This window comes from Electrophorus electricus, chromosome 2 (assembly GCF_041902795.1).
Source record: "Electrophorus electricus isolate QZ-2024a chromosome 2, ASM4190279v1, whole genome shotgun sequence".
Classification (NCBI taxonomy): Eukaryota; Metazoa; Chordata; class Actinopteri; order Gymnotiformes; family Gymnotidae; genus Electrophorus; species Electrophorus electricus.
In genome coordinates, this window is record NC_137498.1 from 10693273 (window position 1) to 10765361 (window position 72089).

At 40.6% G+C, this 72089-nt stretch overlaps 1 protein-coding gene and 2 long non-coding RNA genes across 3 annotated transcripts; 2 read left to right on the forward strand and 1 right to left on the reverse strand.

Annotated features, from left to right (window-relative positions):
• The first annotated feature begins 9765 nt into the window (after window positions 1-9765).
• Window positions 9766-26368, forward strand: LOC145647719 (uncharacterized). Its single transcript, XR_014116375.1, has 4 exons — window positions 9766-9965; window positions 15241-15558; window positions 24520-24618; window positions 24749-26368. It is a non-coding gene; the product is annotated as an uncharacterized LOC145647719 (long non-coding RNA).
• Window positions 26369-39398: 13030 nt separating this feature from the next.
• On the forward strand, window positions 39399-43121 carry LOC145647703 (uncharacterized). Its single transcript, XM_081695478.1, has 2 exons — window positions 39399-41117; window positions 42274-43121. Exon 1 carries the CDS (start codon window positions 39824-39826, stop codon window positions 40598-40600), a length of 777 nt encoding a protein of 258 aa, XP_081551604.1. The 5' UTR covers window positions 39399-39823; the 3' UTR covers window positions 40601-41117; window positions 42274-43121.
• A 5555-nt stretch (window positions 43122-48676) lies between these two features.
• On the reverse strand, window positions 48677-49336 carry LOC145660201 (uncharacterized). Its single transcript, XR_014126386.1, has 3 exons — window positions 49194-49336; window positions 48890-49004; window positions 48677-48743 (listed from the first exon to the last, which is right to left on the reverse strand). It is a non-coding gene; the product is annotated as an uncharacterized LOC145660201 (long non-coding RNA).
• Window positions 49337-72089: the final 22753 nt, after the last annotated feature.

A 72089-nucleotide genomic window follows, 5' to 3' on the forward strand; every position in this document is an offset into this window, starting at 1 on the left:
ATTATAGGATGGCTAAGAGGTGGCTGAGCTCTATCTTATCTTATCTGGGCCTATTTAAGGGTTGCCGTGGCAGAGAGAGGATGAGACAAGCATCTGGAAAATGGCATTACTAGCAGGGAAAAGTCTGGAATTTTCCGTGCTGTCTGCTGCACTGCAAATGAGCCTTGGGGTTTTATTTGAACAAAGAAAGAAAATTTAATCTTGGCATAAAATTGCATATGTGCACCAGGGCTAATGTAACTGTAATACTGTTAGACTAATACTGTTACTGTTGTAGAATACTGTACACTATTAATGTAAAAGGATACAAGACGTTTTGCACTATAATGTCTGAATTAAGAAAATATGTTGACACAAAAGCTGCTAGATAGAAGATGAGTGTGGTGTGTAATTCTAGTTTTGTACGTGTGTGTGTGTCTGTGTGCGCGTGCGTTTACTTTCTCATTGAGGAATAAATGTGCATCCTTGTGTTGTTTATTAAAAACAAACAAACAAAAAAAGAATAAGAAGTAATGCAGCATATGAATTTTTCAGCATCTTTGCAGGCCCCATGGCCCTTCAGATTGTGGTCAAAGTCTCTGAGTGCTCGTTCAAACGGCTGGAGAGCCGATTAGCTGAAAGGGAACCCTCTAGTCCGAGATACACATCAGTCCAAACTGATGGTCCTGGAAAATGGTAGATTCTGTTCTTCCTTTCTAAACTTATGTAGCGGGGCCATGTGAGATCTTCACTGCTTAAGGCCATAAAAACCGAAGATCTCTTTCATTGCAGTACCAATAGTTGTCCTCAGAACCGCACTCCTCTCAATTCTTCCTTGAAGTCATGAACAGTATTGCCTTCTTTTAACATTTTGAATACAGTTAAAAAGCAGCTCAGCTGCAGTTCCATGATGGTGAGTTTAAGTTGATTTCCCTGTGCAGTTCTTTAGCCTCGCCTGCCCATGCTTCCCTTTGTTCCAACTATTTCAAACACCAAAAATGGATGAGAAATGCTTCTGCACAGTATGGAAGCTCGGACCTGTGACCTGGAAAGCAAATGCATTGACCACTACTCTAGTAAAATCAAGAGAGCTCAACATCTATATCAATCAATAATTATCCACCAAAAAGGTCTGTTAGTTAACAGGATTTATGACAAAATGATGTTGTGATTAGACAAGGAGCTTGATGTCTCAGTCTGAGGAACTAAAGGGCAAACCGCAGAAAGAGCTTACCACTTGATGCACTGCTGACAAACAGCAATTGCCCCACTAGTGTGCTATCAAGAGGGATGTTTCTGCCTGGTCTCAAACTGAGGACCTTTTGCATGTTAGGCAAATGTGATTATCACTACACTACAGAAACCACTTTTAAAAGGTTCTTTGGGCTCACTCTCCAGCTCAGCTGCAGTTCCATGATGCTGTGTTTAAGTTGATTTCCCTGTGCAGTTCTTTAGCCTCGCCTGCCCATGCTTCCCTTTGTTCCAACCATTTTATACAGTAAACACCAAAAATGGATGAAAGAGAAATGCTTCTGCACAGTATGTAAGCTGGGACCTGTGACCTGGAAAGCAAATGCAATGACCACTACTCTAGATAAATCAAGAGAATTCAAGATCTATATCAATCAATAATTATCCACCTGTTATGTCCGCCTGTATGTCTGCATTCTGTGTTACAGGTTTTGCCTCTGCCTCTCTCCCAATCCACACCAGGTTTTCTGGTAAGCAGAGGACAATATAAAAGGAAGAGGAAGAGACAAAATGCTTGGATTAGGGCTCATTGGAGAAGAGTTTCCTCCTCCTCCTGCTCCTCCTCCTCTTCCTCCTCCTGTTCCTCCTCCTGCTCCTCCTCCTGCTCCTGCTCCTGCTCCTGACTTGTTGCTACATTTTGAGCTTGTGTTTGCTAGACTTTATGTGTATGACTGGATTTGCCCTTTGTTTGATGGCTTGTTACTATATGTTTCTTGTGTCTTACATATATATTGTCCTGTATATAGTTACACACTGGTGGTAGGGAGTGGCTGCCATTTTGTTTGGGTGTGGGTTTATCTTTGTTTCACACAGTGTAGTCATAGTAAGTTTCATTTGTTAGCTTAGTCAGTTGCTGTTTTGTTTCTAGTGTGGTTTTGTTGTGTTGGCCTTGGTTACTCCTGATGTGATTGCACCAGTTTCTTGTCTTTAAACACCTAAAGCTTGTAACTTCACTAGATCTTTGCTGTCAACTTTGTCTTGTTATTTATCCTGTTACTCATTTCTACTGTTGTAATACTCGACCCTGTGTTACGGCCTCCCAGCCTAGACAGGGTCGTAACATAATTGGGCATAATTGGGTCCTTTGTTCCTTTTTTTCTTTGCCCCTTGTGTGTTTTGGTGGGTTTTCTGTGCTGGTTGGTGGTGTTCTCTTGTGGGTGGGGTAGTTGTGTGTCGTTTGGGTTTTGCCATAGTGTGTTGGGAGCACTTGTGTTAAGATTGTGAGTTTTGATTAGTCTGGTTTTACTCTTTATCCTACCCTGGAGCAGTTTGATCTGTGTAGAAAGGCAGACCTGTTACTACTAGCAGATTTCTTTGATGTTGTGGTGACCTGTTCAGCCACAAAATGGGAAATCAAAGAAGTCTTAGAGGCCTGCTTAGTACAAGACGGAGTTTTGCCAGAATGAGGTGGTCCTGTTGGTGTTGTGGTGAACCTGACACAGGGCATGTCAATGTTGGAAATCAGAGACGACTCTGTGGTCGGCTCACGCGTAGAGCCTCACATCATCCGGTTTCCTGGTGGTGACCAAATGCTGGCTTTAAAGCTAAAGGAAATGGAGCTGCAAATCAAGAGGCAGGAACATGAGACAGTGTTACTGAGGGTGCAGACCTGATAAAAGGCAGATAAGGAGGCAGGTTAAGACTAGCCACATTATGGTTCTAACTCGCCCAAATAAATCTAGAATGGTTCAACTCACTTTAATAACATTTTTAGATTAAAACATAAATGTACAGTTTCATGTCACTCAGCATTAAAAGAGAATTTCACACTCACCTTCAGTGAGATGAAGTACAATGAAAAGAAGAGACAAACTGAGAAACATTGTCACTATGAAACACCACTGACCTCCCAGCACACACTGACAATTCTACACCCTGAACTCCACTACCATTGTGGACACACACTGACTCCAGAAGTCTCTCAGCAGTACTTCGGCCAGAGCTCTTCTGTTCTTTAATGCTCTCATCAGCAGTTTTTTTTAAGTCTCACAAAACCAAACACAGTGCCACGTGGGTCCTGAGAAGACTTGCTGTTACTCTGTTATAACTTCACTTCACAGCGCATACACCCACTCTGACCCAGCTGCTGTCCCTGTGAAATGCACATGCATGGTGTGGCCACAGGGGGGAGCTGTTTCCTGCACAAACCTGTTTCCTACTCTCATTGTGTTTTCTCTGTTTAGACTGACAGGCTAGAAAGCACACACAGGTTTTCGCTGGTAGTCCATAAGCATGCTTTGCTAGGGGTTCACACATTTTTCCCAAATTTCTAAATACAAATATTGTCATTTGCAGAACATAACATCTGGTCAAAATAACAAAAATGATGCAATGTTTATAGACCTCAAAAATGCAAAGAAAACAAGTTTACATTAATTTTTAAACAACACTAATAAAAATAATAATTCCAAAATCAATATTTAGTGGGATGACCCTGATTTTCAACCACAGCTTTCATGTGTGTTGGTTTGTTCTACTATTCTCTCATTGCTCATTAAATTAGATTAAATAAGAGGTGACGACCAAGTCAGAACCTCATTAATTATATATTAATGTGTGTGTGTGTGTGTGTGTGTGTGTGTGTGTGTGTGTGTGTGTGTGTGTGTGTGTGTGTGACCAAAAACATTTTTTGCAAAGTCACCTTTTGTGAATAAAACAGTGGAGAGAAAATTAAATCTCACAAGCATTCTCAGTAAGAAACACTGACAGCTCTTCACTGAGACCTACTACCACTGACTACAGAACACTCTGTGCACTTCACTGGAAACACCCACAGTGTCGCCCCATTACAGAGGAGACGAGTTCACATCAGCTTGGTCAGAGCTCTTCTATATTTAACATTTATCAGCAACTGTTTTGACATGTGTAAAACCACAGCCAGTGCCATGCTTTAGATCCTGACAAGAAGACCCCTTATATCGGAACTGACCAAACTCATCCCACCAGTGATAACATCTCTCTCATTGAACCCACTACTGTTAACATAAGCCATTCCCTCATCCATCAGTATTAACTCAAACATACATCAGGCCTGTTCTTATACAACATTATAGAGTGAGTGTGGATTTGCCATTGAAAACACCATGTAGCCTTCACCTTACTTTAGTGCATGTTTACAGCAGCAGGCCTCAGACCTTTGTTGCTCACTGTGTGAAACCATGACAACTAAAGCCACAACAAACACCCAGACCACAAATGGCACCTCTCTCTTCTATCAGCCTTACAAGCTACCGTCTGTCCCTAATGTATTTTTAAACTTATTTTTAAAGGTTGATGATGTAAACCCACTATGTTTTTAAAAGGTATTGGACATGAAACACAAGAGGACTCAATGCATTTTCATATGAGACTTTATTTATAATTATTTATTTACTTATTTGAAATTAATCTTATCAAAGCAACAAAGACAATACAAGAGAACAATATGTAAAATTAAATTTTGGAGTATATTTGGAGTGTGTCTGCTGCTCTCTCCCCCTGTAGAGTGTGTTCTCTGTATTATTAGAGGAGATGAGATGTGTGATCACCTGTGTCTGCTATTCTCTCGTCCTGTAGAGTGTGTTCTCTGTTTTATTAGAGGAGATGAGATGTGTGATCACCTGTGTCTGCTGTTCTCTCCTCCCCTGTAGAGTGTGTTCTCTGTCTAATTAGAGGAGATGAGATGTGTGATCTGACACACAGATCATGGTTTGTGTGTATATTTGTACATGTGTGTATGTTTGTGTTAATGACCATGTGTGTTTGCGTGTGTTTACCTCTGTGTCTCAACTAAATGACTACTCTGTATCCTAACAGTAGCAGCAGAAGTGGAATGGTGATGTAAGTCATGGTTGAGTGAGTGGACACTTCTGAGTATAATCAAACCAATAAGGGGGGTTTACATGTTTACATATTTGTGTGTTTTTGTACTGCTTTGAATCTGTGTAGGCAAAGGCATTATTTAATTACAATAGCAATACACACATCAGTGGGTATAGAATAGTAATACAAGATAGAAACACAACTCAGTTGTGTCTCTGTTTGTTTGCATGAGAGAGAAGAGAGAGAAAGAGTGAGAGAGAGAGAGGACTGCATCCTGTTTTTGATGGTAAGATAAGAAAACATAAGAGTATTCTTACCTTCAGCAGGGGCCCCTGTGCTGTCCTCACTGTGTCTGCCAGCAGGCCTTTGAGAGGATGTGGTTACTGGTCTTGTCTGGCCAGTGATAACTGGAGTAGATTTTGTAGTTTTAAGTGGAACCTCTGGAAGGAGAGAAGATTTCATACCTGGGATGAGAGTTACATGATCAGAGTTCTGCATTTCTTACTACAGGATAATCTTTTGTTTGGTTTGATTCAAGCTGTAATGCTCACTGTCTTTACAGATTGGGTACTGTTCACATAAACTCAGCATACATTTCCTACATGACTTTGCAACAAAACCACGCAGCAATCTCACTGTGTGAAGTATTTTATCAGGAAATGCACCTCAGTTCAGTTAGAATATGCTACACACGACACCTGATGAGTAAAAAACAGGAAATACGGGCAGTGGTAGCTCAGTGGTTAAGGGCTTGCTTTGTAATTGGAAGATTGTGGTTTTAAGCCCCACCACTGCCAAGTTACCACTGCTGGGTCCCTGAGCAAAGCCTTTAACCCTCAATTGCTCTCAGTCATAATTGTAAGTTGCTTTGGATAAAAGTGTCAGGTAAATGAAATATAATATTAACATATTGTTTAAAACAAGACTGCTGAAGGTTCTTAAATGGAGAGAGAGAGAGAGAGAGACATCTAGGTAAAATCTCAGTACAGCTCAAAACTGCTTGTGGACTAATGAAAACTGTAGTTAATTTACCTGTAATATCTACACATCAGAAAGAGAGAGAGAGATAATTGATTAACATCTCTGTTAAACTCAAAGCTACATGTGGGCAAAATTAAAACTGCCAAAGTCTCTTATACCTGTAATATCAAGTAGCACTCTCCTGATGGGCTTACTGTTGATGGAACACACATACACTCCTTTATCCTCCTCAGTCAGCTGTGATATGAGTAGAAAGACATTTCCTGGAGAATCACTGAGCTGCTGAACTCTGCCTGTGTAATGCTGAGTCTGGTCAGTGGGGTAGATTTCTTTGTCTCTGAAGGTCCATTTAAGAGTGTGTGCTTTGGTCCTGGAGCAGGGCAGTAGTACACACCCTCCCACATGACCCTGTAGATTCGTCTGTCCAGCTGTGGATGTGCAGTCAGTGGAACACACAGGAATCAAAGCCGATCGTTATAGACACATAGTTCAAATAAACTGTCATGTAATCATAATAATCATGTGTTTAAGAAGTACAACTCCATGGTGATCTTTAGAATGTTAATAGTGTTGACCTACAAGGAGATGGCAAAGACATTTGCAATGCATGTGTAAAAAAGCAACATACAGGTTAGTATAAAATGAGTTTTGTTAAGTCAGTAGAAATAGAGATCTGATGCCTTTTACCTCTAACAGTGAGTTGCATGTCTGTGTATTCACTCCTATTAATAAAACACCTGAAGTATCCCTCATCCTCTTCAGTCAGGTGTGATATGAGTAGAGAGGTTTCCTGGAGAGTGAGCAGTACCCAGCTGAACTCTGAACTCTGAGTCCTGAAAACACCTGAGGTCTGTTTTTTCATTGTGCAGTTTCACAGATCCCAGAGAGCCCCTGGTGCCTCTGTGAACTAGACATGCATGTTGTGGTTTCAGTGTGGGGGTGTCTGTGGGGGAAGAAAGAGGAGGCTTGAGAAACCACCAGAAGCCTGAAAAAGCCTCCTTGTTGACAACTTGCCATTAAAGCAGCCATGTAACACAGCCAGTCTACTGGTAGACAAAAACTGCATACACTACTTATAGTGTAGCCATGACACTTTATAAACATAAAATACATAAATACATCAAACATCATACAGCGTAAGTACATAAAATCAGCAATAGTGTGGGTTGTTTTTTGGTAATGAATGGTGTTTCAGACTATGGATGTTTATGTCCCCTCCACCACAAATAATTTTTTCTTGTAATAAAGTGTAAATATTTGTATTATTCTATTTATTATGTATTTGAAAGATATTTGACAAGCCAGTTAAACAGAGCCTGGGTGATCAGTTATAATTAGACTCTGACTTTGCTATGAGCTGTTACACTTAATACTAAAAACTGCTGGTTAAAACGACAAGGACCAAAACCACGACTAACAGCTCGCTCAGACCACGTGTTTCTTTTTAAACAGCTCAGCTAGCAAAGAGGTTCTAAATCCAGTCATTGTGGCCCCCAGAAACATCATTATTTCTCATGTTCCTGTGCTTCATACACCTTCACTTGGGCCCAATCACATTTCACACCTTGTCCCTACCACTTAGCCCTGGCCCTCCATATGCGGTGTTCATGAGTAGGGGTTGGGTGTCTGATAGAGGGCTAGGGTGAGGTCTTAGGGCTAAATGGTCCTACTGAGGGTTTCAGAGTCTCACTCCAAATTGAGTCTTAGGAGAAATTTCTCAGAATCCCTTGTGAATCATTGAAAAAATCTTTTGTAACTCAATCCCAAGGGGCAAGATGACACTTGAAAACAAGGGGTAGGAGGAAAAATGAGAGGGGATTGGGCCTTGGTAAAAATCTAAGCAATAAATCTAAGAATCAAATGGTTTAAAACATATTACTTTTAATATGCATGGTTTTACCTAATCCTAGAGATATATAATAAAGTTATCTGTTACAAGACAAGGGGGTTTTCAGATCCAGTACAGACTTTAAGTCCTATAAGATCAAATACATTTGAAAAAAGAACTAAAATTCTTACTCTCTAATTCACCATCTTAAAAAAAAAGAGATCCCCTCTAAAATCCTCAATGTCAGACCTAGCAACCATACATCGTGCATTCTTTAAATGGAGAACAGCATTTTGAAGTCTGATTTCTGACTCAGTCACTACTCAAATGGTCAAACCAGAACTGTATACATATTTTTACAATTATGGCCCCTCCACTTACTGGCTTAGAAGCAGTGTTACTGTGATTCTTATTACTTTATCTGACACCAAACCAGAGGTGATAAATCTGATTTTGAACCCTGATAGACTCAGAGGGATCTGGATGTTGCACCAATTGCTGTGATCAGATCATCATAGTGAATCAACATACAAGACAACGCACCAGGAATGCACAACTCGGGATAATAGGACCTCTAGAAAGTTGGACTAGACATTAATTGCTTTTTTTTTAATTTGTTAAATTTATTTTTCTTTTTAAATTGTTATTATTGTGGTGAGCATTGTTGAGCAGAGGAGGATGGGCCCCCCTTTTGAGTCTTGCTTCCTCTCAAAGTTTCTTCCTCTTACTTCTTCCTCTAAGGAGATTTCTCTAGAACTGTTGCCCTTGGCTTGCTCACTGAGAGCTTGGACTTGATCATTTGTAAAGCTGTTTTGTGACAACATCTGTTGTAAAAAGCGTTATATAAATATACTTTGATTTGAAAGAACTCATTTATAAATGAGTCACAGGTAAGTCAGAGAGTTTCGAGATTAATGTATATTTGTCACATTGCCACATCTGTTTTAGAATTACATAGTTTCCATAACTTAAGTAATATGTGTATGAAACAATGACAAATATCACCAACATGCCTAATGTTATAACTGCCCCTGATTTGTGTGTTAGAGACTGCTATGATTGGTCTGTCAAAACAAATGAAGACCCATTCAAGTCTCACTGAAAACCTTTATTACCATTCAGATGCCTGAGTTTGTGCACAGTAAACACAGCACCACCCAACGCCCAGGGCATGGTAAACATTGTGCCACCAGGGCAGAGGGGACGGTAAACACAGTGCCATGTAGGCCCAGGGCACAGTAAGTCCTCACGATGACATTGTTTCTTAATGGTGAGGCCAAGGTTTCTGTCGGATAGTGTAGTGGACAACATACATTCTACATAGTGCAGCTTTCACTTTATTTGGAGAATTAAGTCCATGATTGTAGACATTTATTTAATAGTCTATAGACTGTCAACTTGGTTATTTTAGCTTTCATTTTAATTGGACAGTCCAGTCTGAAAGCAACAGTACATTTGTGGTGTGAGTAGAGTTCACATCTCTAGTGGTGGAGTGACATTCTTACAGAAGGAAGACCAGTTTTTTGGCCAACAAACATGTTACTCCTGCAAACAAATTCCATATCAAATCTGAAACTGAACCACACTACTCAAACTGAACATGTGCAATTAAAATACACCCTGACTTATGTTTCATGCACTGCATTATGTATAAATAAATCAAAAATAATGTTTTGAAATTAAATACTCCTTTAAACATCTGTTCAACCTTTTTTAAGTCTCAGGTAGCCAGTTCTGTGGCTGCCTAATTCCACCTGCTGTTGTAACAGACACAGTTGTACTGCGCCTTTAAGAGGGAGCTTCATGGTTATGTAGATAGATAGATAGATAGATAGATAGAGAGAGAGAGAGAGAGAGAGAGAGAGAGAGAGAGAGAGAGAGAGAGAGAGAGAGAGGGGAGAACTGTCACCTTTCTGCTCACCTTCTCAGCGCTCCTTTTGTGCTTTGGTAACGCTGTACGGTGCTTTTTACTGTTTCCTTTACGTATAAGTAGAATGATGTGACCTGGCTTGAAGTGGTCAAGGAGAGAATAAAAGTCTTTCAGATTGCCCACATCAGTGTGTGTGTCACTCCATGTTTACTCCACGCATCGCGGTTACCCTGTAGCCCCTGTTCCTCACTCCAGGTAAGAAGCGTTACACTGTTTTCATTAATAAGCCTTTGAAATACTTTGGGTGTCGTAGTGAAATGAACTGACCAAACAGCAGTGAGGGAGGTTATGTTGGGTCTCACCCCCTGAGCTTCTACATCGTGTCTCTGTGACAAAGGACAGAGCCACTTAACTAAGAATGAGACCGTCCTCACTGACAATGTGAGAATATCTGATAGATCACTGACTGATAAGGAAGAAAGAGGACGTACCACATGACAACTTACAAAACCTACCGCATTTCTATATTTGGTGTGTGTGTTGTGGTTAGTTTGTCAGTTTCATCTGAATAGACTTCCTCTCCACTATAAGTGTTCTTGTGAAGTCATTCAGTAGACTGTATTGAAGAGTGTGTACGGTGTGTATCAGCAGTCCTGCTGTAGCTGTGTGTAGTGTGTGTGTAACTCAGTAAGAATGCAGGTGTGTGTTTATCTGCTCCTTGTGCTCCACGCTGCTGATGGTGAGTGTTACCTTCTCTCTACAGGTGTTGTCATCCTCATACATTAAATTTGCACAAAGGTATTTATATCTGAGAGCGGCAGCTCACTACTTACCCCAGATTCTGTCTATCTATCAAGAAATGTTTGAAGTCCAAATTTTGCCTCTTTAGTTTAGAACACAAGCTGTTAAATGCGAACGTTGCTAACAAACACTGGAGGTCAACAGCAGTTCAAATATAGCCTTCATAAATACATGCCTACAGACTTCTCTCAAGCCGGTCAAACCGCATCCAAGTGTTAATAAATGTCTCCCAGACTAGTCGGTGTGTCGTATAACTCATTGTGAACTAGACAAGTGAAGAAACACGTCACCGGGAAGCGACCTGGATGAGGTTTGAGGACATGTAGCTCGATATCTGACTTATTTACAAATCCTATTAGCTATCGTTGCTGTTGGCTTCCAATGTTTGTTAGCAACGTTAGCAGCTTTTTGTTCTAAAGGAGCGAAATATGGACTTCAAACATGTCTTGTCCACCCGGGTTAAGGGAGAATAAAGTAAATTTGATTCTTCGTTGACCTGACCCGTTAAGTGGCACTGAAATCTGCGCTGTGGTTCAGTCCGGTAGAGAGTAACCGCTGCTAATTACTTGCTAATTGCTAATTAGTTACTTCAGACCAGCATAAGGTAGGAATTGTAGGGACATTAGTAAGACTGACAAAATTGAGAAATAAGAAAAGTACAAGAGTATTGTGACTCTTAAAAGGATAATTTTGCTCTATAAATCTGTACATTTATAAAAAAAAAACGTTTTTTATTATGGTGTGGTATGTGAAATGTGCTCACTTGTTTATTTCTGTTTGTGTTATTTATTCCTCACTTGTTCATTCTGTGTATGATGCAGCTCTTGTCCACTACCCACTTCTGTATCCAGCTGCCTGTGACAGAGGTCACACCTCATTGTGGTTGACTGTATATGTGGTACAGTCCTTTACATGTGGTGTATGATGTATGTGTTTGGTGCTTCTGTGTGTTTTCCCGAGTGTGGGTGGGGTTGGGGGAGAGACTACAGAGGATTCTGATCTCATGAATTTTGACATGCCCATCATATCCCTTATTGAGCTAGCAGTCAAACAAGTCAGTACTACTCTATATTACCGTGGAGACCAGAGGAGGGGCAGAGCTCACTCCCTGCGGGTTAAAGAGCTGGACTGGTACTGAATAAATCCATTTCAATCAGGAGGTCTGCCCCTCCTCTGGTCTCCATGGTAATATAGAGTAGTACTGACTTGTTTGACTGCTAGCCAGACAGCTGTCTCCCAATGTGAAGACAGTGTTTGTTTGTTTATTTTAGCCTGTTTATATGGTTTACCCCCATGTTGCTCAGGGACACTTACTATAGTACTTCCTGACACTTTGTACAGTGTAGTGACTCAGATTAGGCTGGACCCCTGCTCAACTTTCCTGAAACACAACACATGCTTAACCATATGGTCAACCAAAGTGGCCCAAAGCTCATCTGTGATGGTTGCTCTTCCTCGTCCTCATCCTCTCTTTCCAATATTGGCCTCCATTGATATCCAACCAAGACATCAAGCCTGTGGCCTCTTTATAGTGCTCAGGCTCTACAAATAGTATAGTGCTCCATGTACAAATTAGTCATAATTGTCTTCACCTATGAGTACTGGGTTTGGTTAATTGATCAATGGATGTATCATTTGCATTTGAGGGTTTTCTATAAGAAATGATGTGTCCAATATAGAGAATTGTGTTTAGCTTATTGAAAAAAATGTGTTTTAGAAATACAAAATGAGTGTAAATCAGAGAAGGTGCTTTTGGTTTAGTATAACAGGTCAGGAGATGGGCTACATGAGTTAGTGGTTTCAATTATTGTGTCACATGTCCCCGTTTTTGTGTCTTGCAAAAAACTGTAATATCACAAAAACAGTACAGTTTCCCAGCAAGCACCTCTTCCTCCTACCAAACTTGGAGCACTGTTTAACAATTTACCAATACATAACTAAATAACTAACACTCTCTCTCTCTCACTCACACACACACACACACACACACACACACACACACACACACACACACACACACACATGCATATGCGCATGCTTCCTTTTTGGGGTCATGAGCTTAAAATTCTGCTGTGCTGTTCCTCTGAGTGGTGTGTGAGCGATATGTTAACTTCTTTCACTCAACCATGAAGACTGTCAAACAGTCTCCAAATCCTGATCAGTGCCAGTCATCCAGCTCTAAACTTCATGGTTTAATCAGTCAATCACTAACTGACTCTGGCAGCATAAATTCACTCCAGTGACTCCAGTTTAAAGACTTTTCTTATTTAGTCCCAAGTTATTCTGATGCCACCATAGTCATAGCTACCAGTTTACAGATGTGAGAATTCCCAGTATGCACCTCTTCCTCCTGACATATGTATTGCTAATCTGGTTGCACTGGGTGCTACGTGTGAAATGTGCTCACTTGTTTATTTCTGTTTGTGTTATTTATTCCTCATTTGTTCATCGATTGGCCAGGAGGCTTAGACAGTCCATGCTGGGGGTTTTGTCTTTTCACAGTTTTAATTTTATTTTGTTATTGTTACAGCGCAGTGCACACTAGCCTACAGCCTCAGTTAGTTACTTTATAGCTATCCACCATCATCAAACAGCTTTTGGCAGCTTTAACAACAAAAAGAACAAAGTAACTAAGAGAAAAGGTGAGAAAATGTTTTTACTTCCTGTGATAACTGTTGGGTTGTGATGACATTGTACTGTCTACATCCAAAGTGGTCTTTACTTTGGTGACTCCTTTAGTGGTTCTGTGGTTCTGGGTGGATTTCACAGCTTCACTTAAGTAGTTTTTTCTTAATAGTATGAAAGCTACAACATGATCATAGACTGCTGCATTCCACCTGTACTTTATGAATAATATGAATGTTATCAGACCATCCTAATGTTTACCTGATTAAATGATCAGTGTTTAGTCAGCATGTATTCTAGAGCTCTTCCTGTCTGATCTGTCTAATATTTGCTAAGCTACACATTCAGTTTGCTCCTTTGATCACTAAGTGCAGGAGTGAAATGATGTGACCAAACAGTGCTGAGGGGGATCACTGTGTAGCACTACTTCTTACTGCAGGATCACTTTACTGAGGATGGGGACTGAACACTGGGCAGCTCAGGAGGAAGTGATGACACTAGAAAGACACTGTTTCCTTGTTAGATTTAGTCTGTATGTGAGAGAGAAAGAAGTGGAGGAATAATTTATTTTGCACTTGAACACACTTCCTCTCTACTGTGGACATCAGTGGGTGGTGAATTTCAGTGGAGTTCTACTGAGAGAGTTGTAGAGTTCCAGGTCATAGTTGTGTGGTGATTCCCACTAGACAGACTGTAGTCTGGGGTGGTTTTCAGTGTTCAGTACACTGTAGTTTTGTAGAATGTATAAGATGTGTAGCAGCGTTACTGCTGTAGCTGTGTGTAGTGTGTTGTGGAATGCAGCTGTGTTTTTATCTGCAGATGTGTTTTTACTTCCTTCTTGCTAATGATGTGCAGACGAAGTCCTGTGAAGCGTTTGAGGTTCTTCCTTATTGTACTGCTAAAGGATTCGAAGCTTTGGAGCATTGAAAGCTGGTGACAAAACAGCGACACCTGGTGGTTTTCAGAAATTATAGCAGGCATCGATTCAAAACTGCGCAGCACTATAAACAATACAACACTCCACTGCCTTCATATTTCATTAAAAAAAATGATGATCAATAATGATGTTTAGTAATTAAATTCTGCAATAATTAGTTTAGAAACATTGTTTCCCTTTTTATGTGAAAACATAATACAAAACTGTACTGGGAGACAACAGGTTGACGTTATGAAACATTTACTCTCCCTTTTGGATTCTATAATTTGCACATTTCCACTTTTTCAGTAAAAATATAAAGCTTCCAAGTTATAGGACAGTGCCAAACTTATGAAACAGTCTCACCCTCATCCTGTGTATCTGTGATGTTTGAAGCTTAAAACATGATTAGTCACATGTTATTAGTAACTTTAGTGGTAATGTTAGTGGTAACAGTAACTTTAGTGTTAATAACTTTAGTGGGAGGGGAGAGGGAGAGGCAGAGAGGGAGGAAGCAGGCAGGGAGGGGATAGAGGGAGCGAGGGAGGCACAGAGGGAAGGAGGGACGGAGCGAGAGGGAGTGACGGAAGGGAGGGAGAGGGGGAGGGAGGGAGGTGGAGAGACAGGGAGGGGGAACAATGGAGAGAGTGACAGAGGGAGAGAGGAAATGAGGGAACAAGGGAGGGAGAGTGAGTGAGTGAGCGAGGGATGGAGGGAGCGGGAGCGAGGGAGGGAGAGAGATGGAGTGAGAGAGAGAGATGGAGGGAGGGAGGAGGAGGGAGAATGAGGGAGAGGGAGGGAGATGGCGGGAGGGAGAGAACGATGGAGAGAGGGAGAGAGTGAGAGTGGGAGGCCGAGAGAGGGAGGGAGAGAGACAATCTATAATCAGACATTTACATCTTATAACTTGATGGTCATGCATCCATCATACCAACATCTATTGGGAAATCTCTTAGTGATTTCCAGTACCATCATCAGTTGGCTGGTACCATCAGTACCATCAGGTGACTGGACCTGGAGCAATTAAGTATGCCATATATAATAGTTAAGTATGTCATATATAATAAGAATAATTAATGATGTCATATTTAATAATAATAATTATGTCATATGTAATAACAGCCATTTTACATGTACATGTGCAGCCATGTTTAATAGTGAAGGCCTTTATCCTTTGTGTTTCTGCAGGCTGCATGTTGGTAAGGAATCTGAAGACAGACTACATCACTGCATACACAGGAGACTCAGTACTGCTGCCCTGCTCCTGTACTGACCCACACGCCAAACCTGAGAGTTTCAAATGGCAGAAATACAAGGCAAGAAGACCAATATGGGACGTGATCACCAGTGAGAGTGAACAGTACAGAAACAGAGTTCAGATGGGTACTGCTCACTCTCCAGGAAATCTCTCTCTACTCATATCACACCTGACTGAAGAGGATGAGGGAGACTACTGGTGTTATCTTACAAACCAGAAATATAATCACATCAGACTCACCATTAAAGGTAAAACACTGTATTTGATCCAAATCCAACTGCAAATGATAAATCCAGCTTTAAGGTTTTCTTATGTATCCACACTAGCAAAGTCTTGGTTGTCTGAGTTACGTGTAGACTTTCTGCTGTCATATTTGTTGTTGTGCTGTCATCTGTGCACATTACCAGTAACGTTTAGTTCAGTGATGGTCAAATACTCCTTTAATTGTAACAAATATCTTGTGCATTTCAAGTAAGAATGTCTCAGGTTTTAACACACATGGCCTGTAAATCGTCACCTAGGCAGGTTTCAGCTCATCTTTCACCATCACCTCCTCCCTGACGTCGCGGTTCCCATGGAGATGCTTTCCCGCGTGCTTTGTTTAGGTGTTCTTCCTGGTTCTGTTCGCTCGTGTCCGGTGCTTCTTTTGGTTTTTCTGTTCCGACCCCTCGTTTGTTTTTTCTGTCACTGTTTTCATCTTTGTCTAGTTTGCATTCGTTAATCTTTGTATAAATATCCCTTGTTTTAACATCTTGGCTGTGGGTCTTTGAATGTGCGCTCTCTCATCCTCCCGTGAGTTTATTGTTGTTTGGTAACGTTATTAGCCTGCTCGTTATTCTAGTGTTTACTGTTTAACTTCCTTCTTGGTAATGATGTGCAGACGAAGTCCTGTGAAGCGTTTGAGGTTCTTCCTTATTGTACTGCTAAAGGATTCGAGGCTTTGGAGCATTGAAAGCTGGTGACAAAACAGCGACACCTGGTGGTTTTCAGAAATTATAGCAGCTATAGATTCAAAACTGAGCAGCATTATAAACAATACAACACTCCACCGCCTTCATATGTCATTAAAAAAAAAAGGATGATCAGTAATGATGTTTAGTAATTAAATTCTGCAATAATTTGTTTAAAATCATTGTTTCCCTTTTTATGTGAAAACTTGATACAAAACTATACTGGGAGACAACAGGGTGACGTTATGAAACGTTTATTCTCCCTTTTGGCTTCTATAATTTGCACATTTCCAATTTTTTAGTAAAAAGATACATTATACGACAGTGCCAAACTTATGAAACAGTCTCACCCTCATCCTGTGGTTCGGTGACATTTGAAGCTTCAAACATCATTAGTCATGTGTTATTAGTAACTTTAGTGTTAATATTAGTGGTAACAGTAACTTTAGTGGTAATAGTAACTGATTCAAGCTTCAGTACACTGTGTGATACGAGCTTCGATGTATCAAACATTCCATCACAATTTTATTGTTTCTGCACAGTTCCTTTATCGTTCCTCTCCCTTTTTTGGTGTTCTGTTTAGTCAGTGTTTAGTTTGCATCATTTTGTTACTTCTGACATTGTGTCTACCAGTTTTGGAAATGAAGAACTTTTGTTTACACATGTGCATCAAGTCCTGTCTGCCTCCACGTTACATTATCGTTCTGAAAACTGCAGTATGCAGATCATTAATGTAGGTGGACCAGCTGGATCAAAATCACTAATGTGTTCTTATTTTAGATTTTTGATTTAAAACATCTAAAATAAGAAGGAAGCCTTAGCTATGACAAGTTGCAAATGGGCGTAAACAAACAGTCATAAAAGTTGATTTAGTCAATGTTGATGTCAGCTTGACATTACAAGTGACATATTTGCAGCTTCTGTTACTGTAATTATTTACCCCTGTCCCACTTACCTACAACCAAAGGCAGAGGTGCAGACAAAGGTTTCATGCACATAAAACTACAAAATGTATCTGATTCCAAATTATGCCTGTAATTACAATTTAGCATGTGTTATGCAAAATCTAGCATGTGTTATGAGAAAATGTGTGACTAGGTTCCTTAGTCATAATATATCCTGCTTTCTTAAGGCTTTACCATTCAGGCAGCCTAACTTTGGGTTTAACCTACTAAATGTGCGGTGCAGAGACTGGATACTTTATGTAACCCACCTATTCTGTCTACATTGCATTCTGGCAGTGTTAAAATCACAATGCAAGAGGCAGTAATGGATCCTTTACTGTGATAAACATAAGTAGCCTAATGTAAAAATTACATATGTGATCATGAATAATCAAACATTAGAAACAGAAACTGATTACAATTGGAATAAACATTTAGACAATTAAACTTAAATTTACCTAATGGTTTTATCCAAAGCAATTATGACTGAGTATAACTTGAGCAATTGAGGGTTAAGGGCCTTGTTCAGCAGGCAAACAATGGTGGGGCTTGAACCAGCAACCTTTAGATTAAAAATTATGTACTTTAACCACTGAGCTACCACTCACAAAAGCAAATTGAAATGATCTGAGTAACATTAATCAATTGTTATTCAGGACTGAAAATCACTGCTCTAGAAGCTATGGGTTTGTCGTGGTTGTCCTATGGTGGGAAAGCTGCTTGTATGTGGCCACTGATTGGTCAGTAATGGACAAACTCTGCTCTTGGTCAATCAAGATAAGGCTAAAGAAATTCTAAACCATGGGGAATTAATGCTGGGTTGGAGGTCATAGTGCTGGAGGAGAGCTCGTGGCCTGAGGTGGTACATTAGGGGAAACCTCTCTCTTGGGCTCTCTCGCTCTGTCTCTCGCTGTTTCTCTCTCTAGAAACATTTAGATAGTATTTCCTGTGCCATATTTTTGTTATTTATATCATGTGTATAGTTTCATTATAATATCTGTCCTAGTGTAATGTGTATCTAACAGGCTTGTAGTATGTTAATTAACCCTTTGTTGCCTTGATCTTATATGAAACTCGGCTCTTTAGGTAGTATTATATAATATAAAACTACTACCTAACTAGAGTGAAGAACCAGCTATTTTTTATAAACTGCTGACACCAGTTTCCTGTAAATGTAACACATTAACATAAACTTGTGAATATTTGTCTTATGAATTTCACCCAAGTAATTCAATATTTCATTAATTTTGCGATCTGTATCTCTTACCTTTGTGTATTATGCAGTTTGTGTGTGCGGGCACATTCGGAGCTGTTAGGTGTGTTATGTACTTTTAATAACAATATCTCTGCAAGAGACCAGAGATGACCACAGGATTTGGTTTACACAAGAAAAAAAAAAAATCTACAGTATAAATTGTCGTTCACACCAAACGCGAGTAAAATCTGCCCGGTGATGGGAGACGACGCGGGAATTCGCTTCTGGTAGCGAGTAATTTCGCTTCACGCCCAATGATCTATAATGGAGGCCTATATATCTATATTAAAGATCAGTGTTCGTGCCGAGTTAATCTAGCTGAAACCTTCTAATTAATGCAGTTTGGAAGTGAGAGCTAATATAAAACCAGAGAATGGTGCTGTACAAGCTTCTTTCTGAAAGGAAAAAATAGCCGCAATCATTTTACTATTTATTTTTTGCTCATCCGTTAACACAAAGTAACAAAAACCAGACTAACAAGTCAGAGTGTTAGTTGATTTCTGTAATACTACGTTATCTCCAAAATTAAACAATATCAAGACTATAAACACCAGATTTTGCTCCACTCAGGCAAAAAAGGAGTGATGTGCCAGTTAGATGTGACAGATGCTTAAGTCTTCAAAACGATGGGAATGTGAATCTAATTAGAATGGGAATCTAACTGGATCATCTATAAATTTCCATTTCTGTTAGAATGGTTCCTACTCAGACCTTTGCCTGTATAGACAACACCAAACCCCTCACTAAACACAGACATACTCAATGAGATGAGGTGGAAAACTGAACAAAGCCGAGCACTCCAAGAATGTGATCAGTAGCATGTGTTGTATGTGGCACTTGGCTTGATATAAAGAATTCTAGTGCTTCCATACTGATGCTCTGTCACAGAGTTATACATATTTGTCTGATCTTTCTTTGACTGATAGAATGGTGTGGCATTAGAGATCAACCAACATTTTATTAGTAACAAAATAAAACACCTTACTTATAGACCAGGCCAGAACACTTTGAATGCAGTGTCGTAACAATCATTGTCAAAGCGTTCATTTATAACAGAGTCATATGGGAGTTTTCATTTCAGCCTCTCTCGACAGTGCCAAGAACAGGAAGGTACTACTTGGTTTGAGGTGTTCACATCTGCTCAGTTTTCCTAGTAACCTCACGTCCCGCAACTGCCCTCAGTCCGTGATTGCAACTCCCGTCTTCCCCGGCACAACCTCACCAGATCCTCATCACGTTTACTAGTGTCACCTGTGTCTCATCTTTGCTACGCTATTTATTCTCTCTGGTTCCGTTCATTCCCCGCCAAGTATTATCGCTGTTCTATCGCGTGTACTGAGCAATTCCCTGGTGTGTGTATATCTGGCCATTACCCTCGCCTCTTTCACTTTACAATTGTTGCTTATTCCGCTACAAATAAAACTCGGCTGTCCGCAAGCGTCTGGCCTGTTCTAAGATGTCACCCCTCACTTGGTCAGCAACAACTAATTGTAACGCGGGAGGGGTGGAGAGCGAACACACGTGCGAAGTGACGACGCCATAACGAACCAAACTGATTGAATAGAATAAATAAATAATAAGTTTAATAATCGACAAAGACTAACAACACATTATAGAATGAAGAACAAACAGGCTAACAGAAGAATAATCTGATAACAGGGTGAGGGCGAGAAATGAGCAACAAGAGAATAAAACATTAAGGGAAGACTAACGGAGAACAACAATAATGGAACATAACAATGAGCATAAAGACAGACAAACGGGAACAACACAGAACCGGGCTACATAAGATGAACAAACAATATTGACGACGAAGATACAGAACTAAACAAGGAAAGCAACATGCAGCAAGGGTAAACAAACAGAGAACAAACGAGATCGGACTAGAAATGCAATGATAGCGACCAAATGAGAACTGACCAGAAACCATGAAAGCCACTCTAAGACAAAGACAATGACCGACAAACAAAATATGTAGGGATGGGGTTTTTATAACACTACAATCAGGGACAAACCAGGAACAGCTGGCATGAAAGGGGAGGAGACAGGGAACCATGGAGACGAATGAAAACCCAGAAGTGATTTGGTTGCCTTGACAACGGGGAATGCTCAGATTTGTGGATGTGACAGTACCCCCCCCCCCAAACCAGGAGTTGGAACAGCAGGACAAGGGACACTAACAGGAACAGAACAGGCCAGATAAGGAGCAGGGACAGGAACCAGACAAGACAAAGGAACAGGAGACTCAAAAGCCGACACAGAATCCAGGGTACCAGGAGCAAGTAAAGAAGCCAAGATGGGTCCAGGAGCAGGTACGAGACCAGGGGTTATGTCACCGACAGGCACAGGGGCAGGGACCGACTGAGGGACTGAAACACAATGGGAAAAGGAGTGGGATCTGAAACATGGCCGGGACAGGGGACGGGTACAGAGACGAGGAAAGGTGAGCAACGCCGGACTTTGGCATGGTTATGGGAACGGGGGCAGGGGCAGAAGTAATGACAGATGAGATTATATTAACCACTACAGACATAGGAACAGGAGCAACATTTATAACGGGCATGGTTACAGAGACAGGGACAGGCAGGGGTATGCCGAGTCCACGAGGCAGGGCAACAGGTTTAAGTACCGATACACAAACAGGCATGGATACATGAACAGGAACATAGACGAAACCAGGAACAGGATTAGGCAACACAGGAACTGGAGACACTGAAGCACCCAGACATTAATGGGTGCTGGCACAGCAGCCTTAGGGAGCCGAGGAGCGACACCCAGCATAAACAAGGAGTTAGTATGGGTCCAGGAGGTCGACAGAGGGACCTCAAGAGTTACTGGCTCACCACGAGGTATGACTGAGGGAGTCCCAAATAGAGGCACACCTATTGCAGCTACAGGGGCCACAGGGGAGTCTCGAGGAGCAACCCTGGGGACCGGCCTGGCACATGGCACTGGGACTTGTGGAGTGGCCTCCTCCATTCTATGAACAGACGGGTCCAGTGATGTGATGTTCAGCGGTGGCAGGCCTGAGGGCAGCTGTGCCTGTAAGCAGCATTGCAGGGAGGTCCGGAGACGCAGCTAAGGCGGTCGGCAGCGGCGGATCCGGAGGTGTGGCTGCGCCGGTCAGCGGCAGCGGGTCCAGAGGCATGGCTGTGCCAGTTAGTGGCGGGTCCAGGGGCGCAGCAATCACCGGCGGGTCCGGGGGTGCACCTACAGGCACTGACTTAACACAGGACACAGGAACAGGTTGAGAGACCTCTTCAGCGGCGAGAACAGGCCAGGCGGACACCACTAGGCCAGGAACGAGATGGGCGGCATCTCTCGCACCAGGGACAGAAACGGGAACTGAACTGACGGAGTCATCTCTTCCGCCGGGAATAGGCTCGGGATCAAGATGGGCGGTGTCTCTCACGCCGGGAACAGGCTCGGGATCAAGATGGGCGGTGTCTCTCACGCCGGGAACAGGCTCGGGATCAGGACGGGCGGCGTCTGTTATGAAGGACTTATGAAGACCACTCTTAAGAAACATGTTAGTAAATGTGAAATGTAGATTTTGATCAAATATTAAAAAATTGTTACATTGGTACTTAATAACAAACAAACAAAGCTCAAATTGTTACCTAAATGGAGCAACCAATTTGCTCAGTTACACCTTATAACTATCATTGTTATAAGGATAGTCAATGTCATTAGAACAATGCTACAAATCATATAATATTAAAGTAAATATTTATTAATCTAACAAGCAAATGTGGTGGAGTCTCACATTAGAGTGTGTTTCTACAGGTTGAGTATTAGAATACAACTGAATAAAACACATCACTGCACACACAGGAGACTCAGTACTGCTACCCTGCAGCTGCACAGACCTACACGCCAAACCTGCACATTTCACCTGGAAGAAATACAGCCCAAACAGTAAAACATGGGAAGTGATCTCCAGTGAGAGTGAAGAGTACAGAAACAGAGTTCAGCTGGGTGCTGTTCACTCTCCAGGAAATCTCTCTCTAATCATATCACATCTGACTGAAGAAGATGAGCGAGATTACAATTGTATACATAAGGAATATGAAGAACTATACATCAGACTCACTCCGTATTCTTTGTGCATTGATAACTCAAAAATAAACTGAACTTTAGCAAACTAGTGTTACATTATACCTGTAGCACCTGTTACACCTATAGAGCACTCTTAGACTATCAAATGCTATTATACTGGAGATAGGATGAATGCTACAGTTCACTGGAGTAGTGTTTTCTCACTGATATGGCTTGCTAGGTGTTTGTTTGCAAAAGCACAGTTAAAACAAGTCCAGGGTAAATATACATTTCATCCATTTTTATAGGGGTGTATTTGTGGTTAAAGTGGTCTTGTACTACTAGTGTCACGAATGTAAACCACCCTGAATGTTCCTATACACATTTATAATGGGTCAGTACTATAGCCAAACTTGCAAACACAAGTAGTACTAAAGCAGTACACCATCTTATGCTAACAAACACATGTTCCTCTCCAGGAATCTCAACAACAGAATTTACATCAAGGTCTTATGGCAAAACAAGTGCAATGGCTCCAGCTAATGCTTCCACTACTGACAGTGCAAAGACTGATGGTAACATGCATTTACTGCATATCAACATGCTCTCTTAATATCTTAAAAAGCAATTAAAATGCATGCTGTGTAAATACACAAACACTAACACGCACACAAATACACATAACATTTGTATAACGTTACATTATACCTGTAGCACCTGTTACACCTATAGAGCACTCTTAGACTATCAAAGGCTATTATACTGGAGATAGGATGAATGCTACAGATCACTGGAGTAGTGTTTTCTCACTGATGTGGCTTGGTAGGTGTTTGTTTGCAAAAGCACAGCTAAAACAAATCCAGGGTAAATATACATTTCATCCATTTTTATAGGGGTGTATTTGTGGTTAAAGTGCTCTTGTACTTTAAAAATACTTGACTGGGATTTAAATCATGACTTAATCTTCTGGAAACAATCCATAATGTCACTGACCCTCATTTTGTCTTTCATGTTATTTCTAAAGTGTATAGTTGGACTATGACAGTATCAATAAACTGCCAGTGTAAAATTGTTTCCCAGCCACACTACATCTTATACACCCAAAGTGACAGAAATGTCCTGTTTTTGATTCATTGCTTAGCATTAGATGTGTTCAGTTGTCCAAAGAACTATTTTATCTATTTTACCTCATGATGACATTTTTCTTAAAGAGTCATGCGTCCTAACTATGACCATCCACAAACAGTAAGTAGGAACCGTGTGAACTGAAACCTCAATCTACAGTGGTTGGGGGAAATACTGTTCTGCACTGGCACTTTGATATTGTCATAGTCAGGACATGTCAACATTTATGAAAAATATAATTTTGATGTAAAATGTTTTACTTCACAATACTTTAAGAAAATGGCAAAATGACAGAAATCCACTGTTTCTGACTTATAACCTTGTACAATATATGCTCCCAGTTGTCCAAATACCCATATTTTACTTCAAATTTGTATTTTTCATAAATTTGCATGAGTCAAAAATCCTGCGTCCTGACTATGATGCATCCTGACAAGTTCCCAGCATAAAACTAGGCTACACCCACAATAACAGAAATGACCTGTTTTTGACTCATTTCACCTAGTACTACATGTGCTCCCAGTTGCCAAAGACATATTTTACCTGAAAATGGCATTTTTCTTAAGAGTCATGTGTCCTGACTATGACACTATCCATACAGTGTGTAACGTGGAGCGATCACGAGGCGGATGCATGAGCTGAGAAGAGCGAAATATATTAAGGGCAAATCCATAATCAGAGTCACAGTCACGTTGCAGGGTCATAGAGCCAACACAAAGAGTTTGGGAATACATCTTAAACAAACAAACAAAAGCACATGATGAACAAAACTAATAATAATAATAGTAGTAAATGACATTTACAATGTTTGGAAGAGGAAACAGTTCACAGCTGTGCTAAAAAAATGTATTCTGCTGCTGTGTAAGACTGGGGTCAGTGTTTGTTGTGTTGTTACAGTCTCTCCTCAGACTCTGCCCTACATCCCCTTTGCTTTGGTCACTGTGATCTTCCTCCACATTATCGTGGCTGTGGTTTATTACACCAAGAGAAACAAAGGTAAAAATTTCATTAGCAAGTTGTTATAATCAGATTGTTTTCTCATTGTGTCTATTAACATCCATTTTACCATGTGCAGAGTCAGTTCCTGAATGAACTGAATTGTTCTTGTTCATGTGACCTACTTCAGTGTCAGAAATGAGCAGAGTTCACTATAACACTGCTGGTGGAGATGGAACAGCTAGTTTGCAGTAGAGAAGAAAACCAAGAGAAATCAACAGACCAGCTACAGGCCTACACACCTGTTTAACAGACCTGCCACACACATCTGATTAGTTGTACCCACTGACCTGAACAAGTTTGTGTGTTGGAGTTAGAGAGTCATCAGAATGTCTTCATTTGAATACACTTCCTCTCCACTGTAAGTTAACTGTCAGGTCATTCACTAGTCTGTAGTTTTGAAGAGTGTGTGTATGGTGTCTAGCAGTAGTCCTGCTGTAGCTGTGTGTGTGTGTGTGTGTGTATGTAACTCAGTAAGAACGCAGGTGTGTGTTTATCTGCTCCTTGTGCTCCATGCTGCTGATGGTGAGTGTTACCTTCTCTCTACAGGTGTTGTCATCATCATATATTATTTTACACAAAGGTATTTATATCTGGGATAAGCAGAGAGCAGCAGCACCCAGCCATCTGAAATCACACCTAAAAACATTTGGATTGGTGTTTAACCATTTATTTATCAGAAATGGTGATCTGTGTGCTGCAGGTTGTACAGTGACAGAATTTGTTGGTCACAGATTTTGGTGTAACACCATCATTTAACCATCTGATGGCTCAGAGCAATGTCTGTTTCTGCATATATTCTTAAATTCACCTTAAAGGTACTTACATGTTTGATATCACAGTGTTCAGAACAATCTCAGCTATCTTCCTAATGAGGTAGAATTTGACATAGATCACTGTATAAAGTAATATTATGGAATATGGAAATTTTCCATCTCATATGAAAAAATACCTTTACTCATGTGGACCTGTTTGGTGATTGAAATAGGTTTACCAAAGTAGTGAAATACATGAATAAAGTAATATTAAAATGTCTAAGAAATGTCTAAAATGACATTGTGTACATTTATTGAGTAAAAGCATGGTCTGTTAGCAACATTTAGCAGCTTTTGTTCTAAATTAAATGACCAAAATGTGCTCCTTCAGTTTAGACGCCAAACATGTCTTGTCCACCTGGGTTAAGGGAAAATAAAGTACATTTGCTTTTTTGCTGACCTGTCCCGTTAAGTGGCACTGAAATCTGCACTGTGGTTCAGTCCAGAAAATAGGAAGCAGTGCTAATTATTTGCTAATTGCTAATTAGCTACTAGCATAAAGTAGGAATTGTAAGACTAAGACTAAGACTGACAAAATATAGAACCAGAGTACATGTGGGGTTTTTTGTTTGTTTTTGGTACACTTGAGAAAGGAGGCTAACTGCTAAATCAAAATGTTAAATGCTGTAAATGTCAATTTAAATATTGTCAATCTAGAACTAAATTCTAACTCCCAACAACCATCATTTTGCTCTATGATTCTGTAAAAAATGTATTGCATTTTATTACTACATTATGCTATTTTTCCTAAGGAATAATTTTTTCTGCATTTTATGTGTGTATCTCTATTGAAGGATTTTTTTTATATTTGACCTTTAAATAGCAGCATATTTTTTCTGTTATTAATCATGTCTTTTAAGGTCAAATGCCAACGTTGGCTGTATGCATCACTTCCACTGTGAGAGTCTATTGCTGTTTCATAAATAAAGAGCCAAAGCAGGACAGAGAGTTGTGGTTTCTGTTTACACCCACAGATAACCACATACATCATGAAGGTGTGCGTAGTGCAGTTTGACAGCAGAATGTGTGTAGAGTGCAGTTCACTGACAGCAGTTGGACGCCACTGTCTGTTACTTTCTTTTTAGGACCTTAGAGTGGAAACCATTCTGAGCTGTGGTTTGGTTCACATGTACACATTACTGGTGTACAAATTCAGTGCACTGGACAGACAAGCTTGATCAGGAGGGTTGAACACCAAAGTAGAGCAGATGGTTCTGCAGATTTGTACACAATATGAAACCAGATCAGTGACATGGAAACAGACTCACTCACACTCAAGAAAAAACACCAAATGTGAAAATCATCTTGTATCCCAAACAGGCGACTCTGGTCCAGTGTTTGGTGTGAAAGGGTTCATATGTAGGCTGGTCATGGAAGGTGGTTGCTTAGGGCAGTAGAGCAGCATTGAAAAGGTTCTGCAAAGTGAATATATTTTGCTGTGGACATATTAACTAAATAGTTATACTAAAATATAAATATTAGGAGTGTAATGGTACACGTATTCATCCCAAATCACCACATACACATTACAGTTCTGTGTATGCAGTCATATGGAGAGTATGTGGTAGTCTAAATGTGAAGGCTGATGAATGTAATGTGGAATCATATTTCACACTCGCAAATTCGCCGCCAAAAAAAGCTATCAACACGCTAGGCTGGATTTAACTTAAGCTCGTTAGCGACATTTACTGAATCATTAACACTATGAGCTGTTTCTTTCAAATCACCTGTGTGGGAAAGTTTCCCAGTGACCTTAGTGGTGGACGAGGACAGTGTGTTGGTGTTGTAGAGTCTGTGGGCTAAAACACATGAATATGCACATTCAACAGCATCACCCAGATGTGTTTGTTGCTTTTGTCCTGTTGTACCACACAGTGATATCTAAACTGGGATGTGATGGATATCTTACAATCAAAGTCCTTCTGGTGAAGTGGAACTTGGAATCTTCTTCAGATATATTTATTTCTCAGGCGGTTATTAGTAATCCTTAGATCATTCTTACTACAAACTTGTAACTCTTGTTAAAATGAACTTATATTACAATTATAATTAGTTTAGCATTACTGAATTTGTAATGTGTCTAGCTGGGGGGAAATTGGCACACATGCACACACACGCGGGCACACACACGACTGCTGCAATATGGCCAGACCCACATTTGAAGGACCTGGAGAAAGACATCATTATACACACCCTAAACGTACATTCAAAGTGATAAAAATCTGCTAAAGTGATACACCACCACCCACCCCAAAATACACACACATGCTCCCACACTCACAAATACATGCATGCTCCCGCGCACACACTATCCCGCACACACACACAAAGGCTTCACAGGACTTCGTCTGCACATCATTACCAAAAAGGAAGTAAAGACACATCTGCAGATAAAAAAACAGCTGCATTCCACAACACACTACACACAGCTCCAGCAGTAACGCTGCTACACATCTTATACACTCTACAAAACTACAGTGTACTGAACGCTCCAAAAACTGCAGCCCAGACTACAGTCTGCCTGTGGGAATCACCACACAACTATGACCTGGAACTCTACAACTCTCTCAGTAGAACTCCACTGAAATTCTCCACCCACTAATGTCCACAGTAGATGGGAAGTGTGTTCAAGTGCAAAATAAATTATTCCTCCCCATCTTTCTCTCTCACATACAGACTAAATATAACAGTGAAACAGTGTCTTATATTTTTCCTTTATTTTATAATTTTCTTTGGTGTCCTCTTACAATGTTTTTGTGGCGTTATCTTCCAAAAAGAGTCATAATTCAGTTTTACACAACTATTTTCCAACCTCTCTTTATCCCTTGGAATTAAACAGGCAGTTTCTGTAGCTGTTCCTTTAAGATGTAAGATAAATGAGCTCTGTTCTGATTGGCTGCCCTGTATTGTGCTTAATTTAAAAAGCACTAAGAGCTGAAATATGTCTGAGAACTGCAATGTAGGTGTTAGGGGTTAAACTGCTGTAGGCCAAAGAGGCAGAGATAAGTAAATGAGCTGGTTCTCATGACATCAGAGAAACAGTGATTTCAAAACAGGCTATTTTTACAGATTATATTCCATATATGGACTGTAAGGAATGGGAGAGTAAACAATGTGTTTTGAAAATGTAACAATAATTACATATTACTTAAAAACTATTTATTTCAATAAAGTGAGTGACATTCAATTTTTCATGGTAGGGGCCCAGATATGACTTTGGCAAAACCAATAAGCAGAGTCAGTCTGCACTGTTTGTATTTGGTATCTTTTCTGGTGCTGTGGTTGTTAAGGTGCAGTTCCATCTCTGAATCAGTGTCTCACCTACTTCCCCTTCAGTCTTGTTGTGACACTTGTATTCCACATTATGTTTGATTTACTGTTTCTTTTCAAGAACACAGAAGGTAAACACACATACTACAGATTACAAACTTGATCCAAATTCATGAACGCTACACAAATTCAGAAAACACTTTTCCAAAATATAGCACACATCATTTTGAATAATGTGATGAAACTTCAGAAAACAGTTCCATTGTGTTGTGACGGAGTTTGCAGCATTTCTGAAGTTGCACTTCATTTCGGAACTGTAGCACACGCATTTCCATTCTAATGAATTTGCTTTTTTTTTTTATTTTTGCATTTTCTGCACAATGGGTCTTCACACCCACCGTAGAGCTGGACCTGGATACCTCACTTGTCTTGCCAAATGTATTTATTCATCACTAGTCCAACTCTTTATCCTGTAGGTAGTGAGTTCTGCCCCTCCTCAGGTCTCCATGGTAACACAGAGTAGTATCGTCTTGGATATGATGAGCTTGTCAGAATTCATGAGATCAGAACTCACTGTAGCCTCTCCCTGAAACCCACCCCCACTCCCCACTTAGTGAAACACACAGAAGCACCAAACACACACATCATACACCACACGTAAAGGACTGTACCACATATACAGTCAACCACAATGAGGTGTGACCTCTGTCACAGGCAGCTGGATACAGAAGTGGGTAGTGGACAAGAGCTGCATCATATACAGAATGAACAAGTGAGGAAAAAATACCACTAACAGAAACAGTGTGTGTTTTGTGTGTGTGTGTGTGCGCAGCAGCAGCATGGGCTGTCCAAGCCTCCTGACCAATTGATGAACAAATGAGCAATAAATAACACAACCAGAAATAAACAAGTGAGCACATTTCACACGTAGCACCCAGTGCACACAGATTAGCAATACATATGTGAGGAGGAAGCGGTGCATGCTGGGAATTCTCACATCTGTAAACTGGTAGCTATGACTATGGTGACATCAGAATAACTTGGGACTAAATAAGAAAACAGTCACTGGAGTGAATTTATGCTGCCAGAGTCAGTTAGTGAGTGACTGATTAAACCATGAAGTTTAGAGCTGAATCTCTGTCACTGATGTGGATTTGATGACTTTGACCGTCTTCATGCGTGAGTGAAAGAAGTAAACATGTCGTTCACACACCACTCAGAGGAACAGCACAGCAGAATTTTAAGCTCACGAACCCAAAACGAAGAATGCGCATATGCATGTCTGTGTGTGTGTGTGTGTTATTTATGTATTGCTAAAGTGCACCAAGTTTAGTAATACATATGTGAGGAGGAAGAAGTGCATGCTGGGAAATTGTACTGTCTTTATGGTTTTAGTTTTTTTCTCATTTGTTTTTTATTTGTAAATTTTCCTAAGCATCTAAGATAAGAGGAACAACATAGGAGAACTCGAAGCCCAAGCACCCAACAAGGAGAGAGAGTGTGTGTGTGTGTCTGTGTGTGAGAGTGAGTGAGTGAGTGAGTGAGTGTGTGTGTGTGAGAGAGAGCAGGGCAGGGTGGGGGAGGGGGTGTTTTTGCATCTACAAGTATCACTTTGAATGTACATTTACTGTGTGGGTAAAATTGTCTCTTTCTCCAAGTACTTCAGATGTGGATCTGGCCATCATGCAGCAGCTGTGCATGTTTTTGTTTGTGGGTGTGTGTGTGTGTGTGTGTGAGAGAGTTATGTATTATTAAATTGTTAAACAGTGCTCAAAGGAGGAAGAGGTGCTTGCTGGGAAACTGTACTGTTTTTGTGATATTACAGGTTTTTTGCAAGACACAAAAACGGGGGCATGAGACACAATAATTGAAACGACTAACTCACGTAGCCCATCTCCTGACCTGTTATACTAAACCAAAAGCACCTTCTCTGATTTACACTCATTTTGTATTTCTAAAACATTTTTTTCAATACGTTAAACACAATTCTCTATATTGGACACATGATTCAACAGAAATACGTGTGTTTCTTATGGAAAACCCTCAAATGCAAATGATGCATCCATTTATCAATTAATCAAACCCAGTCCTCATAGGTGAAGACACTTGACAAATTTTACTAATGACACTTAGAAATCAGAACCTGAGCACTATAAAGAGGCCACAGGCTCGATATCTTGGTTGGATATCAATGGAGGTCAGTATTGGAGAGCGAGGATGAGGAAGAGGATGAGGGGGAGGAAGAGCAACCATCACGGATGAGATCTGGGCCACTTTAGTTGACCATGTAGTTAAGCATGGGTTGTGTTTCAGGAAAGCTGAGCAGGACTCTAGCCTAATTGGAGTCACTACACTGTAGGAAGTGTCAGCAAGTACTATAGTCAGTGTCCCTGAGCAGCACGGGAGTAAACCATAATAAACAAGTAAAAAACTGTCTTCACAGTGGGAGACAGCTGTCTGGCTGAAACCCTCTGGGAAGTCCTGATAGCTGAGACCTCCTAATGGAAATGGATTTATTCAGTACCAGTCCAACTCTTTAACCTGCAGCTAGTGAGCTCTGCCCCTCCTTTGGTCTCCACAGTAAAATAGAATAATACCATCTTGTTTGACTGCTAGCTCAATAAGGGATATTATGGGTAGGTCAAAATTCATGAGATCAGAATTCTCTTTAGTCTCTCCCCCAAACCCACCCGCACTCCCCACTTGGGCAAACACACAGAAGCACCAAACACATACATCACACACCACATGGAAAGGACTGTACCACATATACAATCAACCACAATGAGGTGTGACCTCTGTCACAGGCAGCTGGATACAGACGTGGGTAGTGGACAAGAGCTGCATCATACACAGAATGAGCAAGCGAGGAATAAATAACACAAACAGAAATAAACAAGTGAGCACATTTCACATACCACACCATGATAAAAAAACAAATTGTTTTTGTAAATGTACAGAGTTATAGGGCAAAAATGATGCTTGTAAGAGTCACAATACTCTTAATTTCATCAGTCTTAGTAATGTCCCTACAATTCCTATCGTATGCTGGTCTGAAGTAACTAATTAGCAAGTAATTAGCACCGGTTCCTCTCTACCGGACCGAACCACAGCGCAGATTTCAGTGCCACTTAACAAATAAAGTCAACAAAATGACTTCATTCTCCCTTAACCCAGGTGGACAAGCTATGTTTGGAGTCCATATTTTTCTCCTTTAGTTTAGAACAAAAGCTGCTAACATTGCTAACAAACACTGGAAGCCAACAGCAACGATAGCTAATAGGATTTGTAAATAAGTCAGATATCGAGCTACATGTCCTCAAACCTCATCCAGGTCGCTTCCCGGTGACGTGTTTCTTCACTTGTCTACACCTGTAGAGAGAAGGTAACACTCACCATCAGCAGCGTGGAGCACAAGGAGCAGATAAACACACACCTGCATTCTTACTGAGTTACACACACTACACACAGCTACAGCAGGACTGCTGATACATACCGTACACACTCTTCAATACAGTCTACTGAATGACTTCACAGCTACACTTATAGTGGAGAGGAAGTGTATTCAGATGAAACTCTGACGAACTTTTATTCGCATCTCTCTCACACTCACATTCACACACACACACAGATATATTTGGTACAGCCTCTTGGTACTGTTGCTTTCAGCATCTGCATAACAAAATCCTTTTCTTACCTGCAATAATGTGCTGGTTAAAAGTATGACTGTCTTTATCTCAGTAAAATATACATCAATCTTATAAAAGGAATGCTTGCCTTTTTACTTTTTAGAAATTATATCAGTCTTATCTACCGTTTTTTTTTTTGTTTGTTTTTTTTAATTCGTGTTTCCATATAATTTAAGTGTAGTATAGGTCCACCTAGTGGATTGCGGTTTTGACAGGATTTTATAAGTGTAAAATGCACTTGGAAAAAATACCTGCCAGTATGTTAAACTGAATAAGTTTTGGTTTGACATTTTAATTACACGTAAACTCATAAGAGTTTACTGAGTTGTGCACCCAGTCACACGTCCACGCCGTCACGGAACGCTCCGCCCCCCACGAGTCACGTGTGTTTTGTAACCACGCCCTCCGGGACTACACACACCTGCGCAGGGTTTACTGTTGTTTGTCTGTCTATTTAAACCTGTCAGTATGTGCACCGCTGTTGATTATTGTCGCTACGTGTGTGTTAATTCCGAGCTCTGTAGCCGCAACGTTAGTTTGTGTAGTCACGTGTTAATGTATATCTGTTCATTGTTTAATGTTAAGTGTAGAGTCATGTTTATTGTGTTATGTGTGAGTGCCTCCTGTGTCGTATGTGTTTAATGTTAATAAATGTATTGCACCGTCAAGGAAGTCTGTACGTCCTGCTGCACTCGGGCCAGCAACATTACACACACACACACACACACACACAGACAGGTCTGCAGTGCATGTGTATATTTGCCTTGAGGACCCCCACACACACTCGTCTGTTGTACGTGTGTGTGTTGTGTGCTGTCCTCCTCTATCCTCTTTAGTGCTGATCTGTGACTGTCTTACTGTACGTGTGATCTCCCTGCAGCAGGAGTGAGACATTACTGACCACATGAAGAACTATCTGACTGCTCCTCAACAAAGCCCAACATACCTAAACACACTGTTTTTAGGACTGTGGGGTGTGAGTGTTTGAGCATGTGAGAACTGAAACCATGACAAATACTTCAGCTCACACACACTTCTCTCTTTCTACTTTTAGTTGTTCATATTTGTCCTCCCTCCCTCCTTTGGTCTGTGGTATTCTGACTTGTTCCTGCATGCAGATTGTCACCAGGCTGAATATTCATGTTCATAGAAGCAAATAAGCACAATGAATTCATGCAGAATCTAAACTCTAAACAATGAATTACAAATTTTCAGTTGTATACATTTCAAGTGCTTGTGTGTGTGTGTTAATCTGATACTAGCGTGTTGTGTTTTATCTCCAAGAGCAATCTACAATGGACAGTAAAGTACATTACATCATCTTGTTGTCACACGATACCAACATACACGTCTCCAACTTCCTAACAGACAGATCACAATCAGTACGGGTGGGCAACTGTGTCTCATCCACCCTCACCCTCAGCACTGGAGCTCCCCAGGGTTGTGTCCTAAGCCCCCTGCTCTACTCACTCTACACATAAGACTGCGTGGCCACTTCCAGCTCTACCATCATTGCCAAGTTTGCTGGCGATACCGTCGTCATGGTTCTGATCTCGCACAACAACGAGAGGGCCTACCTGGAGAACTGGTGCCAGGAAAATAATCTCCTCCTAAACGTCAGCAAGACAAAGGAGCTGCAGCAAGAAGCAGGAATGGCACTACCAGCCTGTTAGGATTAATGGAATCACGGTGGAGAGAGTAGACAGTCCTGGTCCCGCCACACCAACTCCCTGGCAAAGAAGGCTCGTCAGCGTCTTTACCGCCTCAAACACCTAAGCGACTTCAGACCGCCCTCTAAGGTGCTGCGAACCTTCTACACATGCACTATTGAGAGCATCTTTACAGGAAACATCACAGTCTGGTTTGGGAACTGCACCAAGCAGGAGAGACAAGCACTCCAGAGCATGGTGCGTTGAGCAGAGCGGAACTTCATATGGAACTTCTTGACCTGCAGACCACCTACTACAAGTGTTGCCAGACCAAGGCCAGGAGGATTGTGAAGGACTGTCCCAACAATAGGCCACCTATCCCAACAATAGGCTCTTCTCTTTGTTGAGGTCAGGGAAGCGCTTTCGCTCCCTGAAGACCAACACGGAGAGACTGAAGAGGAGCTTGTTCCCGCAGGCCATTTGGGCCCTGAATCAGGCCAACTGATGGAACTGAAGGGACTACTCTGTGTATGATGTCCACAAACATCATAAAACAAAACAAAAAAAAACAAATCTGTGAATTTTAAATTGTAAAAACTGGAAATTGTACATTGTATATATGCATAGTATACATCCTGTCTTCATTCATCATAACATATTTATTTATTCATTAAACCACTCTCCATTACCCTGTATCTCTCCTGAGCCACGGACAGAGTAGTTACATAAAGCATTTCACTGCCAGTTATACTATGTATGACTATGTACGTGACAAAGAAACTTTGAAATTTGACAGAGTCTGAGGCCTCTGCTACCAGGCCAGTGTTGAGAGGTCATTCCTGAACCCCCCCCCCCCCCCCCAAAATTAAATAAAATAAATAAACATATTTAATAAGGCCATATGTGCAGAGCATGACTAACCTGACTGTGTACTGCTTTGCCTGTGGGTTTTTGCATTACACATACATACTTACACACTCACACAGTGACTATGTTTTCACTGGCTTTTCGTCAAGGGAAAAAGGATGTGAGTTTTGCCTGCCACATGCCCAATGTCTCCATCGAGGGTTGGCCAGATAACCTCAGATAACCTCAACCAAAGCCCTAGTACCACGCTATTCTTAATCAGTTCAATAGCAGTGTTTTTATGAGGCACTCCATTCTTAAAAATTATATTGTAGCCTTGCATTATTCAATTCCATAGAAATGTATTTGTATAATGTGTTTCTCAGCAGGTGTTATCACAAGGCAACATTACATAAATTAGCTTTAAGAGATCAAGAATCCAGGCTCATCCTCTTCTGTTCGACACAGGATGGTATGCATATTATAGTTCCCTAATTTACACACCCTTGTACGTGGACATGCCTAATAATTTAGTCTCTCTTTCTGCTGAGGTTCACCTATCCCTGATGTCATGATGTTACTGAGCCTACACCCGCCTCATCTGCCATGGCTCCTCCCTCCACCTCCTGATGTACCCTGCTGTAGCCCAAACAAACAAACAAACAAACAAACAAACAAACAAAAACCCCACATGCACTCTAGTTTCATATTTTGTCAGTCTTAGTAATGTCCCTACAAGTCCTACTTTATGTTAGTATCTAATTAGCAGTTAGCAGGTAATTAGCACCGGTTCCTCTCTACCGGACCAAACCACAGCGCAGATTTCAGTGCCACTTAACGGGACAGGTCGGCAAAGAATCAAATTTACTTTATTTTCCCTTAACCCGGGTGGACGAGACATGTTTGGAGTCTAAACTAAAGGAGCACATTTTGGTCCTTTAATTTAGAACAAAAGCTGTTAATGTTGCTAACAGACCATGCTTTTACTCAATATATGTACAAAATTTCATTTTAGACATTTATTATATATTTCAATATTACTTTATTCATGTATTGCACTACTGTGAACCACAGAATTTGGTAAACCTATTTCAAACACCAAAACAGTTCCCAATTAGTAAAGGGATTTTTTTCACATGAGATGAAAAATGTCCATATTCCATAATATTACTTTATACAGTGATCTATGTCAGATTCTACCTCATTAGGAAGATAGCTGAGATTGTTCTGAACACTATGATATCAAACATGTTATTACCTTTAAGGTGAATTTAGGAATATATGCAGAAACAGACATTGCTCTGAGCCATCAGATGTTTAAATGATGGTGCTACACCAAAATCTGTGACCACTGAATTCTATCACTGTAGAACCTGCAGCACACATATCACCATTTCTGACAGCTGTGGCCGCACTGTACCGTCATAATAAATAAGTTTAACACCAATCAGAATGTTTTTTAGGTGTTGTGATTTCTGATGGCTGGGTGCTGCTGCTCTCTGCTGATCAAAAAAATTAATTGTGTTTTATTATTACGTTTATGTATTTTTCCCAAGGAATCATTTTTCTGCATTTTATGTGTATATCTCTGTTGAAGGATTTTTTTGATATTTGACCTTTAAATAGCAGCATATTTTTTCTGTTATTAATCATGTCTTTTAAGGTCAAATGCCAACCGTTGTCTGTACGCATCACTTCCACTGTGAGAGTCTATTGCTGTTTCATGAGTAAAGAGCCAAAGCAGGACAGAGAGTTGTGGTTTCTGTTTATACCCAATGATAACCAAGAACATCATGAAGGTGTGTGTGGTGCAGTTTGACAGCAGAATGTGTGTAGAGTGCAGTTCACTGACAGCAGTTGGATGCCACTGTCTGTTGGACATCACTATCTGTGATGTGTCTAGCTGGGGGGAATTGGCACACACACACGAGAAACATGCACCCACACCCATGCTCATTCATATACACACACACACACACACACACACGCACACACACACAGACACACGGATGCTTCAGGATGGCCAGACCCACATTGAAGGACCTGGAGAAAAAACATAATTTTACACACACCCTAAATATACAAAGTGATACACAACTACTACCCCACCCACACACACCCACACTCACAAATACATGCATGCTCTTGTATACGCATATATGCGTATATAGCTACCAGGTGACAGATGTGAAAATTCCCAGCATGCATCTCTTCTTCCTCACATATGCTTCCTCCTCACATAGGCTCCTCCAATGCTGATGCACACAAACACATACACACATTCATGCCTATTCTAACACAGTCATGCATGCTTGCATTCCACACACACACACACACACACACACACACACACACACACACACACACACACACACACACACACACACACACACACACACACACACACACACACACGTCCATGCTTCTTTTTTGGTTTTGTGGGCTTTAGGTTTTGTTGTGATCCAGCTATGAACTTTGTGTTATAATCAATCAATCACTAACTGTCTCAGGCAGTATGGTTTCTGTCACATTCACTCCAGTTTAAAGTTTTCTTAAGCAGTCTTAATTTTTTTTTTCTTTTGTCTCTGTTTTCAAAGCAATGAGTTTACAAATGTGAAAATTCCCAGCATGCATGTCTTTCACCTCCCATAAGTATTGCCACAGCAATTGGTCAACAACTCTGAACATGTTTTACTAAAGGCCATCCTTATTCAGTCCTTTTACTGATATCTACATCTCAAGGTGCAAACTTCATGATTAAACCTCCATGTCATCTCTTGGAAAGACTGAAACAAAAACACTGAATGAATGATGGAACTTTTTTTTTAAATGTTATTCTCTATACATTTGCCCCAGTCAAAAAGTCATCTGCACAGAATATAACACAAAGAAGTAGGAATTAGACATGTTGAGATGGTACAGTGTAGTAGAGTTTGTGGAGAAGCATCATCCATCTCAGTTCTCCAAGTCAGTTTCTCCCACAGGATGGCAGTGCCGTCCTGGAGTGATAAAGGCAACATGAGTCAGAGGGAAACACCTGATAGCCAGAGTCCAGTCAGTGGGAGGAAGTGGACTGCAGTGTTTACACAGGTATGGTGGACACTCCCCCAACCTCCACAGTCGGGGGTGATATGAGTAGAGAGATATTTCCTGGAGTATCTTTAAGATGCTGAACTCTGCCTGTGTAACCCTGAGTCTGGTCAGTGAGGTAGATTTCTTCCTCTCTGAAGATCCATTTAAGAGTGTGTGGTATGTGACGTTCAGTCCAGGAGCAGGTCAGTAGAACAGACCCTCCCACATGACCCTTTTGGTTCCTCCAGTTAATGTGCAGTCTGTGAAAATCACCTGATGGAAACAGTTCAAATTTCCCAGGATGAGGACCTCTGCCATCCTTTTTGAGTATCAAACAGGCCTTGACCTCCATAGTAACCTACAGTAACATACACACTCTTTAGAAACATAGTCTACTGAATGTTCTACACTTACAGTGGAAAGTGTGATGGAAAATGATACGAAACTATGTATTATGTGATTCATATAAAATCACGCTGATCCTTTTGCTCGTAAATTAATAATGCTGTTTGCACATTTGTATCCGCCTGTTGCTGATTAAGTTGAACATGTATCAGGAACTGTTAACATCAAGGTCAACTTGACACACAACCCACACTGTTTGGAGTCAGTTTGGGTTGGTTTGTGGAAAAAACCAAGCCGAGAGCTGATTGGCTTATAGCCACAGCAACAAAGGAAAGAAGAGCTGCTTAAGAAAAGATGATTGGTTAAAGACAGCACAGGAGTAGTATAACTAGCCACGGTTTTGTATACTCGGGGCTCCCTACCTGAGGAGAGCCAAACATTTATTTTATTCTTTTTCTTATTAAATTACTCTCTTAATCACGTCTGACTTGCTGTTTGTTCAAAATTCCACAACAGAAATTGGCGTAGTCGGCAGGATCAGCGAGAGGCACCACGCGGAGCAGCGGTGACTGAACTTCGAGGACGCTCCTCAGAGAGAAAACTGAGCTGGAGAAAGAGGGAAACCCACAAGAATACGGGAAAGTACCTAACCAGGGAGTGACGTCCTGCTAGACTCCGGTGGTGTACTCCGCCTGATCCAACTAACAGAAAGTAAGTGGTGAAGTTCAGTAATTCAATCCTAGAAGAAAGTGACGTAGTGATCCGCCTGAGTCTACCCTGGGGTGGGTCTGTAATGTAGCATAGTATATGAGATACTAGGGCTTAAAAATAGGGTCAAGAGGACTCCGGAGTCTGGGACTCCGCCAGCCTAAGAGAATAGGCACACTGAGTAGACGTACTAGTGTAAGAAATAGGCCCGGGCCGACAGAACACCCCGCAGGGAACGGAGTGGACTCAATGAACCAGCACGGATTGCTGGAGCAGAACTAAATTAAAGCAACGTCGGAGACGTGATTAACAAAAGGAAAAAAAAAAAAAAAAAAGGGGGGGAAATTTTAAATAAAAATATTAGTACCCCATTTACCTACATAAAAAAAAGGGAGAAAGAGAAAAGAGTTTATTTGTTTGTTTCTATCATATTTGGGTTTATTTGTTTGTTTATTTTATTTGTTTATCGCCCTTACCCACAAAAAAAAAAAAAAAAAAAGGGTGGAGGGAAGCAGCAGGTAGGGCATAGAAAAGGTAATAATGAAGTGTCTCAGTGTGTTTCCTTAGCTGATCCTGACCTCGATGCCGCCCCGCCGAGAGCCCCCAGCTGATTCAACAACCACAAGCATCAGGAAACCCACCTCCTTATCCCGAACCAGGGACTTCATCGCTAACATCAAAGCCGTCTCCATATGACGAACCAAGACGGCAACTGGAGGCAATAACCTCACCAGTGGCTCATCACACTCGAAGTCACGCCACTATAAAGCCATCCGCAGGGCCTGACAGAGGCTATGCCCCGCAGTTCCCGATGGTGGAGGTATCTGGACCTGAGGGAGTGATTATGGTCCACCGTCACTGGACTGCAGACGACATCATGAAAGCGGCCGACGGACTGAGCAAGCCAGGTGACACCGGCGGACGACGCTTCAGACAAGAACTGATGGCATTCGTGCAGTCCTGCAGACCAACTCAGGCTGAATTGAGACGGTTGCTGATGATTCGACTCGGACTGCAGTATAACCGCATTGACAGAAACTGGGTGAATGGAGATATCTGTCTCCATCTGCCTGAGTGGAATGCACCGCCCCAAGGCCAACCTGACCTAAACAGCGCATACAGAGAGATAAGAGGACTCATCGAAAGAGTGGAAGCAGCATACCCAACAACTGTTAACACTGATGTGATAGCAGCATGCAAGCAAAGAGACGATGAGCCCGTCGCAGATTTCCTCGTCCGCTTGACACGCGTCCACACTGACCATTGTGGAATTGACGCGCCAGCACAACGTGCAGTGGGCCCCGGAGAAGTGGGGGCATGGGAAGCTCATCTGAGAAACAGCTTCCTTATGAACATGAGAAAGGACATTAGCGACCTTATCAGAAAAAACTGCATCGGCTACAGTAGAGCCCCTTTGTCGACTATTGAAGAACACGCCAAGCATCATGAAACCATCCTGGGTAAGAAGGACGCTAAACGGGAGCGCCAGCGCGCCGACACCACTCATCAGGCGATGCTGACCATGCTCCAGACAGTAGGGGACAGAGGAAGAGGTCGTGGACGCGGACGAGGGAGAGGAAGAGGCTGAGGAAAGGGACTTGAAGGGAAAGAGTGCTACAATTGTGGGAAGTTTGGACACTTTGCAAAAGAATGTCCTGAGGGGGAGAACGAAGAAGATTTCGGTAATTTTGATCCTACAATTAAGGAAGTCAAGCTAGACTGACGGGCGGTGGAGAGGCAGGACGGCGACGGACCACTGAGAGAAGACGGCAAAAGGGAAGTGACAAATTTAAATTACCAACTATTACAGCAGATTAGTAAAGGGCCAAGAGGCCTCCCCGAGGTAACTGTGAAAGTAGAGGGAAAAAATGTTAGGTTTTTGGTTGACAGTGGTGCCACCCACTCAGTGTTAAAAGAAGGATTAATAGAATATAGAATGAGACCAGGATATGGGATAACAGCAATTGGAGTGGGAGGTCATCCCATTGATGAAAGGATGTCCGAGCCTCTCCAATGTAGTTTAGGAAACAGCCAATTCAAACACAGCTTTTTGGTGTCAGAAACCTGTCCAATTAATTTGTTAGCTAGAGATTTAATGTGTAAACGTGGGTGCACAATTAGCAGCAACCCAGAGGGGTTATTTGTTATGTGGGAAACACCTACACAGGGAGTCCAGCTAGAGGCAGGAGCCCCTTTGTACGTGTATGAATTGCAGTGCACTGCTGGGGAAGTACTAACACATTTTATGACTGAAGTTACTAACACGCTACCTGGTGAGCTGACAGTTAAACAAAGTGATTCTATTCACTGTACAATGAAGGTCCATGAGGGATGTGACGTTGATTTTGAACAAAAATTTGACTTTGGGGGCAGTGACGGTCTGATTATCACAGCCATAGCGTGGGACTGCGAGTGGGCTGCGGGAGTGGTGCAGCTCTCAGATAAACAGAAATCTTTATATTCAATCTCACATGCAGCACCTCATGTGTCGCTGGCTAGCGCACATGTTGACCCAGACTGGCAGAGAGTAGGGTTGTGGACAAAACGCGTGTTGAGCACAACTGATTGGATAAAAGAACCCCAGTGTAAAGTCATGTACAGCCCAAGCATAGATGTGTGGAAAATGCCAACCCCGTATAGGCTAAATTGTAAAAGGGGGGTTGAGCTTGTAAGTCCTAATATAGTAATTATGGCAGCCTCTGTTACCCTCTCAGAGGAAGAGGAGGAGGAATTGAAAACAGTTCCTGCAGGATTATGGGCACAGGGAAAAAATGATGTGGGCTTAATAAAAGGATGTGAGCCTGTCCACATCACCCCAAAATCTGATTACAGACCACGCCAGCACCAATACCCTCTAAAACCAGAGGCAGTGGAGGGCATCAGGCCTGTGTTCCAATCATTAAAACAAGCAGGAGTTATCATACCATGCCCAGATTCACCAGTACGTACTCCAATTTTCCCAGTTAAGAAGCCAGGGAGAGATGAATGGAGATTTGTGCAGGATTTGCAGGCTGTCAACGCGGCAGTACACCCTAGAGCCCCAGAAGTTCCAAACCCGCACACCATTCTCTCTCAGATCCCACCAGATAGCAAGTGGTTCAGTGTAGTTGACTTGGCCAATGCTTTCTTTAGTGTACCTGTGCACAAGGATAGTCAATTTTGGTTTGCTTTCACTTTTGAAGGAAAGCCATACATATTTACAAGACTGTGTCAGGGGTATTGTGAATCACCAACCATTTACAATGCCGCCTTACACTGAAGCCTAGAAGCTTTAGAGCTCCTCGAAGGAACAGCCTTGCTGCAATACGTTGATGATCTTTTGATTTGTGGGAAAACACGAGAAGCGTGTAAACAAGCCACGGTGGCACTGCTACATCATTTAGCAGGGAAAGGCCATAAGGCATCCAAATCCAAATTACAGTTTTGTAAGCAGCAAGTGCATTTTTTAGGACATGACATCACTGAACAAACGCGCATGCTGACTAAAGACCGAGTGAATGCCATCTTGACTATACCAAGACCCACGACGAAAAAACAACTGCTGTCCTTCTTAGGCATGTGTTCCTATTGTAGAACATTCATACCATCTTATGCAGAGCATGAGGGGCCACTCAGAAATATAATACGGACCAAGGGATCGAATTCCTCTCAGTTAGAATGGGCGCCAGAAGCTGAAGCGGCCTTTACAGCACTGAAGCAGTTATTACAGGTCATGCCTGCTTTAGGCATTCCAGATCCCAATAAATCATTTGAACAAACCATGTCTCCCCACTTCTTATATGAAAGGACCAATTGAGATTGCTCATGGAAGAAGTCACATGAGCAAAGGGGGGGGATAGTGGAGAGTATAACGAGACATTGGTATGCACCGGGAATAAACACACATACCCAAAAATTTTTGTTCCCGATGCTTGGTATGTGCACAAAACACACCACACGGAGACAATCATACCAAACACGCACCCGCCGGACACCCGCCGCCCAGTGAGCCATTTCAACATTGGCAAATAGATTTTGTAGAACTAACACCAGCCAAAGGGAAGAGGTACATACATGTGTGTATATGTGTGTTTAGTAAGTGGGTGGAGGCCTTCCCAACAGGGAAACAAGATAGTGATGCAGTAGCAAAAGGGCTACTGAGAGAAATAATTCCCAGATGGGGGTTGCCACAACGAGTGTCCAGTGACAATGGGACACCCTTCGTACATGAAGGGCTAAAGGCTCTGACTAAATACCTAGGGGTGGATATGAGAAAACACTGCAGTTATCACCCTGCTAGTGCAGGGGCAGTAGAACGGGCAAATGGTACCATTAAAGGGGGTCTAGCTAAATTAATGCAGGAAACAGGCATGAATTGGGTAAAATGCCTTCCCCTCGTCCTGTGGCAATGTCAAACCAGGTCGCAGGCACGAACAGGCTTATCAGCTTTTGAGAGTGTTTGGACGGCCTCCCAACACGGGGATAGGTCCGCCCGACTGGGATACTAAACTGATCAATGAATCGCTTTTGCAGTATTGTGTGTCTCTGCACAAATCTCTTTTCCATGTGTCTAAGCAGCTGAAGGCAGTCCTTCCTGAGGTGACGGACAATCCCCTCCATACACATCAGCCAGGCGATTGGGTGCTGATTAAGGACTTCAGGAGGAAGCGGTGGAGCCAACCCAGGTGGAGAGGACCATTCCAAGTACTACTGACGACACAAAACCGCATGGCCTTGGACATGCTCCTCGCTAAGGAAGGGGGAGTGTGCTCGATGATAGGCGACCATTGTTGCACGTACATACCGCCCAGTGATGCACCTGGAGGTAATATCTCCATGGCCTTGGACCACATGAGTAAGATTGCTGACCAACTTCATGCTGAAGAAGCCGGAGTGAGACCGTGGGACTGGAAACAGGGATCTCTATTCTCAATGTGGAAAAGTATTGTAATTATGATTCTCCCATCCATTTTACTACTTGCCTTGATTATATGTTGTGGACCCTTGTTATGTCAATGTATGCTTAGTACTATTCGCATGAATATGGATACCAGATACCAACTTATTCAGGTCACTAAAGAGGACCTGGATGAGGATAACACCCTGTACCTGCACACTGTATTCTCTGATAATTAACAAATGATTGTATAAGAATCAAAGGGAGGAAATGTGATGGAAAATGATACGAAACTATGTATTATGTGATTCATATAAAATCACACTGATCCTTTTGCTCGTAAATTAATAATGCTGTTTGCACATTTGTATCCGCCTGTTGCTGATTAAGTTGAACATGTATCAGGAACTGTTAACATCAAGGTCAACTTGACACACAACCCACACTGTTTGGAGTCAGTTTGGGTTGGTTTGTGGAAAAAACCAAGCCGAGAGCTGATTGGCTTATAGCCACAGCAACAAAGGAAAGAAGAGCTGCTTAAGAAAAGATGATTGGTTAAAGACAGCACAGGAGTAGTATAACTAGCCACGGTTTTGTATACTCGGGGCTCCCTACCTGAGGAGAGCCAAACATTTATTTTATTCTTTTTCTTATTAAATTACTCTCTTAATCACGTCTGACTTGCTGTTTGTTCAAAATTCCATAACAAAAGGAAGTGTATTCAAATGAAATTTTGACAAACTTCTAACCCCAACACGCACACCAAATATTTTTACCACCCTGTTTTGTCATTTCATTTCACTATCGGTTCAAAGGCATCTTTTCTTCTTATTAATGAAAATAGCACATTAAATTAGAACAGCTAAAGAATTGGCTTCCTGAGACTTTTAAAAAGTGTTGAACAGATGTTAAGGAGCATTTTAATTTCAGAGCATTCTTATTACCCACAATGCAGTGTGTTAAGCATTTGGATGGTCAACCCTCAGTGAGGAGTCCGGTTTCATCTTTGTGAACCTCAGGTGCCTGGTGAGAAGTCCTGAGTTGCACACAAGACACTGAGTCAGCAAACACTCCGAAGTGCTCCAGCTTATTGTCACACAGGGCTTAGAATATATAGACAGCATGAGTGACAAAAAAGAGGAAGAATGTAGTTTTGGCAGACAACAAACATAGAAAACCTGCTTGGCAACATTATAAAGTAACTAAAATGTCTATAGAATCTCTGCTTGGCAACAGAGCAAAGATAAATGATTTAAAAATAGCTATTATACTGTTTTTAAATGGAACCATTTGTCAGAGGATATTTGAAGATCCTGACAACGGTGTGCAGCCTAGCATTGAAAAGTCATGGAAATACCAACCTGTTCATTGAACAGTTGTGGCGTCCTCCAGTGTTGTTAATTGATGTGATGTTGGTTAAGTAACAGGTGGCTCGCCAGTTCACAGCTACCAGAGGGAGGCCACAAGCCGGGAGCTAATCAGGGTTTGTTAGCCGGATCTCCTTCAGGTGGCATCACCCTACATAACAGCTTCACAAAGGCCCCTCTTAGAAAAGTCTTGTTGTGACATACGTATGTTACATCTGTCAGGGTGCCTCACCCCTGATCAACCTGACAGTCACAGGTTACATATTGAAATTGTGATTGGTGGGATGTGGGATTGGTGGGTTGTGGGAGTTGTGCATGCAGACAAAACCACACCGAGGCACATGGTGCATTGCATTGCTCCTCCATGTTTTCGTCAGTGTCGGTTGGCAGTTGGTTTATGGGGCAGAGTTGGTGGCTCTTAATGAGGGTACAACCTAATCAGAGTGTGCCAAACAGCTAGCAGGAGGCCTGGTTGGCTCAAATGGTCTTCCCATCAAAACTTCGAAAGGGGCCACTTTTGTGGTTGCACTAGGAGTCATATGCATTTCACATAGAACTGCAGCTAGCAGTTTTTTGATCATGTAGTGTGTTCATTCCACTATGCCTGACGACCGAGGGTAATAGCGAATGTGAAACTTTGATGCTCAGATATTTACAGAGATGATGAGTCATGCAAAACATCAAAGCATTCAAACAGCCAACATTCAGGATGGTAGAGAAAAACAGAAGATGTATTTATTGACACCAGTATGGTTTACAACAAAGGAGTTGCCTCGAGAACAACTGCAGACCTTACATTTGGGATCTTCTTTTACCCTTCTTGATCCCCCCCGACCAAAGTAGAGTGTCACCCTCCAAGGACGCCATTTCTTATTGTCTTATGTCTCAGTGAAATGTTGTCTCTCCAGTCTTAGCCCTCCATTACTTTTTCACACTTATCTGTACCATCTTTGCATTAGAAAAATCATCTTTGTGTGTTAATATCTGCTTTGGTCATTATTTATATTCCAGCATTCAGCCCATATGTGTCATTTCGCCCGATTCCTCCTCACAGTACAGCACCCAGCAGGCTGTTTGTCACCCAACCCAGGACTCCACCAATCATGAACTTCACGTCAGATCGTCATTACCGGAATATTGAACTCCCCTGTGTACTTGATTATTTAAGCCTGTCTCGAACATTAGGACACTGTGAAGTATTGCCTCTAGAGTCCTATGCATACCGAACGTTCTTTGGATTGTTTTTCTGTGTACCGAACCTTGACTTTCTAACAATGTTATGGCCATCTGGTGGTGCTACCACTGCAGTAGGACTACAAGTTCAAATGTAGCCAGTTGTGCTGTTTTGAGTCTGGGCCTACACTGCACTATGTAGTACTGTGCACAGTGGCTTGGTGGTTAGCATGTCTGCGTTTCAGAATTGGTGTCTCAGGAGTTTCTGCATGTCTGCGTAGGTTTCCTCTTTGTTTCCTGGGTGCTTTCTCCCACACGCCAAAAACATGGAGGTTAGGTTGATTGGTTACTCTAGAATGTCCTGGTGTTAATGACTGCGAACTCAGTGGTGGATGGTGCTCTGTCCTGGGTGTTGTCCTCTCGCTGCCCTTCCTGTACATGATGCAGTCCTCCGGGTGGCTGTGGTTTCCAGTTGACTGAAGATTGGGCACAATTGACTGCCGATTGCTCTTGTGTACTGAGAAAGGCGCTATATAAGGGTAAAGTCATATCATAGAAAACTCTAGCAATAAATAGACTTGAAACAAAAAAACTTGTGTGTGACCACTGCTCCACCACAGCAGTGCAGAAACAGTTGCTGTTTCTGGTCTAAAATGGGCTTTAGACTCTGATCTGGTGGACGCCCACTGCGTGAAACCTTGAGAAATGAAACCACAACAGACGTCAGACACCTTGATCTCTCAGACCAGAACAGATACACTTTATTCTGGGGCATTCACAAGATGCTTTGAGATCATCGTTAAACATGGGCGTCCAAACCACAAAAATTAAACATACCATTTTGCATTTTATATATAACAAATGACGTTTAGACTACATTTGTCTAATGAGCTAGCACTGACACTGAAGCGTAGATTTTACCAGATTAAAGCCAGAGCCCTTTTTAGACCATAAGCAGCAACTGTTTCTGCACTGTTGGGGTGAAGCAGTGATCACACACAGTTTTTTTGTTTTGTTTCGAGTCTATTTATTGCTAGAAATTATGATTTTACCCTTATATAGTGCCTTTCTCAGTACCCAGGAATGCTTTACAATCAACACACTGCACCATGTTTTTATATCCTGTCAACACAATCAGCAGTCAATTGTGTACAGCATACTCTCAACTGGAAACCACAGCCCCCTGGGGGACTGCATCGTGTGCAGGAAGGGAAGAGAGAAGATAACACCCAAGACAAAGCACCATCCACCACTGAGCATGCAGTCATTAACACCTGGACAATCCAGAGTAACTTGCGTATCTTGAATATGGTTTCACAGAAGCAGTCGTTTGGGCAGTGTGGGTGTTTGTATCATGAAGCATCGTGTCACAGAACAGGAAATGACAGCAAGATTTCTCAGCAGTCAGAGGATGATGTAGCACCATGTCTGTTCGGGGAAGTCTAAAAAGAACCGCTAATGATAAAATGAAAAGAAGAAATAAGAGCTCTGGCCAAGTTCATTTGTTCCCAGTTCCTCTCTGCTGGGTGGACATTAGGGTCTGGAGTACTGAAGTAATGCTGTGAGAGTTCTGGAGTCAGTGTGTGTCCACAGTTGTAGTGGAGATCTGGGTGTAGAGTTGTCAGTGTGTGCTGGGAGGTCAATGGTGTTTCCATAGAGACAAGGATGCTCAGTTTGTGTTTTCTCTTTACTGTACTTCCTCTCACTAAAGGTGAGTGTGAAATTCTCTCTTAATGCTGAGTGACATGAAACTGTACATATATGTGATAATCTAAAAATGTTATTAAAGTGAGTTGAATCATTCAAGATTTATTTGGCTGAATTAGAATCATAACCTGGCTGGTTTTAGAATGAAAATATGATTAAAAGGTCCAGAATGCAAACAAACAAAATATTTGCATGAAGTAAAATTTATTAATCAGAAATAAATCAAAAAGTCAAAAGATGTTCAGAAAATGAAAAGACAGGTTGGGGAAAATGAAGGGAAAAAAGAAATACAAAATAAATTGGTAAAAAGACCTGGGAAAAGTTAAAGAGTAGGGCTAATTTTGTTGGAGCGCTTGGCACAGGACAAGGTGCTTTTTATAGCCTGCCATGCTCGTCTGAAGAAGATGCGTACTCTCTTCAACTTCTTGCATTCTGAGCCTTTATATTTGAAATAAAAGTAGAATTTTTAAACTGGTGTCCATGGAGTGGATGTATGTAAACTCTGATTATTGATGTGGTGCTTTGATGCTACTCACCAGCTGGGGTGTTCTCCACTTTGACTGCCTCTGTAATAGATTCCCCTACTCCACCCAGATCCTCTCTTACATCTACAGATGTTTTTTTTTCCCCAAAAAATCAATAAAAATGCAATTACATAACAAAGTACAGGAACATATTTAAAGTGAGCAAACATCATGTCCTACTGTGTGTTCTTAATGTAAAGCTAGATTTATGCAAGAAAGTACATCTGCACCTTCTACATGTACACTGTGGTCCAAAGAGCAAATCTCTCCCGTTGACTCTATGATCATAATGTGTTCAGCAGTTATGCTCCGGATGGTACGAACCTCCTTACAGTCCTCCTGTTTCTTGAGTGAGAAATGAGAAATAATCAGTGATGAATTGTAAAGGAAATGAATCATCCATTGACCCCACCTGGGCAGTGGAAACTCCACTAATGGACAGCATATTTTGGATTGCCATCTGTACAAGTCAGGAAAATGTGAAGGCAAAATAAATAAAACCGTGGATGCAGTAAAAAAGATGTAGACACTTACACTTTCTCCCAGATTGGCACAGTAATGTTGCTTAAACCAAGCAATGGGAGCAGGGTCTCTATGACTCTTCTGGCTTCTGGTAATAATATTAATAATGAAGTTGTCCCTTGGCATCTAGAAAGGGCAGAAGAAAGCTCTACTGCACTGAATGATAATAAAGCTGTTTAGTTTCTTTTAAAAAGTTGAAACAGTTTGCATGTGTTTTTGGATATTTAAAAAAAACCTTTAATTTTTAAGAATTAAAGATTTAGTCCTAAGAAGTAATTAAATTTGAAATGAAAATTAGGCTTTGATTACAACACAGTTTTCTACAAAACAAGGCTTATTTTACATGCATTTGTGCACAGGATTACCTTTGTACCCCAGTTTCATATCTCTATATGGAAATGAGAAATCAAAGCCTGTAGACTTTATATATTTATATACAGTTATTATGTAACCGAACAAATGGCCACCCGTAGCTCAATTTCTTCTACAAATGTTAATAAATGTGAAACAAAGGTTGTCTGTTGTGCGACAGTGCATAATGGCCACACTCGTGGTCTTACAGAGGCTTTTCTAAAACAAGCGCAGAAGTCACTTTCCCTTGTCTCAGTCAACGCATTTCATCTAATGGAGTTCAGTTACGCGAATATTTTCAGCTACGTCTCCTTTTATTCATCAACGTTTCCTTTTAGTTAGTTCATTCTCTACTCACTTATGCCGCATTTTAAAATATTTGTGTGGTCCGTTAAATTAAACAGCTGAGACGGCCCGAGTGCCGCAGGTCCCACAAACTCCCTTGACGTAGACAGACGTTTATTAGACGAACACGAATAACGAACACAGTGGCGCTCACACGAAACGGGCAAGATGAACATGAGCAACGTTGAACACAGCTTACAAACATAAAATGCACCACGTACGTGAACATTAGCGAGAACACAGACCGACAGGGATACACACACCAACCGGGGGATAAACACACACAGACATTAGGAGAATAACCCGCTGCAGGTGTGTGTGACTACATAGTCGTGGTTTCACACAAGACCATGAACTCCCACTGCAGGCGGCGGGCCGTACCACGTGACTAGTGGGGCGGGGAGCTCACTATCAGCCCACTAATTAGTTCTCCGTTCAGTCAAAAGTTCTCTATCATTAAAATGTGTGTTCTCATTTTAAATTCGCATATTGGCTACTTGTTTATAATACGATTCCGTTATCAAATATTTAGTATCTGCCTTTGTAAATAAAACTAAATTCTACTTACGTTTTGTTTTCGCTTCTCAGTATCTCTTATGCGTGAAGAATTGTTTGTAGTCTCTGTTGATGTTTTGTCTAAAATGATCGTCATCGGCAAATCCACTCAATAAACTGATCTGGGGTCAGAAATAGAATGACACACATTATGACATAATGGAGCGCTAAATTCTGTTCAGTGGCTGTTTAGAACAATGAAAAAAGTGCAGCTGAAATGACATTATAGTCTCATATTATAAATCACATTTTAAAATCATTTCCCCCTCTTTACGCTATCATTTTGTTATCAGGCTCAGATTAAAAAATCTAAATAAATAAAGTAAATATAACCTATACATGTAAACTATATATTAATTAATTAGTAATCATTCCACATAGGTACAATTCACTCACTCTGTATTCGTTATAATCCAAAGTCATTTGAACACTCATTAAGGATCAAAATGCAACCTAAACAACAACTATAATAATAAATTCTTAAGAAATTATACAATTTTAACTGAAAATTAGGCTTATTGATCACAATACAATGTTCAACAAAACAAGGCTCATCTTTCTCGGGTGTTTCAGTACCAAGGCTATGCAGTTAGGCAAACACTTTCTTGCATAATATATGCTTATATTATGAAATTGAGCCACTAGACAAACAGAATTAAATGCTCCGTTCATTACCGCTTCAAATGGTTTATTATTTTTTAAAAGTGCAGGATTGTAGCCCCAGGCACAAAGAGCATGAAGTGTGCCCTGGGTCAGCACTAATTTGCTGGGCATGACCGTGTGACATCTTGGGCCTGGAAGTCTGTTTCTAGTTTTATTTAAAGGGTCAAACTGCATGAAGTGTGCCCAGGCCCAGAGCTACTTTGCTGGGCATGACTGTGTGACCTCTTGGGACAGGAAATCTGATTGTAGTATTATTTAAAGGGTCAAACTGCGTGAAGTGTGCCAAGGCCCAGAGCTACTTTGCTGGGCATGACTGTGTGACCTCTTGGGCCTGGAAGTCTGGTTGTAGTATTACTTAAAGGGTCAAACTGTATGGTCTGCCCAGTCCCAGAGCTACTTTGCTGGGCATGACTGTATGACCTCTTGGGCTTGGAAATCTGGTTGTAGTATTATTTAAAGGCACAAAGTGCATGAAGTGTGCCCTAGCCCAGCACTACTTTGCTGGGCACGACTGTGTGACCTCTTGGGCCTGGAGGTCTGGTGATTCCATTATATAAAACGTCAAATGGCCTGAAGTGTGCCCAGGCCCAGAGCTACTTTACTGGGTATGATTCTGTGACCTCTTGGGCTTGGAGGTCTGTTTCTAGTTTTGCTTAAAGGGTCAAACTGCGTGAAGTGTGCCAAGGCCCAGCGCTACTTTGCTGGACATGACCGTATGACATCTTGGGCCTGGAAGTCTGTTTCTAGTTTTATTTAAAGGGTCAAACTGCATGGTCTGCCCAGGCCCAGAGCTACTTTGCTGGGCATGACTCTGTGACCTCTTGAGCCTTGAAATGTGGTGCTTTGAATGATTTAAAGAGTGAAACAGTCTGAAGTGTGCCCAAGTTTAAAGCAACCTTGCTGGGCTTGACTGTGTGACCTCTTGGGCCAGGAAGTCTGTTTCTAGTTTTATTTAAAGGGTCAAACTGCTTGAAGTGTGCCCAGGCCCAGAGCTACTTTGCTGGCTATGATTCTGTGACCTCTTGGGTCTGGAAAGATTTACAGAGTGAAACGGTCTGAAGTGTGCTCAGGTTTAAAGCAACCTTGCTGGGCATGACACTTTGAACTCTTGGGCCAGGAAGTCTGTTTCTAGTTTTAATTTAATTAAGATTTAATTAAGAGGCAAAAAGCAAAAGTAAAAATAATGTATATGTAACATGCTGCAACCGTCCCTGATCTGTGCTGAGACCGTCCCCAGGATTGAGGTCAGTTGCAACATCTGACTTCTTCTATTCAACTAAATAAGTGGATGTCATGTGTAATCATTTTTAAATGGCATGACTAATTAGAAGACAGATGTAAGCTTTATATGTAAAGAAGTGGTTGGTCTAGTCCAAATAGTCTCTGAGTAACTGAGAGGAAAAAGTGTTGCACTCATCTCATTCTACCTGTACATGCAATGACAAGAAATGACGAGAAACACTATTCATTAGGAAAAGTCCTTGAAGTCCACAGGTAAGATTGCTTATGTTTATTATGATAAGTAAAACTTTTCTTCAAATAAATTGAACCAAATGCACTTTGACCTTTGCTGGGAGGTACGGGAGGATTTTCTGAAGAGCTAAGAGACTTTAAAAGTATTACCTCTGAACTTACATCTGCAAAGTGTTACATCTGAACTTGCAACAAGTTGATCTAATAAAGACATTTTTACAACAAAGTAGGCCTTAAGCCCATTTCACACCAGAAGCAGTGCATCGAGTGTTAAAATGAAAGCTAAACTGGCTAAGTTATAAGTATATAAGTCTATAGACTACTAACGAAATGTCTACAAAGACAGACTGAATTGTCTGAATAAATTTAAAGAGGCAGTATGTTCCAGGTGACTATGTTGTCCTCTACACTCTGTCAGAAACCTTGGCCTCACCATGGAGAAACAATTCCATCTGGAGGACTAAAAGAGAATTTCATTTTGATGGACTATTAATCTAACAATGATTAATACATGTTTAAAAATAGTGTATAAACAGTGTATATAAAAAAGAGGAACTATCAAAACAGTACTTTACTGGAGAAGGTAAAAATTTTAATAAATATAATACTCCTCAGAAACTGCAATGTCTCATTTATATGCACTGTAGTGTAACTGAACTTTAAATTTCAATAAAAATGAATTGAACAGTTGTTCATCTATACAGTGCAGGCTATACAATCTCTAGAGATACTTTGATGGTTATTTGCAACATCTATTCACCTATCCTATCTATACTATAATTCCTTGCTTTTAGTTGATGAGGAACATGCAGTCTATTGGTGAAATATAAGACATGCTGAAAGATAGATAAGCCTCTACTCACATGTTGTTGAGAATTGGTTAATAAGATATTCATAACTTTGAACAGTCAATAGTCTAGAGATGGTCTGTTGAATGTCTAAATGCAGACAATCCAAATAAAGGGTTACCCAGATAGGATCAGTTGTGTAGCTCTTTGGCTGTCCTTCTGATCAAGTATTTAGGTCCATAGACGGTACATTGAGAAAGTGTGTAGGTCTGTAGTGGGCCTGTTAATGTCTGTTGTCTGTTCCATCTCCATCAGTGTGGCAGGAACTGATGCTGAGGTAAAATGGATGATAAATTCTTAATTTCAGGAGGCATGGTGATACTACAACAGCTTGTTTATGTTGTTTGTAGCTTTGGTCCTCTTGGTACAGTAGACCACAGCCACGATGATGTGGTGGAAGATCACGGTGACCAAAGCAAAGAGGGATGTAGGGCAGAGTCTGAGGAGAGACTGTAACAACACTGAGGAGTGAGGGGTGGTGCAGCGCAAAGACAACTCTGAATGTTGAAAATGAAGATGAAATAATCCTTTTACTCATTTAGGAGACAGTTGGCCCTGAGCCATATTGCACACATTATCTCTAGTCATTATTTAAAAGCTATGCTATGTTTAAAAAGTTATACTTTTTATGGGCATTTTTAAACATACAAGCCCACTGATATATGTTTTACATTGTACATTGAGCCTGATGTATCTGTTTTGAGCTCCTTTATGATTGCATAAGTACAGCCCGCCATCCTCCTCAGTCAGGTGTGATATGAGTAGAGAGAGATTTCTTAGAGAGTGTGCAGTACAGGTGAATTCTGTTTCTGTACTGTTCACTCTCACTCCACCTGTTTCTGGTTGAACTGTGCCTGGCACAGTGTAACCTCTCAGGTCTGGCGTGTGGGTCAGTGCAGGAGCAGGGCAGCAGGACCGAGTCAGGAGCAGGGCTGCAGGACCGAGTAAGCAGTGACGTTCTCCATCTCGACGTTCCCTGCCAGACTGCAGACTGAACCACCACAGACACCCTCCATAAGCTCATGTAGACCCAACAGGAGGCCGTGCTAGTTTGGGGTATGTTTTCGATTTCAATTAAAAAGCAAAATGACACCACCTAAATGCTTTGACCCAGATGCTTCATCTGGAGTGATTTTCTGCAGTGATCCCTACACTCTCAGAATGGAGAAGTGAGAGAAGCTTGTTCAGAGAGAGTTTTATGTATTACGTGTGTTAACGGCTCAAGTAAGTTCATAGCTGCAGTTTTAATCTAAAATTAAAATTGTCATCTACTACCTCAGTGCTGACTGCTTGCAACCCTAACGGCATTCATTACAACAAATGGTGCATTTGAGTAACATCTGCTTATAGTACTGCTCTAAACACAGTTTAACACAGAAGGTCTGGAACAGTCAAAAGTTGTGGGTTCAGTCTAATGATGACAGTATCACTGTGCTTGATAGAGATTTAATGGTGAGTACGGTGTCTTTATATTCTCTCCTTTTAAGATAACACCTTTACACTCCCCCTCCCCTTCAGTCAGGTGTGATATGAGGAGAGAGAGATTTCCTGGAGAGTGAGCAGTACCCAGCTGAACTCTGTTTCTGTACTGTTCACTTTCACTGGAGATCATGTCCCATGTGTTTCTCTTAGTGTTGTGTTTCTTCAAGGTGAAACTCAGATTTTGTGTGTAGGTCAGTGCAGGAACAGGGCAGCAGTACTGAATCTCCTGTGCAAGCAATGATATATTTGATCTCCCTTGTGCTGTCCAGTGTGTAGCCTGCAGAAACACATTAATTTATGCAACTAATGAGAGAGTTTTGCTTTAACCACAGTAGTACATAAACACATCATTGACTAATTTAGGTTCAGTTTCAATGTACAGCATTATATTGTTAGGAGTATTTAAAGTGGCACTCTGCTGTTTTATGTTATTGCATGACTCTGTTGGGAAACTGACTCCAATTTGTAGAATTAGGACAAGCCTATGTACAAAATATCCCTGATAAACATAATTAAATACCAGCAAGATTACCAATAGATTTGATGGCAGTTGGTTAACTGAACCAAATAATTCTAATGTATTCTCATAAACCAGATTGCATCATGTATTTTTAAAGTTTAGCTCATTTTGGACGGCTTAACACACTACTTAAAGTGATGCATCACAGTCACATGTAATCAGCTCTTGCCAAATTCTATTGTCAAAGTCTATCTATCTATCTATCTATCTATCTATCTATCTATCTATCTATCTATCTATCTATCTATCTATCTATCTATCTATCTATCTATCGTTTCACTGACAGTGTTGCCATCCTGTACCTTGTGTACATGGTGTCCTTTTTATTAGCATCTTTCATATTATTTTAATGTTTTTTTTCTTTGTTGCTACTATATATTTGTGCAAAGCACTTTGAATTGCTATTGTGGATGAAAGGTGCTGTACCAAATTACATTGTCTTGCTTTTCATAAGTGATGTGTGTTTGACCAAAGGGGAAGTGTTATCTAGATACTTCTAAATACATTCATTCTGGAAACTTGAAGCACTTGTGCACTTGAAGATTCTTGGGAAGCAGCTGCAAGGTACTGTAGTTAAAGATGTCGAGTGGATATCTATAGAAAAATATACAACTTCTTAAGCACTTTGCTTACACAGCTTATGAAGGGTCGCTGTCTGAAATTTCTCTGTATATATATATATATATATATATATATATATATATATATATATATATATATGTGTGTGTGTGTGTGTGTGTATAATCAATAATAAACTAACAAACAGGCATGCCCTTAAAGACAGGTAAATGACCCGTTGAATAATAATAATAATAATAATAATAACAACTGATACTGTAGCCTGCTCTAGATGTGCTTCATAAAACCTTATTAACAAAGACAATATAATAACTAAAATAAAAGGATCCGTTTTTATCACCTATTCCTCCTCATGCATTACTCCAGGAGTGGTCTATTTTATCTTTTGCAAGAGATGTATTCATCTGTATATTGGAGGAACCAAGAGAATGTTTGCTGATTGTTTTGTTGAACACCTTTGGACCATCAGAATTAAGAATTTGTCATTTCCAGTGGCAAGACATTTTAATGCTAATGGAATTTGCAATAATTTAGGTAATTTGATGAAAAACATCCCACCTACACTTTCAGAGATTTAGAAACCCATGAAACAGTGTCATGTCTTATAGCCTAAACTAATTCTACAGTCATACCTATGGAGCAGGTGTACATATAGACTGGTAACTCAGTACACAGTCTAAACTCATTTTAGTGCCTCACCTCTATAAAGGTGTAATGTGTCATTTTGAGCAGGTAAAAATAGAAACCACACTCATCTGGCTTTTGCTCTTTATTTTTAAAACAGAAATAAATTCTCACAGTGAAGTAATGGCTACAGTCAACAATAAAGCACTTGACATAAAATGATATGCACATTTATGTAACGACGGAGGCTAGGCAGGACGCACGAATGAGCCGACAAAAGTTACGTTTATTAACACCAGACAACAGACAATGTAGCACATAGGCTAATACATGGTCAATCAATAACAACATACACTACTAAACAGGAGAGTTATACTCACGCACAGAAATGACACAAATTACTCACGCACAGTGATGACACAAAATGAGGAGCAGGTGTGAAACACAGGGTGACACACACAGAAAAAGACGTCTGGGAGGAGGGGCCGTACCGTGAACATTTACAAATCATTTTTTATTCCATTAAAGCCAAAAGCACTACTACTAATAAATTACATGCAAAAAAGCTAATAATTCACAGAAGTATTCAAATCATCTTTCAGCAGATTAACCCCTAATGAGGCATTTACAGTGAAGAAACAAATAAAATACTTGCTATTTACTGGCTACCATATATGTTTTTGTATGTTTATTTTTTGTCCATTTGCTTGATTGCATTTGTTTGTGTGTGTTTGTGTGTGTGTGTGTGTGTGTGTGTGTGTGTGTGTGTGTGAGAGAGAGTGTGTGCTTAATTTGAATTTAATTTGATGCTGGCATATTCTGTTTAATCTGCATTATCCATTGGAGTGGATGCTGGTTTGGTTTTCTGACTGTGTATTACAGTGGAGTAAGTGATATCATCCTGTAGGAATAACACATTAACAATTGTTACATAACACACATGTTTACAAAACACACATTCAGTATGATGCACACCTGTTCTTGTGCTGTTTTGCATTTCGCTTTTCGATTTACAGTTGCGTATAGGACATTCGAATCTTCCTGTAGAAACACAGAAATGGAAAATTAGCAAACTTGTGTAAACACTAAAGCACACTTTCGAAAAAAATACTGTATAAAAGAGTCTATACATACACACAAATGCACAATTCAAATGCACCAATAACCTTTATGCACCTATGACCATCATGCAAAGGGCAACAACAATATGCTATATGTGGTGTGAAATCACTGGTACATGTCCAGAAGACCCGTTTTCATATGAATGCAGTGATAAGAGCTGTGCTCCATAAGGGCACAGGTGAAGTGAAACACAGGTAGAATTTAATGGTAAATAATCCTTGTTCAAAGAAGGACAATATAACCAGCCTTAATACCTACAGTTCTGAAGCTTTAACATCAGTAGTCATGAAATGCTTCGAGAAGCTGGTTCTGTTTTACGTCAAGTCCATCACTCCCACCTCCTTGGACTGATATAGTTTGCATACAGAGCAATCTGCAACATGCATAGTCACAATCAACACTATGTCTGTACTCATCTGGATCTTCTAGGATCCTATGACAGAGTCATGTTTGTAGACTTCAGCTCTGCTTTCAACACAACTGAGAGTGGAACCCTGTGTCTGTCAGGGCATTTTCAACTACCTGTCAGATAGAAAGTAGCTTGTGTGCCTGGAACCTTATCTGTCAGAGCCCCTATCCATCAGCACTGGGGTTCCTCAAGGCTGGACACTCTCAGCCCTCCTCTTCTCCTGCTACACCAACAAGTGCATCTCCAGCTATCATCAAGCAAATGACCCTAACAGGACTCGTTAGCAACACTGACTGCTAGTGGAGTCAAGTGGCTCGTCTGGCTTTGTGGTGCACTGAAAACAACTTGGAGGTCAACATGCAAAAAGCAGTAGAGGTGGATGATACATTTCTGAAATAAGACATCTGTCCATCTCCCTTTGTAACTCAGTACAGTAAGTGATGTGGAGTCTGAGCTTCCTACACACCACCATCTCCACTGATTTCAAACTGGAGATCACAACAGCCATCATCAAAAATGTTCATCAAGAGCTGCTTTGTATCAAAAACTCACCATGGACCCCACACACTATCTGTATAAAACCCTCTGCTCAGGTATTTGTTACTGCTTCAACAAAACCTGAACTTCACAACCTGTTTCCCAAAGATGGTTTTCCTTATTAAAAAAAAATAAATAAATAAATTAAAAAAGTGCTGTACGTGATGTATGTGATCCGTTATTTGAATGGTATTGTACTAATTGTGTTGTATCATCTGAACCCCCCCCCCCCCACACTATTCAGATACAAAATAGCACTCATTTGAACAGGTGAACAAAGCACAGCAGAACAATCCTGTAAAAACACACACACACACACACACACACACCATGGAAGATTTGACCTTGAAGGACATGTGCCAGTAATGATGTGGAGGTTGTTTTTCTTATGTTACAGTGGATGGTATGTGAGCATTCACCTGTGTCTCCTGCTCTCTCTTCTCTTCTGTTTGCCCCTTTCTTAGCCTCGTTTGTCCATGTCTCTGGACTACATTAGAAAACCAGACAGTGTGACCCACAACTTGTATGCATGCGTGTGTGTGTGTGTGTGTGTGTGTGTGTGTGTGTGTGTGTGTGTGTGTGTGTGTGTGTGTGTGTGTGTGTGTGTGTGTGTGTGTGTGTGTGTGTGTGTGTGTGTGTGTGTGTGTGTACCTTTGTATCTCCAGCACAAGACCCCCACGAGACCCAGCAGCAGGAGGAGGACAGCTCCCACAGCAGTAGTCATGAGAATATATAATAGATCACCAGCAGGGTTTTGGACATCTGTAGGCAAACGTTATACAAATGTTATGTGTATTTGTGTGCGTGTTTGTGTTTTTACACAGCATGCATTTTAATTGCTTTTTAAGATATTAGGAGACCATGCAGTATGCAGTAAATGCATGTTACCGTCAGTCAGAGTCTTTGCACTGTCAGTAGTGGAAGCGTCAGCTGGAGCCTTTGCACTTGTTTTGCCATCAAATCTTGATGTAAATTCTGTTGTTGAGATCCCTGGAGAGGAACATGTGTTTGTTAGCATAAGATGGTGTACTGCTTTAGTACTACTTGTGTTTGCAAGTTTGGCTACAGTACTGACCCATTATAAATGTGTATAGGAACATTCAGGATGGTTTACATTCGTGACACTAGTAGACATGTGATTGTACCTGAGGGGGGGGCAGGTGAACAAGCTCATCAGCGCATGTTTAAAAGTTTATTTAAAAACTAATTTTTATAATGAAGTGTTGACTTTCCAAGTAATGGTGTTATATTATAGAGTTAGCACTAATGCAATGGAATTATCCCTCTTGAGCATTGTGATACGGCCACAAAACAAATCAAATTATGTCAAAATAAAATTCCCAATGAAGTATTAGAAGTATTTAAAATATATATTTTAAATTTGTTTTGTATGTTGACCAAAAAGCTGTCAATGTGGTTGTATAGCCTGTAATTAGACTTCTGTGGTTGGGAAATACAGTTTTGCACTATCACTTTATTGACTGTCATAGTCAGGACACATGAAGAAAAATGCCATTTTCAGGTAAAACATTTCTTTGGACAATTGGGAATGCATCTAATATTGGGTGAGATGAGTCAAAAACAGATCACTTCTGTCATTTTGTTATAAAGCCTTTAGTCAAACTAGTGTGACTGAGAAATAGTTTGATGCTGGTACTTCCTTAGGACACATGATTTTGGACTTGAAAGTTAATAAAAAATAACAATTTTGAGGTAAAACATATGTATTTGGACAACTGGGAGCACATCTAGTACAAGATGCTAAGTCAAAAACAGTGGATATCTGTCATTTTGTGAAGTAATACATTTTACATCAAATTTGTATTTTTCATAAATGTTGACATGTGCTGACTATGATATCAAAATGCCAGTGCAAAACAGTATTTCCCCAACCACAGTAGTTTGAGGTTTCAGTTCACACAGTTCCTACTTACTGTTTGTGGATGGTCATAGTTAGGACGCATAACTCTTTAAGAAAAATGTCATTATGAGGTAAAATAGATAAAATAGTTATTTGGACAACGGAACACATCTAGTACTAAGCAATGAATCAAAAACATGACATTTCTGTCACTTTGGGTGTATAAGAAGTAGTGTGGCTGGGAAACAATTTTACACTGGCAGTTTATTGATACTGTCATAGTCCAACTATACACTTTAGAAATAACATGAAAGACAAAATGAGGGTCAGTGACATTATGGATTGTTTCCAGAAGATTAAGTCATAATATAAATCCCAGTCAAGTATTTTTAAAGTACAAGACCACTTTAACCACAAATACACCCCTATAAAAATGGATGAAATGTATATTTACCCTGGACTTGTTTTAGCTGTCCTTTTGCAAACAAACACCTACCAAGTGTCACGTCGACCGAACTCCAAGCACACTACAACACCCAACATGCCATTCGTCGCAAGGTCAAGGACTCATCCAATCATACACATTCATTCAGATCCTCATCACCAGAATATTGACAGCACCTGTTTTCTACTTCCCACCTCTTTAGACCTCACCAGCATTCTGAGGTATTGCCACTAGTTTCGACTGTGCATACCGAGCGTTATTTCCTTGATTGCTTTCCTGTGTTTCGACTGTGTTTTTTGCTCTCCAGACTACTGATTTTTTCCTACCCTGTTTGTATAGTTTGCTTGGTTTGTTATTGCTCTTTGGTTGTTGGACTCGGACTGTTTATCTGTATGATTTGGATTACCCCTGCCTTGCCTTTCCTTGTTTTGACCCTGGCCTGTTCACCCATCACAAAGTTGGAACAAAATAAATTTCCCTCTACATCCGCGAGCATCTGGCCTTACCTGTCCCATCACACCAAGCCACATCAGTGAGAAAACACTACCCAAGTGACCTGTAGCATTCATACTATGTCCAGTATATCAGCCTTTGATGGTCTAAGAGTGCGCTTTAGGTGTAACAGGTGCTACAGGTATAATGTAACACTAGTTTACTAAAGTTCAGTTTATTTATGAGATTATCAATGCACTAAGAATATGGATCTAAGTTACTTACCTTTAAAAGTGAGTTTGATGTATAGTTGTTCATATTCCTTATGCATACAATCGTAATCTCCCTCATCTTCATCTGTCAGGTGTGATATGAGTAGAGAGAGATTTCCTGGAGCGTGAGCAGTACCCAGCTGAACTCTGTTTCTGTACTCTTCACTCTCACTGGAGATCACATCCCATGTTTTTCTTTTTGGGTGGTATTTCTTCCAGGTGAAACTCTCAGGTTTGGCAAGCAAATCTATGCAGCTGCAGGGTAGCAGTACTGAGTCTCCTGTGTGTGCAGTGATGTGTTTTGTCTCACTGTTGTGTTCCAATACGCAACCTGTAGAAACACACCCCACTGTCAGACTCCACCACATTTGCTTGTTAGATTAATAAATATTTACTTTAATATTATATGATTTTTAGCATTGTTCTAATGACATTCACTATCCTTATAACAATGATAGTTATAACTGAGTAATTTGGTTGCTCCATTTAGGTAACAATTTGAGCTTTGTTTGTTAATGCAGTTCACTTCATATAGGATACTGTAAGGGTTGGCACCAGGCCAAAGCCCCTCCGGCCACCAGAGGGAGGCCTCAAGTCAACCACACCACTAATCAGGTTTAACACCCAACAGCTGGGTTAGACCTAATAAAAGCCTCGTGACCCAGTCATTCAGAGCTGGTTGTTTGCTAAACATTTGAGCCAAGCTCCTAGCTGGTAACGTCAGGTATTGAGATCCGTGAGCCTTCCTGCTACACCTCACTTCTTATCTGTGAGGGTGTTTGTGTTTTTACACCTCCCCTCTCCAGTTTTCCCTCTCGAGTCTGTCTCTCTCCCAAGGCTTCCCTTAGCCATTCAAGTTTCACCCTGTTTTCTGGTCTTGTTTGGGAAACTTTAGTTTGGTTTTCCTCAGTGCATCGGGGTTGCCATATCTTCCCGTTACGTCCTTTGTTCTCCCTTTTTCCATGCTCGGCATGGTGTTTAGTTTTTTTCCTTTTCTTTTACCTGATCCAAGATCTAACTGTTTTGGACAGGGGCCATGCCTTGTTAGTGTGGTTGCTCACCCAGTAGGCTATTGGTGTCATCACTTAGATGAGCTGGGTTCAAGCCTGCCTTACATATATGTTTTTGAACTGTTTTACAGATGATCTTTCCTACAAAGGGCCATACTGATAGATACTTTGTTTCCCAGCATTCATACGTGACTCTACACTGGATCCTACTTTTCAAAGCCCTATTAATATGATCAGTTAATTATTCATGTTGTGTTTATGACCTGATTATATATAATCTTGCATTCAGAATGTGATTGTGTTTATTTTTGATGGGGTGTGATGTTTGGTTGTTAGATTGTGTTGTGGTGTTTTTTCATGGTGCTTTTATTACCCAGTTTGATTTTTTTATTTTTTTTTTAAACTACCCTTCAGGAATTTCTGCTCAAGCTTACTGTGGCCTGCACAGTGTTGTATTCCCAAAGCCTGAGAAGCTGAAGACAGACCTGGTAGCTGTGAAAGAAACACACCACCTAAAGGAGGCAGGTTATGGTGCGACTCATGAAGACATTGAAGACCTATATGAGGATGTCACCACAGATGCTTCAACAGATGATGAATTCTAGACTCCATCCTGTCCACTGCATTTACCACATTAATTTCAAATCTGTATGCCTATATAATACATGTAATGACGTTTTTATCCTTGTCTCTTTGTAGCTAGGTTGTTTGGTTGGGTGTTCTTTATAGGCTATAAGAAAATTAAAAAATGTATGCTAACCTTATTTCTTTTCAGCAGTAATTAACCTTTGTGAAGATGTGATCAAAACGTTGTGTTATAAAACACATATTGGAATAGCCCCTGTAAAACCATGTGCAGGTTATTTTGGGGCTACAATCCTGCACTTTTAAATATATTTGTAAAAAATAATAAACCATTTGAATCAGTAATGAATGGAGCATTTAATTCTGTTTGTCTAGTTTCTCAATTTCATAATATAAGCATATATTATGCAAGAAAGTGTTTGCATAACTGCGTAGCCTTGGTACTGAAACACCCGAATAAAGATAAGCCTTGTTTTGTTGAACATTGTATTATGACCATTAACCTAATTTTCAGTTAAAATTGTATAATTTCTTAAGAATTTATTATTGTTGTTGTTTAGGTTGCATTTTGATCCTTAATGAGTGTTCAAATGACTTTGGATTATAACGAATACAGAGTGAGTGAATTGTACCTATGTGGAATGATTACTAATTAATTAATATATAGTTTACATGTATAGGTTATATTTCTTTATTTAGATTTTTTAATCTGAGCCTGATAACAAAATGATAGCATAAAGAGGGGGAAATGATTTTAAAATGTGATTTATAATATGAGACTATAATGTCATTTCAGCTGCACTTCTGTATTTGTTCTAAACAACCACTGAACAGAATTTAGCGCTCGATTATGTCATAATGTGTGTCATTCTATTTCTGACCCCAAATCAGTTTATTGAGTGGATTTGCCGATGACGATCATTTTAGACAAAACATCAGCAGAGACTACAAACAATTCTTCACGCATAAGAGGTACTGAAAAACGAAAACAAAACGTAAGTAGAATTTAGTTTTATCTACAAAGGCATTTTTTTCCCAAATTAGATACTAAATATTTGATAAGGGAATCGTATTATAAACATCTAGCCAATATGCGAATTTAAAATGAGAACACACATTTTAATGATGGAGAACTTGTGACTGAACGGAGAACTAATTAGTGGGCTGATAGTGAGCTCCCCGCCCCACTAGTCACGTGGTACGGCCCGCCACCTGCAGTGGGAGTTCATGGTCTTGTGTGAAACCACGACTATGTAGTCACGCACACCTGCACCGGGTTATTCTCCTAATGTCTGTGTGTGTTTAAACCCCGGTTGGTGTGTGTATCCCTGTCGGTCTGTGTTCTCGCTAATGTTCACGTACGTGGTGCACTTTATGTTTGTAAGCTGTGTTCAACGCTGCTCATGTTCATCTTCCCTGTTTCGTGTGAGCGCCACTGTGTTCGTTATTCGTGTTCGTCTAATAAACGTCTGTCTACGTCAAGGGAGTTTGTGGGACCTGCGGCACTCGGGCCGTCACAGCTGTTTAATTTCACGGACCGCACAAATATTTTAAAATGCGAAATAAGTGAGTAGAGAATGAACTAACAAAAGGAAACCTTGATAAATAAAAGGGGACGTAGCTGAAAATATTCGGGTAAGCGAACTCTATTAGATGAAATGTGTTGACTGAGACAAGGGAAAGTGACTTCTGCGCTTGTTTTAGAAAAGCCTCTGTAAGACCACGAGTGTGGCCATTATGCACTGTCGCACAACAGACAACCTTTGTTTCACATTTTTAACATTTGTAGAAGAAATTGAGCTACGGGTGGCCATTTGTTCTGTTACATAATAACTGTATATAAAACAATAAAGTCTACAGGCGTTGATTGCTCCTTTCCATATAGAGATATGAAACTGGGGTACAAAAGTAATCTTGCGCACAAATGCAGCATGTAAAATAAGTCTTGTTTTGTAGAAAATTGTGTTGTAATCAAAGCCTAATTTTCATTTCAAATTCAATTACTTCTTAGGAATAAAGCTTTAATTCTTAAAAATTAAAGGGTTTTTTTGTTGTCCAAAAACACATGCAAACTGTTATCACTTTTTAAAAGAAATGAAACAGTTTTATTATTGTTCAATACAATAGAGCTTTCTTCTGCCCTTTCTAGATGCCAGGGTACAAGTTCAATACTAATATCATTACCAGAAGACACAAGAGTCACAGAGACCCTGCTACCATTGCTGGGTTTAAGCAGCATTACTCGGCCAATCTGGGAGAAAGTGTAAGTGTCTACATCATTTTATACTATAATTTTAATGATTTATATAGACTGTATCCACAGTTTTATATATTGAGCCTTCACACTTTCCTGACTTGTACAGAGAGTAGTCCAAAATATGCTGTCCATTAGTGGAGTTTCCACTGCCCAGGCGTGGTCAATGGATGATTCATTTCCTTCCATCACTGATTATTTCTCATTTCTCACCCAAGAAACAGCAGGACTGTAAGGAGGTTCGTACCATCCCGAGCAGAACTGCTGAACACTTTATGATCATAGAGTCAACGGAAGAGATTTGCTCTTTGGACCACAGCGCCAATGTAGAAGGTGCAGATGTACTTTCTTGCATAAATCTAGCTTTCCATTAAGAACACACAGTAGGATATGATCTTTGTTCACTTTAAATTTGTGGCTGTACTTTATTATGTAATTGCATTTGTATTGATTTTTGGGAAAAATAAACATCTGTAGATGTAAGAGAGGATCTGGGTGGAGTAGGGGAATCTATTACAGAGGCAGTCAAAGTGGAGAACACCCCAGCTGGTGAGTAGCATCAAAGCACCACATCAATAATCAGAGTTTACATACATCCACTCCATGGACACCAGTTTAAAAATTATACTTTTATTTCAAATATAAAGGCTCAGAATGCAAGAAGTTGAAGAGAGTACGCATCTTCTTCAGACGAGCATGGCAGGCTATAAAAAGCACCTTGTCATGTGCCAGGCGCTCCAACAAAATTAGCCCTACTCTTTAACTTTTCCCAGCTCTTTTTACCAATTTATTTTGTATTTATTTTTTCCCTTCATTTTCCCCAACCTGTCTTTTCATTTTCTGAAATAACATCTTTTGACTTTTTGATTTATTTTTGGTTAATAAACTTTACTTCATGCAAATATATAGTCTGTTTGCATTCTGGACCATTTAATCATATTTTTTTCATTCTAAGACCAGCCAGATTATGATTCTAATTTGGCCAAATAAATCTTGAATGATTCAGCTCACTTTAATAACATTTTTAGATTATCACATATATGTACAGTTTCATGTCACTCAGCATTAAGAGAAAATTTCACACTCACCTTTAGTGAGAGGAAGTACAGTAAAGAGAAAACACAAACTTAGCATCCTTGTCTCTATGGAAACACCACTGAACTCCCAGCACACACTGACAACTCTACAAACAGATCTCCACTACCACTGTGGACACACACTGACTCCAGAACTCTCACAGCATTACTTCAGTACTCCAGACCCTAATGTCCACCCAGCAGAGAGGAACTGGGAACAAATGAACTTGACCAGAGCTCTTATGTTTCTTTTCAAGTTCACATCACCAGCTTTACGGAGATATACAAACCCACACACAGTGCCATCATGTCCTTTGACCTGTGAGGACTCTGGTTGTTTCTTCCTTTGTGATGTATCCCACAACCCCACACTGACCAGGATGCTGCATCTGTGAAACCATATAGGAGACACACATGCTCATTATAAAGCAAAGGGGGTAGAGTCTGATGTAGAGGAGAGAAACAAACAGACATATTATCCCCTCACTCTTATTCTCAAACTCCTCTTTCTAAGTTTATAGATTTAAAATTCAGTTTATAGAGTTAATCACCTCAAAGCTTGCGCACATACAAATGTTTGCATTACTTTTTCATGGCTTGATATATTTTATGTTTGCACTACCTTATGATGTCCTGTGTACTTAATATTTTATTCATTGTATCAAATTTGTTTTATTGGCAAATATACGTTGAACTATTATGCACTGTCACTACAGAATGCTGTCTGCTTTATGTCTCCAAAGACTATAAGCATGCAAACACATACCCACACACATACACACATTCAAGAATTTCTAGATAGTGAGAGGACCTGCTTTTTGTTTGCTTTTTCAGTTTCCACATCACAATACTTTGTTGTGGACCATTGCTTATGTAGAAACGTTCTTTAAGATTTTTTGTGAGTAATATGAAGTTCTGAATTTACTGAATGAGTCAAAAACAAATAACAAAAACCTGCATTACTCACAATAAGAACCTATTTGAACTTTGATAAACTCTATTAATCAGCCTTTGAACATGGACATGGTTTGAGTAGTACATGAGCAGTCCCTTTTCTCAGTGAAGTACTGACATCTCTCCTCACAGTACACAATATTACCCAAATGATCAGTAACCATACCAGTCCTACTCATACTAAACCTGTTTTGTACTAAATTAAATTCAAACTGGACCTGCCATTGAGAACACACTGGAGCCTAGTCCTAGTTTTAGTTTGTGTTTAAAACATCATGCTTTATCCCAATTTCACATTAAAATAGACCCAGCAGTCAGAGTTGTGCTGTTTTGATTAATAAACTACACTTTACCGAATAAATGTAGTATTTTGTGCTATTTCTAGCTAGAAACCACTGATAAGCCAGTCATGGCATAAGACAAGAAATAGACTAGAAGGAAACTGAGCTTGTGTGTGACCACAGCTCAGCTGCAGAGGTGTCGAAGCAGCAGGGTTGTCACTTCTGGTTTAAAATGGGCTTTAGATTCTGATCTGGTAGCCACTGCCAACTGGTTGGAACTGTGAGAAATGAAACCACAGCAGACGTCAGACATCCTGAGCGCTCAGACCAGAACAGTCTCCTCCTTCTTCTGGGGGGTTCATAAGGTGTTTTGAGAGCAAAATGTTTACTGATTTTAAAAACTGCACATATTCACATTAAGATTCCATACACATATCAAATACTTTTCTACCACAATTTAGTCCACAAACCATATTTTTCTCACACCACTAATAGATTAAGAACACTGCTGTAAAAGTGGAGCCTGTATGTTATATCTGATGTATTCACTGAGCTGAGTTATTTCATGACACAAGTATTTACATGAAAGTAGGGTCATACACTGACCATGACTGCAGACATTAGCATTAGGGTATTTATACAGCAGGAGACAAACAGGGAATATCTGGGAACAATTACTGGGAGGGGTAAGAGGCAAAACTCACATGAGACACATGTCAAGGGGCAGAGCAGGGGAGGAGCTACAAACTAAAACATACAAAAGCACATGGAGACAAAGACGTACTAAAGCAATAACATCTAATTGCCTTCTACTCTTTACTACAGTGTAGCCTATAGAAACGTATACCAGAAAATATAATATAATTATATTTTAACTATATTAAAAAGTACACAGACTTCATAAGATGGAATCATAAGATATGCAGAAATATTTAAAAATTATTTGTTAAGCAAAACATTTTTCCAGTTCTACCCAAAAAAAGTCAGCTTGCTTAAATAGCATTTTTATATTAACAAATAAATGTACAATTTAATGCAATTCAGCATTAAAAGAGAATTTGACACTTACCTTCAGTGAAGAGAAGACACAAACTCAGCAGCATTTTCACTATGGAAACAGCACTGAGTTCCCAGCACACACTGACAACTCTACACCCAGAACCCCACTACCACTGTGGACACACACTGACTCCAGAGATCAGTCCAGAACTCTCTCTGCAGTACTTCACTGAAGTCCACAAGGATGTCACTACAGTAATGTGGGGTCTTGTGAGTCCTGAGTACACCTGAGGTCTGTTTTTTCATTGTGTAGTTTCACAGAGCCCACAGGGCCCCTGGTGCCTCTGTGAACTGGACATGCATGTTGTGGTTTCAGTGTGGGGGTGTCTGTGGGGGAAGAAAGAGGAGGCTTGAGAAACCACCAGAAAGCTAAAAAAGCCTCCTTGTTGACAACTTACCGTTAAAGTAGCCATGTAACACAACCAGTCTACTGATGGACAAAATCTGCATACGCTACTTATAGTGTAGTCATGACACTTTATAAACATAAAATACATAAATACAGCAAACATCACACAGCATAAATACATAGCACCTGTTCCTCACTCCAGGTAGGAAGCGTTACACTGTTTTCATTAATAAGCCTCTGAAGTACTTTGGGTGTCGTAGTGAAATGAACTGACCAAACAGCAGTGAGGGAGGTTATGTTGGGTCTCACCAGCTGAGCTTCTACATCGTGTCTCTATGACAAAGGACGGAGCCACTTAACTAAGAATGACACCGTCCTCACTGACAATGTGAGAATATCTGATAGATCACTCAGGAAGGAAGAAAGAGGACGTACCATACGACAACTTACAAAACCTACCGCATCTCTATATTTGGTGTGTGTGTGTTGTGGTTAGTTTGTCAGAGTTTCATCTGAATACACTTCCTCTCCACTATAAGTGTAGCTGTGAAGTCATTCAGTAGACTGTATTGAAGAGTGTGTACGGTGTGTATCAGCAGTCCTGCTGTAGCTGTGTGTAGTGTGTGTGTAACTCAGTAAGAATGCAGGTGTGTGTTTATCTGCTCCTTGTGCTCCACGCTGCTGATGGTGAGTGTTACCTTCTCTCTACAGGTGTTGTCATCCTCATACATTCATTTGCACAAAGGTATTTATATCTGGGAGCAGCAGAGAGCAGCAGCTCACCACTTACCCCAGATTCGGTCTATCGACCAAGAAATGTTTTAAGTCCAAATTTTGCCTCTTTAGTTTAGAACAAAAGCTGTTAAATGCGAACGTTGCTAGCAAACACTGGAAGTCAACAGCAGCTCAAATATAGCCTTCGTAAATACATGCCCACAAACTTCTCTCAAGCCAGTCAAACCGCATCCAAGTGTTAATAAATGTCTCCCAGACTAGTCGGTGTGTCGTATAACTCACTGTGAACTAGACAAGTGAAGAAACACGTCACCGGGAAGCGACCTGGATGAGGTTTGAGGACATGTAGCTCGATATCTGACTTATTTACAAATCCTATTAGCTATCGTTGCTGTTGGCTTCCAGTGTTTGTTAGCAATGTTAGCAGCTTTTTTTTCTAAAGGAGCAAATTATGGACTCCAAACATGTCTTGGCCACCTGGGTTAAGCAAAAATAAAGTAAATTTGATTCTTCATCGACCTGACCCGTTAAGTGGCACTGAAATCTGCGCTGTGGTTCGGTCCGGTAGAGAGTAACTAATTACTTGCTAATTGCTAATTAGTTACTTAAGACCAGCATAAGGTAGGAATTGTAGGGACATTAGTAGGACTGACAAAATTGAGAAACAAGAAGAGTACAAGAGTATTGTGACTCTTACAAGGATAATTTTGCTCTATAAATCTGTACATTTATAAAAACAACTTGTTTTTTATTATGGTGTGGTATGTGAAATGTGCTCACTTGTATATATGTGGTACAGTCCTTTACATGTGGTGTGTGATGTATGTGTTTGGTGCCTCTGTGTGTTTTCCCGAGTGTGGGTGGGTTTGGGGGAGAGACTACAGAGGATTCTGATCTCGTGAATTTTGACATGCCCATCATATCCCTTATTGAGCTAGCAGTCAAACAAGACAGTACTACTCTATATTACCATGGAAACCAGAGGAGGGGCAGAGCTCACTACCTGCGGGTTCAAGAGCTGGACTGGTACTGAATAAATCCATTTCAATCAGGAGGTCTCAGCTATCAGGACTTCCCAGCGGGTTTCATCCAGACAGCTGTCTCCCACTTTTAGACAGTGTTTGTTTGTTTGTTTGTTTGTTTTAGCCTATTTATATGGTTTACCCCCATGTTGCTCAGCGACACTGACTATAGTACTTCCTGACACTCCGTACAGTGTAGTGACTCAGATTAGGCTGGACCCCTGCTCAGCTTTCCTGAAACACAGCACATGCTTAACCATATGGTCAACCAAAGTGGCCCAAAGCTCATCTGTGATAGTTGCTCTTCCTCGTCCTCATCCTCTCTTTCCAATATTGACCTCCATTGATATCCAACCAAGACATCGAGCCTGTGGCCTCTTTATAGTGCTCAGGCTTTACAAAAAGTATAGTGCTCCATGTACAAATTAGTCATAATTGTCTTCACCTATGAGTACTGGGTTTGGTTAATTGATAAATGGATGTATCATTTGCATTTGAGGGTTTTCTATAAGAAACACACAGATTTCTGTTGAATGATGTGTCCAATATAGAGAATTGTGTTTAGCGTATTGAAAAAAAATGTGTTTTAGAAATACAGAATGAGTGTAAATCAGAGAAGGTGCTTTTGGTTTAGTATAACAGGTCAGGAGATGGGCTACATGAGTTAGTGGTTTCAATTATTGTCACATGTCCCCGTTTTTCTGTCTTGCAAAAAACTGTAATATCACAAAAACAGTACAGTTTCCCAGCAAGCACCTCTTCCTCCTAGCAAACTTGTAGCACTGTTTAACAATTTAACAATACATAACTAACTCTCTCTCTCACGCACATACACACGCGCACACACACACAAAAACATGCACAGCTGCTGCAGGATGGCCAGACCCACATCTGAAGGACTTGGAGAAAGACAATTTTACACACACAGTAAATGTACATTCAAAGTGATACTTGTAGATGCAAAAACACCCCCTGCCCTGCTCTCTCTCTCTCTCTCACACACACACACACACACTCACTCACACTCTCTCTCTCTTCTTGTTGGGTGTTTGGGCTTCAAGTTCT

What these genes read in the sequence shown, in the direction of transcription:
- LOC145647703 (XM_081695478.1), top strand. Translation starts at nt 39,824, where the DNA reads ATGGTGGAGGTATCTGGACCTGAGGGAGTGATTATGGTCCACCGTCAC.